General features: G+C 35.3%; 4 protein-coding genes across 5 annotated transcripts; 2 read left to right on the top strand and 2 right to left on the bottom strand.

Annotated features, from left to right (window-relative positions):
• Nucleotides 1-22109: 22109 nt before the first annotated feature.
• Nucleotides 22110-23752, top strand: LOC114738121 (uncharacterized). Its single transcript, XM_028926142.1, has one exon. The coding sequence runs from the start codon at nt 22309-22311 to the stop codon at nt 23512-23514; it is 1206 nt and encodes a 401-aa protein (XP_028781975.1). The 5' UTR covers nt 22110-22308; the 3' UTR covers nt 23515-23752.
• Nucleotides 23753-34493: 10741 nt separating this feature from the next.
• Nucleotides 34494-40448, bottom strand: LOC114738074 (RNA-binding protein Musashi homolog 2). Of its 2 annotated transcripts, XM_028926095.1 has the most exons (14): nt 40350-40448; nt 40013-40189; nt 39780-39869; nt 38828-38893; nt 38677-38742; nt 38437-38522; nt 38256-38301; nt 38003-38057; nt 36695-36771; nt 36322-36457; nt 36089-36216; nt 35908-36012; nt 35053-35193; nt 34494-34776 (listed from the first exon to the last, which is right to left on the bottom strand). In XM_028926095.1, the coding sequence occupies exons 2-14, from the start codon at nt 40031-40033 to the stop codon at nt 34714-34716; spliced, it is 1080 nt and encodes a 359-aa protein (XP_028781928.1). In that variant the 5' UTR covers nt 40034-40189; nt 40350-40448; the 3' UTR covers nt 34494-34713. The 2 variants fall into 2 exon arrangements, with proteins under 2 accessions (XP_028781928.1, XP_028781936.1); XM_028926103.1 differs by having other exon boundaries at nt 40013-40414.
• A 6548-nt stretch (nt 40449-46996) lies between these two features.
• On the bottom strand, nt 46997-47701 carry LOC114738092 (transcription factor HEC1-like). The gene has a single exon (XM_028926114.1). The coding sequence runs from the start codon at nt 47699-47701 to the stop codon at nt 46997-46999; it is 705 nt and encodes a 234-aa protein (XP_028781947.1).
• A 6188-nt stretch (nt 47702-53889) lies between these two features.
• On the top strand, nt 53890-54396 carry LOC114738110 (protein RALF-like 34; the record flags this gene model as incomplete). The annotated part of the gene is made up of 1 exon (XM_028926134.1): nt 53890-54396. A coding segment is annotated over one exon (417 nt), but the record flags the coding sequence as incomplete, so codon positions are not given.
• Between the last annotated feature and the right edge of the window lie 352 nt (nt 54397-54748).

Below are 54748 nucleotides of genomic sequence, written 5' to 3'. Positions count from 1 at the left end.
TGATGTGATTATAAGCATGTGTGGTATTAAAATGTTATCATTATATATTATGGTGATTTACGTATAAAAAGTGAAAAATATATATAAATTTATGTTTTATAAATTTATTAGTTAAGTGGGCATGAATTATTATATCTTGTGACTATCTTGTTGATGTTGAATAAAAGTTGATTATTGAATTTGAGAATACTTTATGAATATTAGATTATGTGGAATTGGATAGGTGAAATGCTTATAAAGCTGTATTGGATTGTGCTGAAATATAATTGTGGGAGGTTTGATTATTTTATACCAAGTGGTATAGTTGTCACTTGGTGCCTAGTGGCTGGCTTTAATATTCTTAGGGCCCTCGGTATCACCCTTTCTTTGGTTGGTTAAGGGTCAGTCCAAGGACATGACACCTTTCCGTATTCTAAGGAAAGAGAACTCATGGTCCAATATGAGCTCTGTAACTTTTGGCTAAGTTATACCTCATTATTGGAGAGCTTGGTGCAGTCTTGTTAAAGAGACGAATCCTGTTATGTGTGAATAGCCCATGGGTTTGTCAAATGTTACAAGGAGGTTATAAGGACAGTTGATGAAATTTTGTGCATGCAAGTTACTTTTGAATTATTATATATTGTTTTTGAAAGATGTTTACTCTATCTATTATTTGAGATTGTACTTTACCTGCTTAATTATCTTGGAATCACTCTATGTATACTTGTTGAATTGGAATTGTGGTTACTAGGTCAATTTGTCTCACCACGTGGTTATTTAATATTTTTCAGGCAAGGGTTCAAGTGTTGGTCCCAAGGGGAAGTTGTCCGAGTCTTGATTTTTTCTTTCCTCTCTGTATTGCTTCTGTTTTGTCATACATGCTTTGATTGATGTATATTGCCAAACTTTAGGGCCCTTTTGTTATACTTAACATATTTTGAGTTTTTGCTGTATTCTAGGGTTATACTGTTGGGCGAAGTCCTTTTGGATATATGTGACTTTTATTCTAGTTGCGATTGATATGGGCAATAGTGGTACTTATTTTGACAGACTTCAAATGCCCTAGCCTATTTATGACTTGTTTCAGTTGTATTTTGAGATCCCAGAGTATTGTTAATGGATTTGGCATATCCATGAAAATCAAGTGTTGGTTATTTCTTGTTATATTAATCATTTTGGCTATTATGAAATAGTGACTACTGCTTTATAATAGATGCGAATTGTTGATAACTATGATAGACTTCTACTTGATTAGTTTTGTTCTTTTTACTATGGTTGACCTTTCAAGTAATTAATGGAGTCTTTTATGACTATGGTAGTTTTTTTAATTATATGATTTATTCTTCCTCCATAGTTACTACCTAAATATTTTTGGTTAACCCTTTCGATTATATTGGTTATAAAAGAATTAATTATTGTTTTGGAATTAAGTAATTGTGTATTTGTTACGGGGGCTATTATAAGATGAAGAACTTGGATTTGTTTCGATTGATCTTGGGAGGGTTAGATATAGAAATGAGCCATTTATTTTAGCAAGTCAAGCGAAATAAGTATTTTATGTCATTAATTTAGCAAAGAAAAATTGTCCATCATGCTCTAAGGTAAGAGGCAAGGAGTTAGTGGAAATGATAGTAACTCAAAGTCCAATCTTGACAAAACCCTACCTTTCACAGCCACTCAACCTAAAACAGCTAAATTAGATTTGGTAGATGATGACTATATTATTAGGAATGATCATTGTGAAGGAATTTGGGATGATAATCATTGTAAGGCCTAAATAAATTATTTGATGTTTCTTATTAAATTTATTTGATATTTATCATTTATTATCTTTTCATTATTTATTCATAATATGATGTTTTTTATTAAATTTACTTGATGTTTCTTATTCTTACATTTGTTGGTTGTTATGTGAACAGGAAATGGACAGATCCGATCAACAAGATTCTGGCGACTAATGATGCCTCTGTCGTCAAAGCACTCAATTAAACTAGGTCCTAATTAATTTAGTTTAGGATCGACCTAGGTCATTACTTTCAAGGAGCAAGTTATGGTTTTCTCTAGGTAAAAATTTAGGTGATAAAAAAATGCAATAAATTGGACCTAAACTAAATGTAAAATTCTAATTCTAAATGAAAGATGCAAATGTCCTAAAATCTATATGAAAATAAATTAAACTTAAATGAATGCAATGCAACTTTTGGGGGGATTGATTTTTTGGAAAATTAAAAATGATAAATGAAGAAAATTGACCTAAAAAGCAAAGAAAATTCACAAGTGAAAATTGAGAAGTTCTCTTCAGTAAGGCAGAGGGGACAACTTAGGATTCGCATGGATTTAACTTCATAACCTTAATCAGTTAATTACTAAAGGGAGGTGATAAGAGAGAGGATTAATAACGTAATTGCCTACTTGAAATAAAGGAAAACTCTCAATTTCAAACCCTTAACCATTAGAGAACTCATAACAGTGTAAGGATGCTAATTAAGCTTATTAAAACCAATGAAATTAATTCAAATTAATTCTGGAAATTATGTTTGAAATTATCCAATTAAACAATCAGACAATTAACCACTTAATTAAACAATTAAGAGGCAAAGAAACCCAAATTTTGCAATTCAAACCACATTGATAATTAACTCATAATGAAAACCAGTTAATTCAATTAACCATGCAATGGTTCATAAATATAAATTCCAACAAGTATCTCAGCACAAATAATCCAAATATCAATCCAATCTAAGAATAAAAGTGACAATCTAGAACTAAATTGTCTCAACAAAAATACAACTTAAAATTATTTAAAACTAATAATTTCAAGTCCTTGAATTAAAAGGATAAATGGAATATCACTCCCCGTGGTCCTTCAAGTGCTACCGAATACTCAAGTTTCATCTATGCTCCTCCCAAGTTGCCTCCCTAGCAAGCTTAAGCCTCCATGAAAATTATCTTCCCTCCAAAGTCATTAGATGCCGCAACCATGAGGAGTAAAACGAGAAGATGATTATTATGTGGATTGTACGTGGATTAAGAAGAAGAGATGTGAATTAATGATGGTGAGAGAGGACGGTGATTTTTTGTTGAACATGGAAACGAAGGAAATATGGTGCAAGGCGTCCAGACTAGAGGGATCGGTTAGGGAAGAGAGATCTTGGCATTGAATTTGTTCGTGCGTGTCCTGAATGGAGAAGGAGAGAGTGATGCTAGGCGTAGGCTGGAGGGATTATTTTAATGGAAGAAAAGGAAATTCTCTTGGATCCAAACTCAAGCCCATTAGTAATTAATTGACCCATTTGATATTAGCCATTGGATTGTGTTTAAATCCCAAGAAACAATCTTGCACCATTAGATTTCCTATGTACCCTTTCTTGACCTACAAGAATTTAAGTGCATCCATTAATGTAGATTATATCCAAATATAATCAAAAATTAAATATAAGATATGCACAAAAATTAGGCAAGAAATTGCAAAACTTTCTAGAATAATCTTTCTAAAAAATGAGACTTATTTCCATAGAATAGAAAAATTAATTATAAGTCAAAAATAGGAAATCACAAAATATTCATATTTTCAATCCAAAATCTCAGTTTTTATGCAAATCCAAAAATCAACCAATTTATCCAAAATGGCATAAAAATCCAATTAAGCTCAAAATTATCATTTAAATCCTAAATTAATGTGAGACAAAATATATAAAAATTGGGCTTTATCAGTGACGACAACTCTTTTGGTAGTAAGAAAAGGGTAGAAGGCCGACAATGTATGAAGAAGTTGGCTTTGCATGATGAGACTACACAGCCCACAAGGATAACAACAGAGTTTGATAATATTTAAAGGCTGTAGGTCCTGAAAGACTCAGTTTAATAGTTTATGTGGTTTATCTAACACGTAGTAAGATTGGAATTGACATTCCTAATTAGAGGATGATAGAGGAAAATATGAAGAACAAGCTTTGGGAGGATATTTTGGTACATTAAGAATTTTTTTCTCTATTTATTTCAATTATAATTGATTATTTACTTCTAACTCTATTGTATTTTATTATAGCTTACATTTGATATTCTCGCAACAAAGGAGATGAAACATCGTGTGTTAAAGTAACTTGATAAACGGTGGAGAGATTTTAAATATATGCTTATAAGAGAGTATCTCCGTAGAAAAAAAAAAGGGCAAGTATCCTAAGGATCGATACTCTTTTATTAGTGATGAGGCATGGGAGAGGTTGCAAAGCAACGGGAAGTCCCTACATTTCAGGTTTGGTTTCTTCAAACTTAGTTATAAATGAATTTATATTTTATTTAACTAAACTAACTATGTTAAATTTGTTTCATTGTCATAGGTACTGAGTAGGAAGAATAAACAAATATCTGAGTTGAATGTGTACCCACATACCATGTATTGTGGAGGGTATAATGGGTTAGAAAGAAGTATGATGGAGGAGCAGTTGCAAGCTGCACATATGGCTACTACTTCACCCTATTAGAGTTATTTCACCCATCCAGCGTCCTTCTCACCAAGAAAATAAAAGACGACGAGGGTTAAAAAAGGTCAATATATCACTCCAAAGACTGCTGCTGTTGCTAAGAGAATTGTAAGTAATATCAAATATTATGCTTCATTAACTGCTTTTTTCCATTATCTTAAATTAAATTTGCTGCTTTAATGTTACGGGATACATTTGAGGAGTAAGTATCCCAAGGTACGTTTGTTCCTCATGGATGGATGAATATCTTAGCCACTGTGATTGTAAAGGTCGACTGTCCCAATTAAGTTAGAGGGGGCCCTAAAGGGATTAGCATTAAACAGTTCTTTGGCCCTGCTTCATGAAGAAGTACTAGTTCATTCTCCGCAGACATGGTATCTAAAAAGGAGCTTGACTAGCAATTACAAGAAGAAATGGAGAGAGTTCGAGCTCAACTTAGTCAAGAACACAAGGCAGAGATACAAACGATGCGTGAGGAGTTTGATGCCAAGTTTCAACAGGTGATGATGATAATGAGAACAACTGGATTCCAGATGCCTTGAGTGTCTGAACCGTCATAGGTAACAATCACATATCTTTTCAAATCTTCTCAAAGTTCATTTCATCCATTTAAACTTATTTACTGTGCCTTAAGTAATTTCTTTCTATGTTTCAAGGTTTACCTATGATTAAAAGTGGGAAGGGCAATAATAATCAAACACAATAACTAACAATGTTTGATCCTAACCTAGCCCTGACCCTATCAAAGACAATGGATTGTCGTGTGCTCTCTATGTGGACTTTGAAGGTTCATCTCGTCATGTTGCTAATGGTCGAGCATTCTTGGGCATAACGATCCACAACAGAAAGTTTCGAATGATCAAGTGAGGGTGACAGTGGATAAGGTTCATAATGGTCAAGGTGGTACACCAGTGCCAACCCTACTGATAAGGTTCGATTACTGGCTTAGGTTAAAAGAAATTTCATTTGTGGCTAAAAAGGCTTGTTTCGAAAATCAGTAGCAGCGGCAAAAAAAGCGACAGCAAAAAAGATGACAAAGAGCGCAAATCTTGCCTTCCAGCCTCTTCTTGCTCACATTAGGGTTATGTATGGAAGTTTGGGGCTTCTTCATTCTATGGTGAAAAATATTAGAGAACGCCCTTACTTTCAACATGCTGGTGGGGATTGTGGGTTCAGATTTAATATATGACTTCACCATTGACAAGAAGGACTTTGTTCAATTCCTGAATTTTGAGGACCAAGATATAGTCTTCATACAACTGGTTATTTAGTAAGTTACAATATCATTTCTTATTTCATGTTATACTTGTGCATATCCTAATATTTCTTATTTGAATAACAGACATTTTACTTGCGTCTGTCGGGATAGAGGACTTGAGGGCACATATGGCTTTATGTGTCCTGAAAAGATGTAGAAAATAATAAGTACTATAGAAACGAGGTCGATCTACATGATGACCACAATAACTCAAACAAGAAAGAAATTATATTTTACACCTTACGTGGAAGGGTAAGTATATTATTGTATTTGAGATACATAAGTATATATATAAGATTATAATTAACATGGTTTGTATTCTATATTTATTATTAGGCTCTCATTGTTTTTACGCCTTTGATAACAAAGTCTACTGGCTCGATCCTCTTCGTGGAGGTCCACAAGAGAAACCAAAGATGTTATTGACATGTGAGTTTATGTTTATATATTTATTACGCGTCAAGTTTACAAAAATGTGCTCTAATATCATTTTCTTCTGATTGCTGATAGGGCTTTTTATAGTTTCAATGTTGTGGCCAAGGAGAAAAATAAGCCACCACCAACATGGATTCTCCCACAAGTATGTTGTTTTGAGCCAAGTATATGCTTATAAAATCATCGTAGAAAGCTATTTTAACCGCCCTTAAAGGCCTTTTTTCTAGTAGTGCATGGTCTTCAAGTGAGCTGAGAAAAATACTACCTCCAATACTTGATACTCCTCGAGTGTTTAATCTAAGACCTAACTAACTAATTTAAGTAGATTAAGAATGTTAGTTAAATTAGTTAATAAGGTTTTTTTTCTCAAACATTCTAATCATTTTCCTTAATTCCTTCTCTACCAATTAGGTCATATATTAAGGATTGGAGGGGCATATAAAAGCTATATAACTAATGTATACATATTAAGAAAATTATTTACGTTACTTATTTTTAATAAATGACCGTTGTTTTTTCTAAATTACCTTTATCAATTATGTGCATTTAGATTATCTTTTTATGAAATTTCTTAACATGTACAATCTCCATAAGAATTATTTATGAGCAAAATGGATAAATATTGAAAGATAAATAGATTTTAATCTTTTATTTAGAACCATATTGAATTTTTGACTAGTTTTTAAATTAATGATAAGAGATAGTATTGGCTTGTGATTGTTGTGACGTTTCCTAGAAAAGAAGCAAAAATGTTAGCCATAGGCTCTAAGTTTGAAAGGGCAATACCTCTTTTTTTTTGGTACAATTTCAAACGGTAGTACTAGTAATCAAGAAATTGACATGCATGACCTATTAATTTTGGACCTGTTATAGTTGTTCTAAGCGAGTGGAATGGCTCTCGTTCCTGCTGAGAGAAGCTTGACACTTATTCCTCCGTTTACCAAGGAAAATGATCTACTCAAGAGGAGCTCTAAAAAGATTAAACATGTTAACATGGAGAAAGGTGATTGCTCAAATTTGAATCAATGGCCAAAGCCTGAGGCGACCCCTGTCTCGGCTAAGACGTTTGGTTTGACATTAGCGGAGACTTTGAAAGGTGTCAATCATCAGGATGATCAATCTGATGATGAATGAAAAAGATGATGCTATATTCGATGATATTATATCTGAAGATTCGCACTCAGAATCCGAAACTAACAAGAAAGAACCCTTGGTGCGAATAAGGGAAGATCCAAAGAGAAATTTTCCTACATTTCATTTCTCGGGTAGGATGAAAAAGAGGCTATACCAAGCATGGAAAAAGGCAGTGATTGCGAAGCTGTTAGATCACAGTATTGGCTATAAAGCATTAGAAACTAGACTCTAGACGTTATGGGCGAAACGTGGAATCATCAGTTGATCAACATTGGCTATGGCTATTTTGTAGTCAAACTATCAAATAGGGAGGATTATTTCAATGCTTTAACAGGAGGTCCATGGATGATCTATGATCACTATTTGACAATGAGACCATGGGAACCTAAGTTCAATCCCGCCAAAGCAAAAATAAATAAAGTGGCGGTTTGGGTACACCTGCCAAGGGTGTCTTTAGAGTCTTATGATGAGGAGGCTCTCACTTGCATTGGGAACAGGATTGGAGAGACTATTAAAGTTGATGTTAACACGTCCTCACAACTTAGAGGACACTATGCTCGAATATGCGTTATGATTGATTTGGGTAAACAGTTGATGTCTGGTTTTTCTTTAGATGGTGAGGATTACTATCTGGAATATGAAGGCCTCCATTCTCTTTGTCTAAACTGTGGGTTTTATGGGCACCGTAATGAGACTTGTCCTTTAAGAAAACAAGCCACAGATCAGCATGGAGGGAACCAGAGTGGCAATGACTTGGGTGTACAGAACACAGGGACGGATGTTGAAGATAAAAGAGGCAATGATCAAGAAGTATGGAGAGTTGTTCAAAAACCCCGGTGACAGAGGAGGGGAAAGGAGAAAGCAAGGGAGAGTCTCTGGCAACCGAGCTCAAGGACGAGGTTCGAGGTTTTGGCTAACGTGGAAAATAATAATTTTGATTTAACTAAAGAAATAGAAGATAATGCCATACTTGCAGTATCGGATATGGAGAACGTACCATTTGCAAATGCTACCACTACTAATGTACGTTATGCGTGGGGGAAAAAGGCTGCGCAGAGCAAGAGGCCCACCAAGCAAAACGGTTTGCCTACAGAGGTGGTCCCAGCAAGAATTTCTGAACGAGCCGTTAAATGAGTTGAGCAGGGGAAGAGAGAAAAGAGATCTCACAAGATGTTTGTGAACCACAAAGGAACAAACAAGATTTTAATGCTGATAATGGATGACACGAAGGAAGAGAACTCAGTTAAGAGGAAGTTGGGTGCCGATGGGGATAATAATATCGCGCATGAAAATTTTAGGGAAGAGCAGATGGACTATATTAGTAGTTTTGCTCCTTTTCCTCATGATCCTGGTGATAATTGAGGAAGGGATGGAGGAACTAGGCCTGAGCATAATAGGCCGAATATATCTAATCTATTGAGCGATGAGGTCGAGAGAGCCCAAAGTGAAGTGTCCGTGGTGCCCGAAACACAATTTTAATTAGTGTGTGGGTCGTGCTTATCTGGACTTTTCCAAACCCATTTTATGTTTATGGATCAAATATTATATTGGAACACTAGAGGGAATGTGGTAAAGGCCTCACTAGGAATTTAAGGGTTATTTTTGGCAACTCAACGCCGGCAGTCCTGATACTATCAGAAACAATGTGTGAAAGTGAATCAAAGTTACACCGCCTTTACTCCTTGGGTTTTGCTAGCCTTTTCTCTGTTCCGAGCACTGGATGTTCAGGTGGATTGGTTGTGGCCTGGAAGAGTGATGCTGTCAACATTTCAATTCTCAGCAGCAACAAACAAGTGTTGCACCTAAGATGCGAGGTTACAAGGAAACCGTCTTTTCTTCTAACTGCTATTCATGCAATTCCACATTTGCGCCTTTGTCAGACTCTTTGGGAGGAACTTAAAGTTTTGTCCCAAAGTATCGCCGAGTCTTGGGCTATGAGTAGGGATTTTGATGACATTGCTGAAAATTCAAAACGTGTGGGTGGAGGACATGCGAATGGAAACAGAATCCATTGGTTGAGTGACCAAATAAAGGATTGCAGTTTGATAGGTTTGGGATTTAATGGTCCTAAATTTACTTAGAAAGGGCCAAAGTTGATGAGATGCTTTATAATGTATAAGAGATTAGACCAAGTCCTGGGTAACGCTCTGTTCATGTCTACTTTCCAGAATTACTTAGTAAAGGTATGCTCTTGTACAAATTTTCTGATCACAACCCCCTGGTTTTGTATTTGGATGCTGCGAGTTTACAATTTAGAGGCACTAAACCTTTTCATTTTAAAGCTATGTGGATTGAGCATGAGAGCTTCCAAAGCTTTATGGAAAAATCCTGGACGTTTGATGATGATATTAACAAAAGTTTGCTTCATTTTAAAAATTTGATTCTTGTTTGGAATAGGGAAGTCTTTGGTTTTATAGGGAAAAAAAAGAAGAAAAATATCCTTGCCAGATTGGAAGGAATTTAGAAGTCCCAGGCTTACCCTGGCTTTTCGTTCTTGTGTGATTTGGAAATCAATTTGCAGTTGGAATTAGAGGAGGTCAAATGGTTTCAAAAATCTAGATCTGAGTGGATAACAAAAGGGGATAGAAATACCCGATATTATCATCTTAAAACTTATAGGAGACGGAAATGGAATAAAATTCTTTCCCTGAAGAATGAACAGGGTTTGTGGCTCGATGATGAAACTGCATGGAAAGGGATGGTTGTCAATTATTTCAAAAGGCTGCTCTCTTCAAATGAGACTAGTTGCAATGTTCTGGAAACTACAGCTAATTTTCCTAGAGTGGATGAAACTTTGCTAGCTTCTATGAGCTCTTTGCCTACGAATGAGGGGACTAAATCTGCAGTTTTTGCTATGGGTCCCTATAAAGCCCCGGGATTTGATGGTTTCTCCCCTATCTTTTTTCAACACAATTGGAAGGTAGTGGGTCCTTCTATTTGTAGGTTTGTCAAGGGTATTTTTCAGGGATCTCTGGAAGTGGAAGATTGTAACATCCTAAGTCTTATCGGGTTTTAATAGCCTCTTTTGGTTGATTTTGAGGATAGATTAGCAATTTAATCTTGATCTTGGTGTTTGGATTGGATTTAAGGTATGTTGGAGGAATAGGTGAACGTACCCTTCTCAGGGTATATTCGCCGCGGCGAAGTTCACCGGGAGTTTCAGAGGGGAGTGTCTTCTCGGGCAGGTTTGGCCGCGGCGAAGTCTTGGGGACGCCGCGGCGAAGTTGTTCAGGTGAGCGAGGCTTCCCTTTCGGGAAGGTTTCGCCGCGGCGAAGGTAAGGGCATGCCGCGGCGAAGTTTTCTGGGCGAGCGAGAGTTTCCTCTCGTGAAGCTTTCGCCGCGGCGAAAGGTCGCGAATCTATATAGTCGCGGGAGGGGTTCAGTGTGCGAAAATTAGAAAATCTGAAGGAGGAGAGGGGAGCTCTGCCAGGGTTTCAAATTTCTGGCTTGGAGGGGACATTTCTAAGGATCCATTACCTCAAGTAAGTGATTTTAACCTCTAATCTACTTTCTTTCTTGGAATTTCTGAGGATTTTTGGTGGAACCCTAGGATTTTCTAGGTTGTGATGGAACTGAGGTTTTTGACCGATTGTTTTGAGTTTAATTGATTGCTTTGGGTTAGTTTAAGTATTTAATCGGTGTAGTTTTCTTGGATTTAAAGAATCTTGAATTTTTGGAGTTAGGGTTTATGGAAATAGGTGATTTGGGATTGAGGATGACAATGTAGAGATTGATTTTGAGTTTTGTAAATTGGGTTATGTTAAGGAGGGTTAAATTGGATGTTTAATCGGTTTAGATTTGTTGTTGGAACCTTAATTGCTCAAATGGGATGTTTGGGTGTAGAATTCCTATAGTAGGTCCTTGAGGTTATGAATTTTAATTGATATTTGGAAAGGAAATAAGGTTTTAATGGATTGGTATGATCATGGAGTGTTGCCTTGATAGTTATACCCTTTGAGTTGGGTAGAGTTTGGTGGGAGATAGGAATTTTGTGTCCCCAAGTGTTGTTTTGGCCACATTATTAGTTTGAAAGCTAATATATGATGGTTGTGTGTTTGTGTGCTTGTATAGACCGGTTGTGAGTCTTGGTGGTGCACGGGGCCACATTGTCGGTTTGTTATTCCTTGCTTAGGTGAGAGGTAACCACTTTCCAATCCTTAGTACTTGCTTCTGTGGTATTGTGAGTAGATTTATGTTTTGTGTTCTAAGTAGTAATTATGTTCAAACTATATGTTGTATATAAAAAGGAAAAACCGTCTTGTGGGGTTTTGATTGACGATGAATGAAATCTTGAAATTATGAAGGATATGCCACTGAATGAAGTTACTTATGAGATGTTCAATTACTATTTGATTATGATTTGAGCATGATGCATGATTTGGGAATTGGTAAGAGTTTTTGATAGTTACTACCACGTGGTAAGGCCTCCATTAATGCATGATGGTTGGCTTAGTACGTCCCCCATAGTGAGGGATAGGCCTTTTGGCTCCCTACGTCCCCCAGAGTGAGGGATAGGCCTTTTATGGCTCCTTACGTCCCCCATAATGAGGGATAGGCCGAGTTCGGCTCTTGAAAATCCCCCAAAGTGAGGGATATGGTTGATGGGAATTGCATCATTTCACTCGCATGAATTGTTGTGGCTATCTTGTTATCATATTATTTGTGAACTGCCCCACTTGACACCTCACGAGCACCTATTTAGTAGTACCTAGTATTGGAAGGGTTGGTTACTGAGACTTTGTCTCACCCCGTGGTTTACAATGTTTTCAGGTGAAGGTTCCGGGCGTGGGCCATCAGGAAGAGACGCAAAGGCTTGAGCTTAGTTAGCTTTAGGCCTCTAGGATTTGTATATGTATGGCTAGTATATATTGCCACATTTAGGACTGCTTTTGAAATATTTGATTACCCGGCCTTATTGTAAACTGGAGAGAATGTATCTCCTTATTTTGGTTGGTCGGAGGCCATTGTTAATGTCTTATGAAACTCTGGATTAATTTGTTGGGAATCTTTTAGATGGACTGATGTGATGTGTTTTGTTACCCGGGCCGGAGGCTCGGAGGCCCAGTAGATGTAAATGAATGATTTCAGTTGCATGCAACGGATTACGGGTTGACCCGAGTTTGAAAGTCAATTTCTAAAAATATGAAATTTTCCTTCTACTATGGTAGTTCATTTTAACGGATTTCCTTTTCTACCATAGTAGTGATTTTATGGCCAGGTTATAATGTTTTGAGGTTAAAGAGTTTTACAAAGATTCTAATAAGACTCTAATTTCTCTTATACCGAAAAGAGAAAATCCACAACTAGTTGAGCACTTTCAACCCATTTCCCTTTGTTCTATTCATTATAAGTGTTTTAAATAAAGTCATTACCCAGAGACTCAAAGCTATAATGAATGACTTGATCTCTCCTTTCCAATCTAGTTTCATTAAAGGAAGGCATATACAAGATAATATTGTGATTGGTCAAGAGATCATGCATATGATGAGTAAGGCTAAAGGAAAAAGAGGGCATGTAGCAATGAAAATTGATCTTGAAAAGGCTTATGATAGGCTCAGCTGGAATTTCATTCGCACTGTTCTTTATAATGCTGGTTTTGAGGATAGGTTCGTGAGTCTTGTAATGGCCTGTGTAACTTCTGTAACATATAATGTTTTGTGGAATGGATCAACAACTGAGTTTTTCACTCCCAAGAGAGGTCTTAGACAAGGAGATCCCATTTCTCCCCTTCTTTTTGTCTTGTGCATGGATAGATTATCCCATCTCATTTGTGATGCTGTTGCTACTGGTCACTGGAAAGCTATTTCCATCTCCAAGAATGGCCTTGCTATATCTCACTTAATGTTTGCTGATGATTTGTTGCTTTTTGGAGTTTTTTCTGAGAAACAAATAACTTGTATGATGGAAGTTCTGGATCAATTCTCTCAAGCTTTAGGAGAGAGAGTTAATAGAAGTAAATCCTCCTTATATTTCTCACCTAAGGCTGATGCAAGTGTTAGGAGGAAAATTAAAGAGATGACACAAATGAAAGTTTCATCAGAAATAGGGAAGTATATTGGCTTTCCACTGTCAAATAATAGAAGAAATACTGAAAAGTTTCAATATATAGTTGTTCAGGTCAGAACCAAATTAGCTAATTGGAAAATGGATTGCTTGTCCACTGCAAGTCGTATTACTTTGGCTAAGTCTGTTCTGAGCTCAATCCCCCTTGTATCCAATGCAAGTGTCCCAAATTCCGAAGAAGATCTGTGATAAAGTGGAATGTCAGCAAAGAGATTTCATATGGGGCCATAACCAGGGTAAGCATACTTATCATCCTATAGGATGGCAAAATGTCACTTTACCTAAATCCTATAGAGGTCTCGGTTTCAAAAAATTAGCTTCGGTCAATTCAGCCTATGGTGCAAAGTTAGCCTGGAGATTAATGATAGGGGAGAAGGGTCTTTGGGCCGAGGTGCTGAATCAAAAATATATGATGCACAATGAAGAAAATTTGTTTGATGCTGGTCCTGGAGACTTAAGTCTGTGAAAGTTTATTTGTAAGCAGAAAGATGTGATTGATAGAGGCTCGAAGTAGTAGCTGAGAAACAAAAAGTCAATTAATTTCTTCAATGATTATTGGCTATTTCATGAAAAGAAAATTAAAGACTTTTGTCTAAGACCTTTATTTGTTGAAGAGGAAAACAGTATGGTGGCAGATTGGGTAGAACATGGCACTTGGAACTTCAATAAGCTGGAAAATCTAGTTCAACCAGAGGTTTTATCTAGACTTATTGGAGTGATGCCTCCTTTTGATGCTGCTGGAGAGGATTGTTTAGTGTGGAAAGCCTCAAACTCTGGTATGTTTGCTATTAAGAGCGCCTATTATATGACTGAGGAGAACCCAAAATCTCTCTATAGTCCAACTTATAAACTTATTTGGAAATGGAGAGGTGCTGAAAGAATTCGCATCTTTCTTTGGAAGATTTTTCTTGGCAGACTTCCCACTAATTTATGGAGAAGTAGATGGTCTCAATGTTCCCCTATGTGTTCTTACTGTCTTAATGAAGTTGAAAGTATTTTACATGTTCTTGGAGATTGTGATTATGCAAAATCTGTGTGGAATACTTTTGTGGATGGGAAGTATGTGAACAAGTTTTATTCTGTTTCCTTAAGAGATTGGATTTCTATCAATCTCAAAGACAATATGAGTGCTGATGGGAATGAGGACTGGGATTTGATCTGGGGATTTATAGTTTGGAAGCTGTGGATTTGGAGAAATGAAGTAACTTTTGATGTTAATGCTGAAAGGCCTGTTAATCCCATCGCAGTGATTAAATATAGTTGGAAGAATTTTATTGCCACTAATTCAAATGTGAACTGTGGTGTCAGGATACAAACTTCAGAGAGTTCAAACATTTGGGAAAAACCTCCAGAAGGCTGGGTAAAGGTTAATGTAGATGGTGCTGTGTTAAGAAACTCACAAAAAGCTGGATGTGGGGAAAGTATTAGAGATCATCTGGGGAACTGGATAGTGGGTTTCTCTCATCAACTAGGTTCATGCAGTGTTGTGGAAGCCGAGACTTGGGCTATTTACAAGGGTGTGAAATTGGCTTGGGATTTTGGATTCAAACATATTGTTCTGGAATCTGATGCAAGAAGTCTGATTGATGAGCTTACTCAGGAAAATTCCAATCAATATAGTAGTCTTATAATGTTGCAGATTATTGAGATACTGAAGTTTGACTGGGAAGTTAAGCTCTGCCATATCTCTAGGAGTACTAATGGAGTTGCTGATAAACTAGCAAAACAAGGAATCTCCGTCTCTTCTTATTTCGATACTTGTCCGGGTAGCCTGAGAAGGCTTTTGGACAACGCTCGTTTGGGATCTACTTCCAATCCAGGCTAGTTAGCTTTTGGGCTAAGCCTCGTACTGTACCCAAAAGAAATTTTGGACCGTTTGGATCCAATGATGTATAATAAAAATTGCTATCCATCTCTTTCTTTGGGCTTACAGTCTGGGTCAAGTACTAAGGGACGTATCCATTACTCAATGCAGGTCTCGTTGATTCGTGACAACTCACACAGAACTGAAAAATATTCGTAGCATAGAGATTCTTTAGGCCAGGACACATGCAGATTCGGATGTGACCAAATTACCAATCATACTGAAAATACTGACTATAACGTTGGAGTCGGATTTGACAGCGTCTAAAGCAAAGAACACCTTTTTTTTTGGGGGGGGGGGGATATCTTTACTCAAACAATATATACATAATCCTTTTGATTTGTATAGAGAGACAAAAATGCAAGCAAAACGTACGACTACGCAACTTTGTTTGCTTTCAGATTCCACAGCCAGTGGCATAAGGTCACTCGATTTAATTTCTATCTTTAATCACTTTATCGATCACTCTCACGCTTTTGTATGTTAATTAGGAATTCTGATCTGCTCCGATTGTAACCTTAATTAATGCTAAGTAAGTTCAAATGTTTATGATTGAAAGCACACATAAATATCTTTGACAATTTTAAATGATCCCGTCCTCTCATGTCACTCACACATCATCTTCTCTTTATCTGGGTGGACCAGTTTCAGAGCGCCTACAATAACAAAAGCACGGATTTTTTCTAGTGACTATAAAGTGATTGCTTGTTGGTGTTAAAATTTTATACGACCTTCAATCTATTTGAGCTGATTATATATAACGTGCAAACGGTCCTAAGGGCTGTTGATTTTGTTCCACCTCTTTCATGAGCAGCCACGCATATCTGTGTGTCGAAAAGGACACCGTGATTAAAAAAGAAAAAGGAAAAGGAAAAAGAAAAAGAAAATAGATATTATAAATTAAATGAACCTATCTATATATCACCGAAAGCTATTGGTGGACAATCTCAAGTTGCCGTATTAGACAACTTGAGGTTCTTTCTGTGAGCCATCTTTTTGGTAGGGAGCAATAACATCCTTGAGCCGCACTGAGTTGAAGCGTGGATCGAGTAGTTTCTGATCCTTAAAGCAAACCTAAGCTATCAAGAAATTCTAAAGTCTAAAACTTCACTTTATTCTCTCATTAGCGTCGTCTTCAGTGGAATGATTGATTCTCATTGATCTCTTCGTCTATATAGCCTTTAGCCTTCTATTTATTTATATATTCTCGGCTTTACTTGATGCCCTGATCCATCTCCACTTTATTTTGACGAGTAAAGCCCTGAGAATAATAAAATATATGCCCCCTGATCGATCGATCTCCACTTTATTATTAGCCTAAGAATATTAAAATATCCGAGTCTCGCACGAGTGCCCTGTAATCTACTTTAAATTCATAACGTCAAGCAAGATAAGGTTCGAGCTAACATAGGCAGCTAGCCAGCTATTTGTGGGTAGCATCAAGAAATGTCTTATTGGCAGGCAACATGTAGCCTACCTTTCTCTCGCTAGGTCTTAAAAATTCATGTAACATATATGTGTGTGTGTGTGTATTAATGATACATAGAAAAATTAAACATTGTGATTCGTATAAAATTTAAATTTATTAATTATGTGTGTCTCTTTTAAGCATAAATTTCAAATATTTTTATAATAATCAAGAGGCCATGCGAGGCGAAAAAATTCAATATATATATAATAGAATCCCAATTATTATACAAACACTGCTGCCCTTGAAATTTTGAAATTTGTACATTATTTAAATCTCAAACCCTGGATAAATATTGTGGAGTTTTTTTCCTTTAAACAATACATTTGAATCTGCATGGGGAAAATGCTAGTTAATGATAATTTTTAAAAATTCTCAATGATAACTTTAATCTTTCATGAGAATTTTGATCTTTAAGGTTATTGATCTGCCATGTAAACTTTTCAATATTATTGGACGATATTGCTTTTCCATGAACTTGGAAAATAATTAGCTTTAATTGTTATCATATTTTATGTGAAGGTTGTAAACAAATTACTTAAGAGTATAACTTTTTTTTTAAACTTGCAAAACTTTTCATAAATTTTGATGATAATTTTGATTAAAAAATAATTAAAAATTTTAAGCTATTCAACTTTAAGATATGAGTCTTTTAGATGAATTTCCCCAAATATAATTTTCCAATTAGAAATGATTAAGCCTTTTTTCTGGGCTGTATATAAAAGTACAACGAGGAAATGAATGAACCACAGCTCTATAATTATCTATCAGAAGAAAGATCGTTTAAATAATAATTCTTTCTCCTCATCGTCAATTGGGTCGACCCATATGTACTTAAAATAATAATCTGGGTTTAAAGTTAAATAAGTGAAGCACATGGGGTGGCGCATCTTTTCTTGGACAGATTAATGTATTCATTATATTCTAAATTAAATTACAAAATCTCAAGTGGTGTTTTATTTAACAAAAATACTTAGAAATGGTGGGCAGTGACGCTTACCCCACATGTTATTCTAGACCTGAATTCACATCTGAGACATATGTCACATGCTATATATTGTTTAACTATGATAAATATTTATCTAACCTTCAATTCAAATTTTTATTTGTTTCCATTATTAATTGTCAAGAAAGCTAGAGGAGGTTGCTGCCGCAAATGCCTACATTTGAGGATGCAGATCTCAAGTTGTTAATATTCGCTGGATCAATAAATAATTAGAGTGAAACTTCTAAGGAAAGCGTTTTAGGATTGGGATCTTCTACACTTCAGATGATCTCAACCGTTTATTTTGTAAATAATTTAAATCTAAATATAACATAATATTTGGCTTAATAATATATTAAAACTAAATAAACCCAATATGTTATGCAACGTTGTTTGAATTTCTTGGCAGACAGTACCAACTGCATACAGATATATCGATTCACTTGATTGAAGTGACGAAGTCCGCAATGAACATGGATGGACAAGAACCAACATAATGGAAAGTGAGAGGAGACGTTGTCTGTGTATTATTTATATATGTGGGCATGTAAATGACAAATTAGAGGATTCGTTTGTTGACAATGTGGTTGATTGATGAGAAGGAAAATCAACGAGTAGGTTTGAGAAAGACAAGAAAGCGATGTAGCCCATGAGCCTGCATTTGGAAACAAGATCAATTTAGACGATTCGCTTGTTTGAGATGGACCCTCACACAGTGCTGAAAAAAACAATGAAACTTCTCTTCATTCACATAAACCATATAGTGTTGTTGACACTTCGTCCGACATTTCCTCATTTCGTAGCCTCCGATGTGGTTACTGACCATACTTGCCGGTCCATAAGCTTTCCCTAAAAGTCCTACAGATCTTATCCTCTATGTGCTAAAGTGATCGATCGATCACTTACGTCAATCACAAGACCATAAATACAACTTGTTCGACAGTTAACAGTTTTCCCTTCACATCGATCCTCATACCAGCCAACAATAATATCGGAACCTTAATTCTGCACTAAGTAAATCTACTGTTGTACATTTCTGGTATCGAAGTCCCCACAGAGACGTAGGGCCAGATTAGTTTTAATCAAACGTTTGAAAATTGTGCGTCGATGCCGAAGAAGAAAGATCAGGGAATTAATTATATATAAAGATGATGAAAAAGTCTAACTTGGAAAAAGACAGAGAGATATAACAAAACAAGAACAGAAACGGGTGTTATGGAAAGGAGGGGCTTTGTTGAAAAAGCAGTGTGAAAATATGGGCCATGCAAACTCTATAAAAGTTGAACAAAGTCAGATTCTTCACACAAAGAGGGTATGAGTGGTCTTCAATTAAGTTGCTTCCAGGCTAAGATGCTTTCAAGTGGAAACTTTACCTCATGAGGTAAACTGATTCTGTGCAGATTATACGGTTTAATTCATTAATTTATTTAAATACCGACATGTTCATATTCAAACTGTTAAAGGCTTATTAATTACATTATTAATAATCTATCTCATAAATTATGCCACGGAAGGCCGTTGACCCATTCCATCTTTACCCAGCAAATCATCATCACCACTCGTATTATTAATAGATATATATATATATATATATGGTTGGCCTCATTTTATTTCATGGGAGCCAAAAAGAATCGAACTTTTAGCCCATCGTCACATGACATCCGAGTCCATAAGTCAAGCTTTCCTCTTGATACATCCTCACCGATTTTCCGTGAAAATCTGCGAGTAACTTGTCCGTATATATAATGCCGTTTGGGGAAATATCGGTGCTTCGAGGTCACGTGCTTGGACTCAGAAAGTGACCGTTGCCATGCGATTTGACATCTTAAATAAATAAATAAAATATTGAACAACCATTGGAAGTAATATTACTTTATAGGATCGATGATCGATCTTCTCAGGGGCTGATATGCCTGAGGTTAATTTGAAGGTGAACCAGCATGTGCGTATGAGGTATATTAATTAATTTACCATAACCTACGCACCCTTTCGTTGTTTAATTTCCAGCTAATTACACATAAACTGATAAATGTTTGACCAGCCGATTGATCTGTTAGTTATGATGACTTGATCGTCGTCAAATATGATCGACGTACGGGTGATGGGAACAACCTTAAACGGGACAAAGAAGTAACGTTTTGGGACATAAATCAAAAGTAGCAGCCACTATCAAACGTTAAAATAACGTATACACAGTTGCTGGATGCGACCATGTGCATGCATCCAAATGCCTAGGAAGAGACGTTAAGAAAGATAGATAGATATATATAACAATAAAGATGGAAAATTAACTGTTACAAAAGCTTGGGTTTGTGCCGGCTTTCTAACTTAACTGTAATACATAGCATCATTGGTTGCCTTTTTCAAATCGGCGCCAAATCAGCCTCATTCACTAGTCAGAGTACTTTCTAGGATTCCCCTAATCTCAATTAGTACTTGCTTATTCAGGCATAATTTCACTTTGCATGCTTTTTCAAGACTAGGCTTTGACGATGTAGTCCAAAAGAAGCTTGGAGCTAATTAAGATCGGTGTGAGAAACTTTAATGGTGTCATTTCTTGTCTTCTGTCCTTTTTAAACTTTGTTTACTAGCTTGTGGGATCTTTAATTTTATTCCTTGTGATTTGAAGCTTTGGATCTGCCAGATTTTTGCGGTGAAATGTTCTTATGATTTTAAACTGATTAAATATTGGAAAGGAAAGTGACTCTACTACTGTGAAAATGAGGAAGAAAAATGCTGAAATTAGGGGGAAATGAGAGAAGATTAAGGAAGGCTTGAGGAGAAAGCGGTGGGCGGTGGGTATGATGACAAGTTGTAAGATGTCACAGGTGCTATTAAGTGGGGATGGTGGGAATTGGGTGGAGAAGCAGCTTCTGAAAGAAACCTTTCCTGTGAAGATATTGAAACAGAAACCTTTCATTCATTAAAAAGCCCTTTTCATTACTGTTTCTGGTGTTAGTCATTTTCATATATGGTGTGTGTGTGTTACGCATATGTATATGACTATACATAAATGTATCCACAAACACCCTTCCTCTGGTACTTTTCAGAAGGTCCTTGAAAGGAAAAATTTTTGTCATTTTTACAAGGGCAAGCCACCATATGAAAATGTTTATTATAGCTTTTTCTTATTGTCGCTATTTAATATTCACTCATTTTTCTAACTTTAAAATCTTCATATTGTTGATAGTGCCTTCTAAAAAAAGAGTATGGGACATATTTCTTCAGTTGTGCTTCTAACCTATCTTTTTTCGAAACACGTCTTATATATACAATAAAATGATATAATAATACTCTTCTGATCTTCTTTATAGGGTAGACCTAATATCTTTTGTCTTTATATAATTATCTCGTTAAACTCATTATATGAATGTATTTAACTCCTAATTTATCGTTCCATAGAATGTTATTTTCTTGAAAATTATATATATTAAATTTTAAAACAGAGTTAACAATAAAGTTTAAATTTTTTTTTGAATTTTGATAAAATACATTGAAATTATTTTATAAATAAAATAAGGTGATTGTAAAGTTAATAATGGCACTTGGGAATTGGGAAGGGAGGAGGGGTATTTAATTATGCCTTGTGTTGGAGAGACAACGGAGAATAAGTAAATTGGTAATGACCAATGATTAGGTGATTAGCTTTTGGGTGATGTTCCTTCGCAAAGATGCGCAAAGAAAGAAAGCAGACATGTTAACGTTAAGAGTACAACACCAATGTGATATTATCATTGTGTTGTTACTTTGTTATTTCATTCACTTCCTCACTCTCCAAACAAACCCAATCATTTCTTTGCTTTATTACTCTAAAACCCCCTCCTCAACACACCAAATCATGTCATGCTAGACACACCCCAATCGCCCCCCCCTTTTTTTCCCCTCTTTGTTTTCCTGTTTTCCTGTTTTAGTTATGTGATTATCACCTAATTAATTAAGGCATTGGATTAGTTTCGTTTAAGTTAAAATTAGCAGCGCGTGAATTGGGAAATCCCGCTGATAAAGGGACAGCCTCCCAACAAAATAACAACTCCCAATGCTCACACTTGTCCGTTGCTCCACAGCTCATGCCTTCCTTATTCACAACTCTTTCCCTCGGGGATATGCATGTTTAAATCTTTTTTAAATAAGAAAAATTCCTGAAATGCTATTAATTTGAAAACAATAATTGTACTATCATAAATAATAGTGCATATTTAAATATATTTTCTTGACGACAATTTCACCTTGCTGCTAGCCACACAAAAAAAAAAAAAGCAATATCAGTTTTTTCACCATATAGATATCAGGGAGTCATAGTCAAAAAATGACAAGGCTATTTAGGGAAATAAGAATATCGTTATCATTATTGTTTTGGGGAAAAATTATATTACCGAAATTCTATTGTGGGCCCTAAGGCCTGCTATAAATGAGGATGCTTTCTCCACATGCTAAAGTCTCCTGCGAAAAAGCACTTCACTGCCTCCGACTCCCAAGCTTTTCTCTCTCACTTCGCTCCCACCATCTCTCTCATTTTGATTCTCTGGCTCAAAGCAGAAAACTGCCAAAAACTGTAACTTCGGTGGACACGGAAGATACGACCACTGACCCAGATCAATTTCGAACTCAAAAGCCGATCGCCTATCGCTTTAGATAACAATGGTCGACGTCGACCGGAGGATGACCGGTCTTAACCCGGCTCATGTTGCCGGCCTACGGCGACTCTCTGCCCGTGCTGCGTCCGTTCCGGCCACTTCCTCTTCCTCATCCTCCCTGCCTGCACGTAACGGCCTCCTGTCGTTCTCTTCTCTGGCAGATAAAGTCATGACTCACCTCCGCAGCTCAGGCATACAGGTTCAACCTGGTCTCTCCGATGCGGAGTTTGCTAGAGCAGAGGCTGAGTTCGGTTTCGCATTCCCACCGGACCTTCGAGCCGTTCTCGCCGCTGGCCTTCCCGTCGGCCCGGGATTCCCAGACTGGCGCTCCCCTGGTGCTCGACTCCACCTTCGTGCTTCGCTGGATTTGCCAATCGCTGCGATTTGTTTTCAAATTGCCAGGAATACTTTCTGGTCCAAGTCCTGGGGTCCGAGGCCGTGCGAACCGGAAAAGGCATTACGAGTCGCCAGGAATGCGCTCAAGCGAGCTCCTCTTTTGATTCCTATCTTCAACCATTGTTACATTCCTTGTAATCCCTCCCTGGCCGGGAATCCTATATTCTTCGTGGACGAGAATAGGATCTTCTGTTGCGGTTTGGATCTATCGGACTTCTTCGATCGCGAGTCTCTTTTCCAGAGCTCCGAATCCGATCTTATACTGAAGAAGCAGAGATCCGTTAGCGAGAAATCCGCGGGTTCGTCGACCAACTTCTCGAGGAGGAGCTTAGACACAGGAATCGTCGCAGGAGGAAGAACACCGAGGTGGGTCGAGTTTTGGAGCGATGCCGCCGTTGATCGGCGGCGTAGGAACTCATCGTCTTCGTCGACATCTTCGCCGGGGAGATTCTTCGAGATCCCCCGGTCAGTAGTCCCGAAATGGGTTGAGGAATACATAGGCCAAATCGGGTCGGTTTTGAGAGAAGGCGGTTGGAGCGAGTCGGATGTATCCGATATCGTGGAGGTATCTGCGGCAGGGTTCTTCGAAGGAGAGATGGTGATGTTGGATAATCAGGCGGTGCTGGATGCTCTGTTGCTGAAAGCGGATCGACTCTCGGACTCGCTCCGTAAAGCCGGGTGGAGCTCCGAGGAGGTGTCGGACGCTCTAGGATTCGACTTTCGACGGGAGAAGGAAAGGAAACCGGTTAAGAAGCTATCGCCTGAATTGGTGGAGAGGATCGGGAAACTTGCAGAGTCAGTTTCCGGTTCATAGCGTTTCTCATTTCCTTCTCTTTGTTCACTTAAAAGGGAAAAAAGAAATTGAATTTTAATTTTGGTAAAGACATTGGGGCGTGTTTTGTAAACAATGAATGAGGAATTGGGAAAGGTAAGCGTAAAAAGCTGTATTGTACTGTTACGGAACAACATGGAATATAGATCAAAGGGTTCATAATTAAATGTTTACATATATAAATAAAATAGTTTACATACTGTTTGTTTTGTACAGCGCCGACTGATGAGCAATTACCTCTTGTTTTCTGTCTCTTTTTTTACCGGTAAGAGCAATATTTATCTGCATCATTTATAAATTCAACAGTGCACGTGTGCACATGTGATATCGTTTTTAGTTTTATCTTTATATTTTTTATCTGCTGAAAGCATCTTTTCTTTTTCTTTTTTTGAAAAAAAAAGTTCAAGTGAATTGAATCTTGGGAGCTTGTGAGGATGAGGATATGTCGTCTTCAGATTCAGAAAATGCTTACAAAAATCTTATAAATCACTTACTAATAATATCTTCGTAAAAACAGTAAGATTCGAATTCACAAATTTAGAATTTGATGTTGAAGGCATCTTTTCATTCTTGAGGAGTGAGTATGAGTGCCCACCATTAAAGTCTACTCTGCTGTCGTTTTGCTAGCAAAGATATTATCTGTAATAGAGAGTATCTGGGTAAAAATAAAATTATAATTTTAAAAATATTTTTACAGTATAAATATATAAAGAAATTTGTCTCGATTTATAAAAAAATATTTTTTAAAAGTGATTATTGAGTCATTTAAAGTTTAAACACCTCTTGAGATCAATGTTTTAAAACCCGAACCGGAAGTCAAATCGGAAAGATCAACGGGTTATGGTTCAATCAGTCAGATCGGTCGGACTGGTGACGTAATAATTAATTTAAAAAAATATTATATACATATAATTAGTATATATGAAAAATATCAAATTATTAAATAATTTAGAAATGCATTTAAATAATCTAAAATTATAATGAAATCATTAAAAATGGACTAAAACCTTATATATTTAAATTTATGTATGTTTAAAATATTTAATGATATTACAAATTATCAATTCATTCAAATCAAAATATTTTTTTAAAAGATGGACCAAATATCGAAACAAAAAGACTAGCGACTCACGATTTTAACACCACAATATATGAACTTTTCAATGAAATAATACTCTATGGTTATAAATAGTCTAAAAATATATTAGGATATTTAAGGGGATCAATTTTTTTTATTTTTCTTCTATTTTTTTAAAAAATTTTAGTATTTTTTCAGTCAGGCTAAAAAACCGTCCGGTTTTCTGAAAATCGTTCTGGTTCCCGGTCCAACTCCGGTTTCCGGCTTAATAACGGCTCAACTCTTGTCCAATCCGGCTCAACTATGTGAACGGTTTTTTGGTCTAAACCGAGCCGTCAACAAGTCTGGGTGACGATTCAACCGGTCCGATCGTCCGGTCCGGTCCGGTTCTTTAATCATTGCTTGAGATGATGTCGATTAAAGAAGCTAGGGGAAACTAAAAAGCCTATTTTGTTGCAAAAAATGGAAAATAATTATTTTCCACCTTTGGCCAGAAAAGAATGAGTTGATTAAGATGGTGATAAGAGACGAAATGGACTTGCAAGAGGAGACGTATAGGAGAAAAAGGGCACTAGACGAGGGGCAGTGATCTCAAACAAACGCGCGCGCGCACTCCATCTTTTCTGAAATTGGGAAAAAATAATTCTAAATCATTCCTTTACCAAGATAAGCAAAGACAAGTAGGTTTTAGAGAATGGAAATTCTTTATTATCATGATAATAAAAATTTCCTGTTTGTTTATCTTGCCATTAAAAATTTTCTGTTTTTATTAAGTGTTAAATGAGACATTTTCAACGAAAGTATTGTTTTCTTCTAAACAAATAATTTTACAGCCCTTGTAGTTCTAATTTGGTGCAATTTGATTTTTATAATTTTAATTTAATTCAATTGTAATCCGGTCTTTTAAGTTTAATTGAATATAACTTAGTCCCTCTACTCATAGTTTAACCATTTAAATAATTGATTCCCAAATTTTTAAAAATAAAATTATATATTTTGTAATATTTAAGAACTAAAATTTTAAATGATTAAAATTATAGAGAATAAGTTGTATTAAATTAAATTATAGGGACTAAGTTACAATCAAATCATAACCACCATTACCAAAAGATTTATTTTCCTTTTCCTTTCATTTGATTTTCACACGTCAAAACAAATGATTTGGGATCAACTGAATTATTTATTTTATTTTAAAAAATAAAATGAAAGTATTGAACCACACGTAATTTACTTTGAGGCCATGATCGTTAGTCGTGAATAATCAATCATGTATAATCGGATTAATTATTTGCATAAAAAAACTAAACGTAGGTAATTTATTTCAGGAAAAATTAGAAAGGAGATAATATACAAGTGTAAATTAATTTCAATTTTATAACAATTTGTTTAATTTTTCCATATTTTATATCGAGGATGATTGGTGCTTTAATAAAGGGCGACAGATAGGGATATTTAATAATTCCCAAAAAAAAAAAAAACAGTTTGGAAGGGAGCGAAGCGAGGGGAAGGAACATGTCATGTGATTTGATGAGGGGGCCTCAAAAGGTTCCGTACAAGGAAGCTTCTCAGTCTTCCATTTCACATTTCCTAAAGCTCAATCATAAGTTTCGTTAGTCTCGTTTCAGTTTAGTTTCTAATACTACCTCCTGTTTTAATTATAAGAGTTGATTAACTAATTTGAGAAGATTAAAAAAATAAATTAAGTTAGTTATTTATAATAAATAAGTATTTTTTTTAAATATCATTACTAATCAAGTGTATTGGTTAGAACAACAATTATTAGAAGGACTACCTTGTAAAAAAATGTATAAATATGAGAAACAAAATAGATTGGGGTCTTATATTTAAAACCAGAATAAAAATCAAATAAAGTCTTATATTAAGTGCCGGCGGAGGTAGTATTTATTTTTATTTTGGTTTGGTTTAAAATTTTTGGTTCCTGAGATAAAAACTGAAACCAAAATAAAATTAAATTTCAGTGATTAAAATCACTTAATTTAAATTTTAGAAACCAAAACTAAAATGAAATCAAACTTTAGAAATCAAAACTATTGACTTTAAATTTCATAATCAAAATTAAAATGAGATCAAATTCTAGAGACTAAAAATGATACTCCTCCGGTCCTAATTATAAGACCCAATTGACTTATTTAAAGAGATTAAGGAAGTAAGTTAAGTTGGTTATTTATAATAAATAAGTGTTGTCATTCCTAAAATATCCTTGCTAATTAAGTATATTGGCTAAAACTATCATTATTAGAAAGATTATCTTGGAAAAAAAATGCATAAATATAAGAGACAAAATGGATTGGGTCTTATAATTAGGACCAAATAAAAAGTCAAATTGAGTCTTATAATAAGGACCGGAGGAGTATTAATCTTTTGTGGAGGCACTTACATTTTCTTTTTTACTTGCAAAGAAAATGAATGTGCTAATTGATTCACTAACTCAACTTAAGATCTTAATATTAGTTTTGATTTGTCACTACTCCTTCTCAACTGATTATAGAATTAGCCTCTCTCACACGCATGCAAGCGTGTGTATACACACACACATACGTGTTTATATATATATATATATATATATATATATAAACACACATACATAGAGAGGGGGGTTGTTTTGGAGGAGGAGGGATCAGGGAGGGAGCATGGGAGAGAAAGATGTGCATGGAATTGGGAGCATGTGAAGGACTGTAGCATTGGCACGCCCAAGAGGAGGCATGACCCATTCATTTTGAGTTGTTTCTTCCGCCCACTGCTTGTATTTGTCTCTTCTATTTCCCACTCTTCTCTCTCTTCTTTTATTCCGTTCCTTTTTTTTTTTTTATTATGAGCAAACAAATAACATGAAACCCCAATTAACTTTAACAATACTTCCTTTTAAAAATATATTTTACAAATTTTTCACTTTTGTTTTGAAAAAAAGAATTGCATAATAAAAAGGGTTAATATAACTTTTTAGTTCTTGAAATTTGGGTCTATTTTAATTTTAATCTCTCAAATTTTAAATTTATTGTTTTAGTGCCTGGAATTTAGTCTACTTTAAAACATTAATCCTAAAAAATGTGATGGTGTTAAAATTTATTGAAGTGTCAAACAGTAACGATAAAATGATGATATAGACTTAGTAGATGGAACTTAGCTAGATCTTATATAGATAACAGAAGAGTAAAAAAAAAATAGGTCCTCAAATCCCAACTATTTAGCCCCCCTTTTTTTTCTTCACTATTCGTTTCAAGAACTATTCACTGTGTTATATTCTATTATAGAAAAATGGCATTAAGGACTCACCTAAGAAATTAAATACAAATTTTTTTAAAAGCATTAAATTAATCTGAAGTTCTAATTGACCTTATTGTCAAAAATTCACTGGTTTAATTACTAAATTGCCCTCATATTTTTTTGTTTTAAGTATGCATTGACAACTGAAAGGACAATTATTAACACCTTAAGATACAATGCATTAAATCTTCGTGATGCGCTGAGAAAATGTGTTATTAATACCTATCATGTTAGTTGTTAATCATTGTACTTTAAGGTGTTAATGGTTGCCCTTTCGGCTATCAATTTATACTTAAAAAAATGAAGGCAATTTAGTAATTAAATAAGTAGAATATTTTGCAATGAGATCTTTTAGAACTTCAAATTAATTTGATGATTTCAAGAGACTTTTTATATTTAATTTTCTTGGTAATGACCTTTATGTAATTTTTGCTTTTATTATTCACACAGGATCCAACTAAATGTCATTTGACAAGTTAACATCATCACTTCTAACGTCATTGATGATACTTTAGCAGATTTTAATAATTATTATACCTTTAGGGATTAATATTTTAAGAGAGACTAAATTTTATGAACTAAAACCATTTATTTAAAATTGGAAGGATAAAAAACTAAAATAAATTTAAATTTTGGAGACAAAAAATTATATTAATTCTAATAAAAATTTGAATGTTCTCTCTCTGATTTGGTCCTATACAGTAAGAAAATTTATGTGTGTGTACGCTACCTTTCTCTCGCAAACGGAAAAAACCAAAAAGCAAAGAAAAAAAGAAGTTGCTTGAATTAAAAGCAGGTGCATTTAATGAGAGAACAGGTGGCATGAATCCAGATGGGAGAAACCTGACTTAGATCATTGGTGAGGTCAATGTCTTGATCCTATACGCTGAAAATAAAACCAACGTTAACTTGGGCATGGAGATGGAATAAATACAAAATACATATTAATATACAAATTAGTTAATAATTAAATTTAGTTTTAAATATAGAAAGATGGTTCAGAGAAGTTAGGACGTATTTATTATGAATAATTTAATTAAATAATTATTTTAATATTTTTAAATTAATTATTAAGTTTTTATAGTACTGTTATATCCCAGAAGGGGACAAGGAATTAAGCAAAAATGAGAGAGAGGAGAGAAGAAAATGAGAGGGGAAAAGACGGGGGCGGGAGGGCCATGGGCAACGGTCACTGGCAGCACCGTTGACGATGTTGGGATCAAAAGTCATAGATAGGCTGAGGCCGTAGCGTTCCCTCCGGCACCGCCTATTGCTGCCTGTCTCGTTCCTTCTCAGATGGGCCCCACCCCCTCCTTCATTTATTGGTTCAAATTATGGGCTTTCCCTCTGTGGGCTCCACCCCCTCCCCATCTCACCTCTATTTCTACTTTCAGCGTTTTAAATGCTCCTACTTATTTCAACACCCCCCCCCCCCAAAAGAAAAGAAAATCTGCTGCCATAAATAAAATGATTATCTCTTCTTTCTTTTTTTGGACTCAAGAAATGATTATCTCTTTAAATCCTCAAGAAAGTATTTTTTTCACAATTTTACTCTTTAATAAATGACAGGTGTTTATTACAAGTGTTTGTGTATTTTTTGTGTTTAGATGCACTAGGTATGAATAATTTTAGAAGCATGTAAAAGGACATCACTCTATCACTACACCAGTTACTCACAGGAAAAAAATGTTTGTTACTCGATGTAAGTCATTTATAGCGTAATTAATGATAATTTTTTAATTTTACCTCTATTGAATACAATAAAAAATATGAGAAAATGTACAATACATTCTTTTATTAATACCTTTCTTTAACAAGGACAAGTGTCATTTTTTTTTATTATCAATTTCACTATATTTCTTAATATGTGAGAATAGAGTACAAGTGACTTATACCACTCTGATTTTAAATGAAAGACACTTGTTAGTTTTCAATGTAAGTTACTTATAATATATTTAATGCTTATTTTTCAATTTTATCTTTATATTTAATTTTTATTGGAAAGAGAGAAAGGAAGAAGATATATGAGAATGGTTTGTAAATGTAAAAAGAAAGAGAGAAACTTTAATAAAAATAAAGTAAAAACTTATGTCAATTTAATAAATTTATTGATGTGCGATAACGTATTACAAGTAACATGTGTCATGAATAGGAGCGGTGACCGGTGAGTGGGAATAGGGTGGTGTGACTTTCAAGGGGTTGTCAATGTCAGGAATTTTTTTCAAGATACAAATCATAAAATAAAATTGGGAATAAATCCAAAAGTCAAGAACCCGAAAAAGTTTTACGTTAATATAGAAGACAAGTACATGTTTGTAAAATGAAATGTTTCTTGCTTAGATGAGAAATATGCCAAGGAGCTAAATATAAAGAAAAAATGTGGAGGAAATGGAATTCCAAGCTAAACACATCCATCCTGGAGCTATTTAATTTGGTGCCAAATGTCTTGACTTGACTTGGAGGGGAATGGAACCCTATTCGTTAAGGAACTTACTGTGTTCAATTCAAAGTACACTACTCTCATGCGTCTGTCCAGCAAAGGGAGGCAAACGCCGTTTGGTTTTGGGTAGGAGTAGAACTTCCTCACTCTGAACGTCCGTTTCTTGGTTTGCATTATTGCAGGGCGAGCTTCGGCTCATTAATCTTCCTCCTATTTTGGTCCCTGCCTTGTCATCAATCATCATCCCCTAAAAGAACACACAAATTATTCATCCACATTATTGGTTCATCAACACGCGACTGAGCTGTAACTATCCTGGGGCCTTTTCAATTGGCGAGTCAAAAACCCCCTTGATTGCAACGGCTTTCATATCCACTTCCTCGCACTAATCTAATCTTCTTCTACCACCGTAAAACTGGCTGAAATTACAGTGTAAAGAACCTGGCAACCAGACTCATTTCTCCGGCTTCTATTTATATGCTTTTGGGGAATTGTTTCAAGAATGGCTAACAATTATGAAATGACGTCCATGACCGTATGGTAGGCTCTAGGTTTCTGGCTTGGGCAATTCACAAGATCAGGGAAGAGGAATTCCCTTGTAAGGAAGGGGTACAGAATGGCTCGAGACCCAGGCAAAATTTAGTTCACCAGAACAGCAATCTGAGTTTCATTCAGAGAATGTCTTTGTTGCGATGCACAACATTATTAGGTGAGTTTCAGCAGTGTAGAAAACTTACAGCCTGATATCGATATGGTAGCTTCAATAATTTCACGTACGCCACGATGAGGGGTCCTCATTCCATTGTCTGTTCCTGCATCGTCAGAATATGGAGCCCAGTCTGCTCTAAATATTACCCCTCGTACAATAATTGTGGGAAATCTACGCCCCCATCTTAACTCTTACCCCTTCTCTTTTTCTTTACTTTTTTTTTCATAAAACTTTCTTAAATTTTGAATTAGTTGCACATCACTTCCCTGACCTTTGACAGTTTAAGTTAAGAATCCTGATATTTCATGTTTTGATTATAAACTTCCCTGCCATTAAAATTACTGTTAACATTAACGGAACTTGTCATGTCACAATCTTTATATATTTTATTACATATCATATCAATTAAAAAATAATATTTGACATTTGACATGGTATTTGAAATTTTTTCTAAAAATTTAAAATGAAATGATTAAAAGTATAAAATACTTTAAAAAATATTTAAAATATTTATCTAATCATGTCTTTTTAAATGAAAAAAAATATAAAATACTTAAAATTATATGTCAAATGATAATTATTATTTTTTTAGTTGATATGATATATAATAAAAAAATTTAAAAATTTTAACATGACAAAAACTGTTAATGTTAACAGTAATTTTAACCACAGGAGAATTTATAGTCAAAACATGAAACATTAGGATTCTTAATTTAAACTTTTAAAGATTAGAGAGATGGCGTGTAACTAATTCAAAGTTTAAGCAAGTTTTGTGTATTTTAGTCTTTTACACACACATTTTCTCAGGGCAAGTCTCGAAAACTTGAAACACTTCGAGGCTGTCATACCGCATCTAGGAACTAAACCAAGTAATTTGTGCGGTTAATAACCTTTCGTAATTCAAAATTAACTGTCTTAACACACTTAGCTACCATTCGCACTTTGTCTTTTGTTACAAAACTACTTCCACCGGTTCATAATATACTACCTGCAGTTCTAATTATAAAACCCAGTTGACTAATTTGGAGAGATTAATGAACTTAGTTAAATTAGTTATTTGTAATGAATGGGTGTTGTTTTTCCTAAAATATCCTTACTAGTCAAGTTTCTTATCTAGAACTACTATTATTAGAAGGATTATCATGGAAAAAAGTAGATAAATATGATAGATAAAGTAGACTGGGATCTTATATTTAAAACCAAAATAAAAGTTAAACAAAGTCTTATAATAAGGACCGGAAGTAGTACTCCCTCCGTTTCTTATTATAAGAGACGAATAACCGAATTACGTTGATCAAAAAACAGTTTAAATTAGTTAAGAACAATTAATATGTAAAAAATTTATTTTTTTTTCCAAAAATGCCCTCATTAATAAGGAGAGAGAGCATGAGAGAGAACAATAGTAAATTCTTAAAAGAAAGAGAAGTGGGAAGGAGAGAGAGTGTGAGTTGGAGACAATAAATATGAGTAAAATAGGAAATCAACACAAAAAAGTAGAAATAACTTTTAAGTGTCTCTTATATTTAGGAACATGCTATAAGCATCAAATGTCTCTTATAATAAGGAACGGAGGGAGTATAATATAAGATGTTAGTTGTGTTTTTTCACAAATTAACGAATATTTTTCAAATTGACAAGAGTTACATATTTTATTTTTATTAAAGAATGAGATTAGAAAATTCCTTCTTCTCTCTCCTGTATTTAAAATTCTCTCTCCTTTTTGTAATAAAGGATAAAAGTGAAAGTATATCATTAGTTACACTGTCACCCTATATTTTAAAACCAAAATTTTCTTCTAGAAGTTTCTTATATCATGGACATGTGGGAGGATAATGCATTTCCCCTTCATGAGTCACTTGTAGGACAAAAAAATTATTTTTAAATGTAAATTACTTGTATGATAATAAGTTTTTTTTCTAATTTTACCTTTATTGACTTAAATATGTGAAAGAAAATATAAAACATTTTTCAAATACTCTTCATTTAATAAGGGCAAAACGTGAAAAAAAAAAACATCAATTTAATACATTTCATACAACAACAACAAGCCTTATCCCACTAGGTGGGGTCGGCTACATGAATCACACGACGCCATCGTGCTCTGTCAATAATTAAGTCCTTAGATATGTTGTTGATTAAGAGGTCTCGTTCAATAACCTCATTAAACGTTCTTCTTGGTCTTCCTCTATTCCTTTTTATGGGACTCCATTTTGTCTGATCCACTCTCCTCACCGGGGCCTCCAATGGCCTTCTCTGCACATGTCCAAACCATCTTAAGCGATTTTCAACCATTTTCTCTTGGATAGATGCCACACCGACTCTTGCTCTGATATTTTCATTTCGAATTCTCTTTTCTTGTATGACCACACATCTATCTCAACATCCTCATTTCTGCTACCCCAACTTTGTGCTCTTGTTTTCCCTTTATTGCCCAACATTCACTACCATACAACATAGCCGGTCTTATAGTAGTCCAATAAAATTTTCCTTTAAGTTTCTTAGGTACCTTCTTATCGCAAATAACTCCGGTAGCTTTCCTCCACTTTAACCAGCCAGTTTGTATTCTATGAGAAACGTCTCCATCAATTTCCCCATCCTCCTGTATAATGCATCCTAAGTATTTAAACTTTGATACTTGAGGAATGATTTGCTCCCCCATCTTCACCTCCAAATCCCCATTACCTTACCTCCCCCCAAAATCACAATACATATATTCTGTTTTGTTCCTGCTCAAGCGGAAACCTTTCGACTCCAACGTCTTTCTCCATAACTCCAATCTAGTGTTAATCTCTTCTTTTGATTTCGCCATAAGAACTATATCATCCGCGAAAAGCATAGACTTAAGAATTCTTTCTTGAATAGATTCAGTTAGAACATCCAGAACAATGTTGAATAAGTACAGACTCAAAGAGGATCCCTAATGTAGGCCAATCTGCTGAAATTGGGATACAAAGGATTTGTAAATAAAAATATACTATAACGTTTCAAAGTTTAAGATAATCCACTCAGATAATAATATTATGAATAATACGGGTTTTTGTAATTTTATATATTACCGGGACAGGCCAGACTTTATATAGTAATATGCTTATACGCATCCATACCATACAAAACTCATGTACGGTTTACATTGAATAATCCTGCCCATCGTCTTGAATAACAGAGTTGCACGAGGGCAGAGGCACAGAACTGCGACAATCAGATTTTGAGCCTAGCGGTTAGTCAAACGTCGAAGGTTCCTTCCTGTTTGCAATTAACTTGCCCTATGAAAGCAGGCATGATTCATGTTAATTTTGAAGAGCAACGCTTCTTTTCTGTGCATCCCATTCCCCATAGGCGAGCAATGCAACCAATCTCAATCATTTTGCAGGTGAAAATAACCATGAAATCATCGAATTCATAAAATTTAAAAGTTAATCACATCGATATAATTTCCCTTTGAGCTAGGGGCTATAATAAGAGAACATATAACAGTAGACATGCCTGCAAAGTACATGTTACAGACGCCAATCCACTTTTTCACCACGCGTTCCATTACTGTTAACTGAATAAGTTAATAAAGTAACAACAAAGTGTTTATCTGGATGTTTACAAAAGAGAGGTCAATCCAAACCAACGGAGCTGATGGTAGAAAGACCACTAATTGTTGAAACTCATGCTTCACGCTCCTCAGTATGGCCTATACCTCCAATCTGCCCTCGATGGTCTTGCACTTCCAATTCCATAACCCCACTGCAAAACCAAATACAGTGCCTAAGTCCAAAACATGCACTTTAAATTCAATAGTCTTGTGCTTTAGCAGATCGTTCTGATGCAAGGTACACTTGCACCAGCAGACAATTAATTGAATTTTACATAATTTACACAAAAGTATACAAATAAAACTGAAGTCTCCATCAAAAAAAAGCTTTGTACTTAGTTCAATGATTCGATCATAAAATCATTGACGTACAGACATCATCGAAGTCTAGTTCAATAATTCGATCATAAAATCAGTGATGTACTTACATCATCGAAGTCCAGGCTACCATACATCCTCCCATAGGTGCGCATAGGACCACCATATCCCCCAAAAGTATCCACACTGCTCATCATAAAATTCGAACTGGGCCCAGCATCATCAAGAGGTGTGGCTGAATCTATAGCAACCTGCATATGCAAGTTTGTAACTCAAACCATGCATTGACTACACAGGGAATTTAGAGCAACACATGATTCAGAAGAATAAATCTGTGAAACCTCCATATGTGCACGTGCATGCATCATAAAAAATTCACCACTGGAGCTGACATTGTGATGTCAAAAAAATCCACATATTCGAGACTGCTGTAGGTCCATTTGTACTGGTGAAATCTATACATATATCATGGGCGTCTTTGCTCGCACGCAACCATTTTTTCATATTTCGTACCATCTATGCTATTCTATATAATCTATCAAAAAAAGTAAGATGACTGGCACAGTTCATTACTATAGGTTACACTTTCTAAGGTCAAATCAAGCAACATATTATCATTTTCTAATTGCAGTGTTATTTTAAATTTTCATTTCCGGCAGAGGAAAGTTATTCTACTAATTAAATAATTAAATAATGTCATACTGTGCATTGTGTATTGTGATATAATATCACCTAGACCTCTAGGTAATAATCGGCACTGAGCTCCACCCTTTTTTTGGGCCAGGGGGGGTGTTATTTCCAGACACGGATCCCTTAAAACATCATCTTAAACACTACGTTCAAAATTCACCTCCAAAAGGGGGGTTGGCGCAGAGAGAGAGAGAGAGAGAGAGGCAAAACAGCAAACAGAGGACTCCTGTAGATTTAAATAATGGCATACACAGAACTAAATCCAATTAAAGTACCTGATGTCCACAAATCTCATGAGACCTCCGAGAGACACGATCTGCTACACCATCTTCAGCAAAAGTTACAAAACCAAAACCTCTATGGCCTGCTCTCTTGGGATCCTAGAACCAACGAGACAAGCAATAAGTCATCTTTCAAAATTCACAAATGCTTTTGTTTCTTAATAAAATTTCTCACCTTTGGAACATATACGTCTAAAATACGGCCAAACCTTCCAAAATACTGGCGAAGATCATCAGCTGTTGCTTCAGGGGGAAGGCGGCCAACAAAAATTTTTTTGCCCATTCCACGAATGGGTTCTCCCCCTAAAAATTAAAACAACAAGGCAATCAGCTAAAAATTAAAACAACAAGGCAATCAGCAAGTTATAACAACTGGTCAACAACATGGGACACTGCTTCCATGCTTACTTCCATAAACTGGGCCAGGATGATCATACAAAGTAGGAGCACCAAGGGCTGCATATCTAGTTGCTGCAGATATATATGCATTGTATGCACCATACCCTCCCTGTGACATTCTGCCAATAGGCCTGAAATCATCTTCCTGACAGGATAGAATTAAAGTTAATCAACTATAAAAAAATCACATAGAACATTACTGATGATCAGACATCTTTCTGTGAGTAAATAATGGACTTGTGCACAAATATAGATGATCCCTTTGGTTCAAGGCACATTAAAGCAGTTTCACAAACTTAAGGCAGCAAAGTTTTTTCTATCCGGCCATGAAAATACAGTTAATCAGAATTTCGCAGCTCCTTTTAACTATACAAAATCTTGCCTTTGGTGTTGCCCGATCAACAACCACAGCAGAACCTCCCAGTTCATGAGTATCTGCCATTAAATTCTCCACAGATTCTGCAACGCAAAAAGATTCTTTCAGTACTTGGTCCATCTTCTCAACCATATTTCTAAGGAAAGACTAAGTTTCTCCACGATGTCATGAAGGCCATGAAAGTTTTATTGATGGCACTGACTTCCAAAGGGTGCCTCGAGAGACATCAACACAAGACAAATCTACACTTGAAAGAACCAAAATACAACTTCTTATGCAAACCGTGGGTTTAATCCATCAAGACTAAAACTGATAACCATTATAAAATTGTAAACTATTAAGCACATTTAAGTCACAGTTATTTTATTTTTAATTTTTAAATTATAAAATATTTATTAAATTTTTTAAATTATGTTTATACTTCCCATCTTTATTTTTTTAATTTTATTGTTGTTTGTTCAGTTGAAATATTTTTGTATATTTGTATTACAATTTATTTCATAATTAAATTTAAAATAGAATATAAATAAAATTATATTATGTTAATTAATTATAACTAGTTCACCCACAGGCTCTAAACTCTAAACCGGTGAGTCACCAATTCAATGACTCGCAGGCTTTTAATACCTTGCACTGGACAGAAATGACATACTAATGTTTTTCACGGACTTTTGAATCCACACACCTAATTACAAATTTGACATCGAGAAAACATAATGAAGGGCCATAAGGAGTAGAACCAAGACTTCTAATAAATGCCCATCACTAGACTACAAAATACATCATTATCAACCTAGTACCGATGGGTAGAAATTACGGAATATTATTCTCTATCAACTCCATCCTGCCAGGTAAAACTTCTATGAAGCTTTGCATGCATATATTTGAAGACGAGTTGTGTCACCCCGGTCTCCACCCTTAAAAAGACTCTGGGACACTTCAAGAAATTTAGGAGGATTTCAAACCCATCCCCAAAAAAAAAAAAAAAATCCCAGTAACTTTCTCCACTTCACTTCTGCAGCAACAACTCGTGTTCCTATCAAGCTGACATTTAAGCAAAACACAAATTACCTTGTCCTTGGTTTTGTATTTTACCAAAAACAGATGTTCCCGCCTTATTAACTATTAAATTACTCTCAAATTTCTCTTTTTGCCAATGTTTATCAAAATCCAAGAAAATTGCCAAGATGATGTTTAATTATTAAAAAAAAAAAAATGGCGCCATTATAAATTTATAAAATGCAAACAGCTAAAAGCACAGCTGAGAGAGAATCTTCTTTTCCTTTTGGGCAAGCATGAGAGAGAATTAGGTACCTGCATTAGCAAAAGTTATGAAACCAATTCCCCGATGTGATTTTGAGCCCTGGTCCTGTATGAACAACAAGAAGCCTTATTCCACTAGCAGAATTGAAATAAATCATGATGCATCCTCTCAAAAAAGGAAAAAAGAAAGAAAAGAAAAGGACAAGATCTGTAGGGCAATTGAATACACACAAATGTTCAAACAATAAAGTGCATACATAAACGTATGTATTAATGTGTCTATTGATCACAGGGACAGAAGTACCTTTGGCATGTATAAATCTGTTATCTCACCATATTTCTCAAAATGACTGCAAGAAGGAAAATCGGAATGAGAGTAATGCTATAATATTATCACCTCCTGATACTAATTGATACATTTAAAGAGGATACAACAAGGCAAGGAGAGTCTTATCACCCATTTAATGAAGAAAGAACATCCATACCTTCTAAAAGTTGCTTCTGTTACAGATGGTGGAATCCTGGCCACAAAAATTCTGGTAACTTTCTTCACTGGTGCCCTCATCTCCTCCTTCAACACGAAGGCACAATATCAAGAATAAGTAAATCTTTATGTCCATGGAATTATACATACATAAAACAACACAAAAATTGAAAAGAACCAAAGCAGGCTAGAAAAAGTAGAAACATAAGATTAGAAACATAAATATCAGTTAGAAGGAAACCTTTGGTGTGGCCACTTTGACTTCCAGCATCCTATTGCCAAGAACATGTTCGCTTGATAATGCTGTCTGCAGCCATAATGTCGTCACACTGAAGACTCAGCACATATGCATCGCGAGCGATAAATATATGTAAACGTATGAAAATCATTACCTTAGCATCATCAACTGATGCAAATGTAACATATCCAAAACCACGAGACCGGCCAGTTGACCGCTCCTAAAATTCACAAATACTATTAGTAAAACATGCGTCCAGAAAATTTCAATACAATAAAAACAATATTTTAGGATTAACATTACTTGATCTATAACTCTATACTCCAACTAACCCTCTATAAGACAACTATGCTTGATCACCTACGAGTAAAGCCATAAAGTATAAGACTAGCTTATTTTCTGACTTCTTTTACGACACCAAGGTTATGCATTTAAGTTCCATTCTCCAATGTTCACCAAGGAAGTACAAGTATCCACTTGTCAGTTGACACTAAACTATTAGAATAGAATTTTTGGCCTGCCTTTACAAGAAAATAGAGCATGGATTACATCAAAGCAGATAAATCAGCTTACACTTCCAATGGAACTCAGGTGCATTGAGGTAGGAAAAATAAAATTTATATTCAAAATTTTACAGCAAGGAAATCTATGTTAAAAGTAAGGAGGATGATAAATTGTTTATCAGATTGCTTAAGATTTCTTTGGACTGAGAGAGGCCTAAATTTTATTAACCAAGAATTGTAATGCAGTGAAAGGTTAAGGGGACTTGCTTTTATTGCACAATTTATTGGTGAGATCAATTCCCATCCAGATTCCAGGATAAATAAATACTATGGATCATCTCATTTGGGGGAAAAAAACAATGAAAGAAAGAAAAGAAAAGATCCATAATCAATCAACCTTAGTTCATACAGGTACAAAGTGTATGAAAAGAAAATTTAATCAATATAACCAGCTAATATTAACAAATAACAAATAAAATAAAACCATCACGTTTAACTGGGTCAATTCAAGGTTAATGGTCATCAAACACATATGCCATAATAATACACAGGAGTGCTTAAACCCCGGGAACGAGAGAGAGAGAGAGACCACAAGGGACTGACCTTCATGACAATACAATCTTCCAATTCACCAAATTTGCTCATATAATCTTTCAACCCCTCAGTATCGACTTCCCAAGGAATACCCAAAACCTGAGATGCAGTTATGTGATTACAGCAAAGGATTAACTAATCAAGGAAACATAGAATTAAAAAGGGGGGAAATATGAGAAGCTTTAGCATTGTAATTTACGGGTAACATGTAAACGCAAACAAACTGAATGACAAGGACTAACCACAAGTTTTCGCTGCTCCATGAGGAAATTCGACAAGATGCAAGGACAGAGAACCGACGGCAGCAGGGGGAGAAATTCCTAAAACATTTAAAAACAGAAAAATTCTCTCCACCTTCTCTCTCAGCTCAGCACTCAGCGTTCTCACCCCTCTCTCTCTAAATCTCTCACACTCGCCCCCTGCACATAATAAGCACACTTCTTTCTCACACACAAATTTCGTCATCATATACCAAATGAAAATCACCTTTGGAGCCTGGAGTTCAACAGCGATTGAATTACAGCTCGAAGAAAAAAAGACAAAAATACAAGAAAATCTTTGGATTGCGCACTCACTAACCTTGGGAAACCTGGATATACCAAAACCCTAGAGCGCAGATCTCCCTCTCTATATCCCTCTACCTCTCAAGCTCGCGGGGCACGGCGCCTTCTCGTGTCTCAGAATAGGATGCCCTCTGCACGTTCCCTCTAGGGCGAATTCGAACGGGATTATGGGATTGGGATGTGGATTTGGGTCTTCCGGCTTAATATTGCGTCGCATATTTTCGCGGATCCCCCGTGACCGAATGATTAACCGGATCTCCTTCATCGCTCGTCATGTGCTTCTATTGTTTTATTCTTTCATTTTAAAACCATAAAAACAAAAAGAATTAAATAATTAATTATATAAATTTCAAAAACCTAGTTAAATTAATTGCCTGTAAAAATATGTTTTGTTTTTTAGAGAATTACAATGAAGTCCTAAAAAAACATAATTATCAAACAAGCCCCAGAAATTATCATTTTCTACTTTAAAAGTTATCATACTGCTTATGTTGTTATTGAGACTTTTTAATAATTATGTTTTTTTAAAATTTTATTGTAATTCTCCTTTTTTTAAAGATACTATCCCTGCTTCTAATTTTTTACTGGGAAAATAAAAAAAAAGTTAGAAATTACTAAATTCTAAATAAGAAATGTCAACCAAAATTTATTATCATTTGCAATTCAGTGTTGTTACTACCAAATAAAATATTATTACCAAATCTGATTTGTGATTTAGTAATTTTTAACTTTTTTTATTATTTTCTCTTAGTTATTTATAAAGAATATATTTTAAAATATTCCTCCTTTTGATCATTTATCTTAAAAACTATTTGCATTAATAAATATGTGTAGTCAACAAGTATAATTTTAAAAATAAAAAATATAACAATAAAAAAATTAAGATTTTATATTCATCATTAAAGCAAATTTTTCTGGCGATATGCGCAATAAATTTTCAATTAAATCGTATATTTAAAATTAAAATTAGTAAAAATATTTTAACATAGATATTTTGTGAAGACCGATCCTACTTCTATTCCCCTCCTTGCTTCAGTCTCTCACATGAATGGTTTGTTTTCTTAAGAAAGTATCAATAAAACACAAGACAATTACACTGAGTGCATGTCCCTATCATCAGCTCCATATCATTTTTTGTCAATACATCGTTTTATAAGCTCCCTTGGCCTTCCAATGCCATTCAAATGTAATAGTCGAACTCTCTGTGATGATTTTTCTCATGGATAGCCTTCAGCATACAATAATTTTTGTTATGCGAGGTTATTTTGGACCAAAAGTATACTTATTGCAAAGGTAACAAATATTTTGATGAGATTTATTTTTATTTATTGGTGTAAAATTTAGAATCATTATAGTTTTTTGGTACTAAAAAAATTGTATTTTTTTTTTGAATTAGGTTATAGCTACCCCTATCCAACCCCAAAAGGACAGACTAATTCGGAGTTTGCCCAGAAAGGCGGGGTGAGATGTCGAAACCGAGACCTGGAGACGAGTGTACACCTTGGGCACCCTTTCTAACCACCAGCCACCAGGCCAAGCGACAGAGCTCAAAACAATTATATTTTATGTACAAATTTTTTTTGATAAATAGCGCGTGGGGACTTGGTAATTTATGTACTAAAATAATTATTTTAAATTCCTCACCGACCCCATCGTTCGTTGTACCGTTGGCCAGTAGTCTCAAATTACACAATAGGGATACAAAGAGTGTGTGTACTTTTTGTGCCTTGTGATGTTCCATGCAAGTATGTGCTTAATTTATGTTTACGAATTTTATAAATTTCTTGTCACACCCGACGAGGTAAAGGATTTTGACAAGATTCTGGGAGAAAAAAAGAATAAAGAAAATCACTGCCAAAATAAATGAACCATAGCACATATATTCTGTTTGCTTCTTCCCCCCCCCCTCCTCTGGCCATAATAAACTAAGGTTAGGTTGTGTTATGAGAGACTGATCTTTCCTACTAAACCTATAACCCTTTGGTTAGGTTATGTTTTTCTTGAAAGTGAGGAAAATGCCCCTTTTTGTTTTTTAACTTTTTCGGGTATACGTGGGAGCGGGCTCGGCCCATAAGAAAGTCATGTCATTTGAAAAGGAAAATTAAAAGGTCGAAAATGTCTCCGTGTTGTTGGGCCACAATATATGCAAGTGAAAGGTTTGAGCCTTCTTTGTTGAGGTTTTTTTTTTTGGGATGAAAACTGAGGATGAAGCTCAAGCCCACTCATTTCTCAAATTCTGACGACGCCGTGAGAGGAAGAATTTGGAGTGGCGGTAAAACTATTTTTTATTTCATGTGACTTTTGCAAATGTGTCAGTAGTATAATATGATTTTTATTTGGATTGATTTTTATAAAAATTAATTTGATAAATTAAAATTTATTTAGATAAGTAATGAAAAAGTAAGTTTAAATGTAAAATAATTAAAAGAGTATTATTGTTCCAAACTAATTTGTCTGACTTATAAATTAATTTTTAATCTAGTGATATATATAAATATTTTAGAAAGATCATGTAATATAAAATATAATTAATTTATTTATTTAGCTTTTGTAATCTCTTCAAATTAGTTCATTGGGTCTCATATTAAGGGTTTGAGATAGTATATCATATGTATATATTTTGATAAATCTAAAAATAATAATAAATACAAAATAATTAAATTATTATTGATAAAAATAAATTATTGGATCAATATAGGACTCACTTAAATACTTTATCGCTTGACATTGGCAACTCCAAAAGCTCAAAATTTGGCGTTCTGCAGCCGCGACCAATTTTTAATTTTTAAAACAAAAGTTGGTAGTGCACCTAAACATTGCAAAAACTTCAACTCACCCACAAATCTCCTTTTAATAAATTCCAATACAAGCTTTCTCCCTCCAACGGCAATCCAAACAGCTGCAATATAGCCAATTATTTTTGCCATTCAATGTGATATAAAAATCAATTGAAAATGCATTTCATATCGGTTCAAGGACGCAAGGTGCTCCTGCTTTTTCAGGGTAAGAAGGGGTAGAGAAAATGCCTTAAGCCATGATTTTTTTTAGAAATAAGACGTGGTCATGATTTTTTTTGACAGCAAAACTAATTCTATAAATATTATGTTACTCTTTTGATATTAAATATAAAACATATTTTGTAGTGCAAGACTCATATTTAAAACTGGAGAAGTATTATATTGAGAATACGAGTAAAGAAAAGTGGTCTTAAATGTAGCAGGCGAAGAGATAGGCTGGCAACACGGTATAGCTAGGACGGACTTGGCCAAATACTTACATGGGAAAAAATTAAATTCGCTGAATTTTTGCTCTTATTTGGCTAGTTTGGACGGTTGGCCGGCTGTGCAACATTCAACGTGATGAGTTGTTGGCCTTGTTCAATACAGTATCAGTTAATTATTTGAATTGAATAATAAATAAATAAACTCAACCTTACATATTCAAATGCAAATAATAATAAAAATAATAACATGTCTGAGTTATTACTTGTTTTATCGTTATTGCTCTAGTTTGGTGGGCAATATTGCGACCATTGTATTATAGTGGACACCATATATATATATATATATATATATATATATATATATGGATGTATGACTTCGTGATCAATCAACGTTTCATGTCAATACACAAATGATTCCTAATGCCATTAAAAAAAAAACAAAATTAGATTAAATCCAAACCGTCGAATTTTGATTTGGAAAGTTCGAATTTGGTGCTTATCATTTGGGTGATGAGCATCCAAACTGAATCAAATATTAGTACGCATGGCAACAACACGTGCAAGGTCTGTGTTGGCGAAAGAAAGGTCGGTCAAATTAGGAATGATCATGCATGTTGTTTCTATCTTCGTTTCTTTTTTTTCCTTCTTCATTTTAGGTGGGATCAATCAGTGTAAGGTGAATGCACCTTAGCTTGCAGGATGAGATTATTGGGTGCGCCGCAAGGGATGAGAGTAGTGTCGGTGTACGTTCCAATTCAAAGAAACATGCATGGAGGCTTATCCCCATAGCTTGACATGCTACTATCTTCGGTTTTTAATATATGATCTTATTTGATTTTTATTTTAATCCTAAATATAATACTGCAATCTATTTTATCTTTTATATTTATCTTTTTTTTAAAGATATCTTTCTAATAATAGTAGTTCTAGTTAATAAACTTGATTGGTAAGGATATTTTAGGAAAGACAATATATATTTATTACAAATAACTAACTTAACTTATTTTCTTAATTTACTCAAATTAGTCAACTAATTTTTATATTTTTATATTTAGACCAGAGGTAGTAATATATAATAATAAGAGGGTATTGGGTGGGTTGATAATTTAGGCCAAGAAAATGACTAAATGAAACGGAGGGATAGGAAAAAAGGAGGAATGTGTCAGAGAGAGAAATGCAAATACAATGCACTGAATAAAAAGGGTAGGCATATACGTATAATCCAAACGCTCCCTCTCTCTCTGTTCTTTAGTCTTTATTCTTTCTATCATGCATTATTATTAATTAAAAGTCTCATCTTCCTGCCCCTTGTTGGGACCCTATTTTGGAATATCTCACATGCTCCGAACCTGCTAGATTTGGCTTGTCCATATCTAGCTATACTTCTCTCTCACCTTATTTTATTACTGTCATTTATAAAGATATGATAAAATAATACTGGAATACGTATATAGTGTATTTGCCGGGCATGATCCACCAAACATGAACACTCAAATAATTCGACCCTGCTCTAGGAGGCAACCCCTTCTCTTCTCTTGTGAAAGACTATTAGAGCATGATCCATCATTGGCTGGGTTCAAAACAGACAAGAGAGTAGATACAATATATTCTCTCTCCTTACTTGCTTTAATTTGTCCAATAACTAATGGATTTATGTATAGTTAGTATGTAGTTAATAATAATTAAAAGCAATTGATGATGATCCATGCTTCCTTTTAGTTTGTCGAGATCATTATCCCATGCCCATGCCCAAATAATGTCAAATATCTATTTGACTTGCTAGCTATTATTATTACAGGTAAACACATGTGGAATTAAACAAATGGATAAATGATATTTGTATGTCATATATGTTCTTGTGGTGCTCAGAAGAAATGAGACAGTGCAACATAGGTCGAGGAAAACCATTCTTGTATGTGATGGTTAGTTGAAACTAATGTAGTTAAAGACGTCTCACGCTCGGCTTGTCGATCGTGGGGTCTGATCTATCTACCACTAGGGGATACATTCTTTCTTATTTTCCGACCAATCACTATTGCTATTTCTATCTGCTCTATTTTAATTTAGTTTTATATATAGTGTATGAGTTTACGTATTTATTTATTTACATCTTTTGTGACGTAACCCAGCGCTAAGTTGAGGAGCCAATGAATCTTAATTCTTTTCCGGCCAATTATTTTTATTATTGACCTATATAAGAACTCCGTTACAGTCTTTTTAAACAGGTTTGGCAGTACGAAAATAACAACAAGCAGGATGTGTAACCCGAAGGGACTGGGAGAAACAAATTATGCTGACTTAATTACTCTCCCGTTGTGAAAATTACTACCTTTATACCTTAATATAAAATCTAGATAATTAATTTACGGATATTGAGGAAGTTGGTTATTTATCATAAATGGATATTGTTTTATTTAAGATATCCTTGTTAATTTTGTATATTGAAATTCAATTACCCTTGATAAATATACTTTAATATGTGTAATCATTAATGTTAAGCTTAGAAAGACTTTTTAAAATTTGTTTGTTATAATAAGACTTCTACAATTTTTTTTAAGAGAACCCCGAGAGGGGTGTAAAGGGGAAAATGTGCTTACACACACTTTTACTTTTACTCCTCACACGCTTTAAAATTCATATAACAATTGTATAACTAATTAAGTGCTTTAAAAGATATTTAGATGCATTAATTTCTTCTTATAATATAATATTACATGTAGCTAAAATAATACTATTTTATTTTTTTCAAACGAAACATATGTTGCACAGAAAGTTATCGAAGTAATTTGACAGTATTTCATCGAGATATTGCGTGTGTTTGTGTGTGAGGCAGAGGGAGATTAGAGTAAAAATGTAACCTAGGGTAACTTATTTTTTATTAAAAAAAGAAAAGAAAAGGAGGGATGGAAGGAAAGGAAATTTGCCTTAATTAGTTAATTTCCTCATTTTGCAATACGCATGCATGATCTGACATGTAATCTTTAATCCAGGAAATGAAAAGAAGACCACTTTCCAATTAGAATTAGATGTCAACATAACATAGTTTACGTCGAATTCTTGCTGAATTAACTATAATTAATGCAATAAGTTATTGTACCATTTATTCTAGAATGCACGACCGAACAAAACCCAGAAACCAAAAAGTTGTTTTGCCATGTTTCTCTGTTTATATTATCTCTTGAGATTATACTACAAACTTAGGTTGGACATACGCAATACAAATTATTTTTAGATGTTCTTCTTTATCTCCAAGGAATGCTTCTGAGAAAAATCCGAACTCGTTTCCAAATTCTTTTTGGTCCTTTTCGACTGAAAAAGAAAAACATAACCCTACAAGACAAGGACAATAACATTCAGAAACACTTCCCTTTCCAACACGACCAATATCATCAACATCAAGGACCACAACACCATAGATTTTTTTCTTTTAAAAAAACCTTTCAGCTTAGCATTTGCATAGAACTACCCACCACCATCTGAGAAGGTTGGTGGTAATCCTTCATGAAAGTAGAATAATTATTCATATTGAAGGTAGGTACCCCAAAACCCACAGCTCTACTCGCTCCTGCCTGTTCCAGCGTCTGAACTTGCTTCTTCAAGAACTTAACGTAATGTATAGCTTCGTCCAACATTGAGGCCGTGTCCATTTTGGTCCCTCCAGGAACTAATCTCTGCAGAATCCTAATCCTTTCGCTTATTCTCTCCCTCCTGTGCCTCGCCGCCACGCTTTGCGGATCCTTCGATATCTTCACGTTCCTTCTCTTCGGAGGCTTAATGGATTCCGGGTCTATGTAAATGGGCTGCATCACTGCTATACGAAATATCATTTCTCTCATCGCCGCCATGGAATTCTTCTTCTCAGAAGATGAAGAAGAAGCATTGGGACTGTCAGTAATATTCCTGAACTCAACGTCTTTATTGGGTGGAATCAGGTGTGGGCTTGGATTAATAGTGTTGCCCACAAAGGGATTACTAGGTAGAGGAGGATTGATCATGTTATTGGAGAGTATGGGCATACTGGTGTTGGCGGCGGCGGTGGTGGTGGAGAATGGAGGTTCTGGGTAAAAAGGTTCAGAGAACTCAGGAAACTTTTCCATCTGCATCATCATTGCCATCATGTCCATGCTTCTGTCATCCACGTCCATGAAGATTTTCAGAGACAGGAAGGAATGGAAGGAAAAGAGAGGAGTAACAGATCAGCAGAAGAAGAAGCGATTTGAGAACAAAGAGTATGGGAGGGCTGAGAAATCGGGTAAAGATAGGTAGGGTTTCTATCAGAAAGAAGGCACAGAGATAAGGAGATAGAGAGAGACACACAGAGACAAGGAATATAAATATAGCAGAGAGGATAGATGACTGTCACTGGAACCGACCAACACTGTAAGTGGAGTTGGGCTTTTTATAGCAACTTGATGAGGCAATATTATATGCATATAAACAAATATATATAATCTCCGAGAAGCTTATTAATGATTATCAAGTTAAATCTGCAGTAATTATATATTGCGGATAGAGAAAGCCCATCACGTGTGGGGTTAGCTCTAAATGAGAGAAGGGTGAATTGGGACCATTGATGATGTAGATTTGGCAGAGGTCAAAGGTGATGGACGGTTGAGATGGAGGAAGGAGGGACCACAGAGCAGTAGAGGTGGTGGGGTAGATGGATATTGAATGAATGAGGATCGATGCTGGTGCATGAACCAGATTGCTTCAAAGTATATATGCGACCCTTTTGACTGAAAGTAGTTTGCTTTGCCTTCAAAATTTTACTTTTCAAGATAGAGCCCCACAATCACATGACATTTGTCAGAACCCAACAAGATTTTAAAAAAAAAAACACAACCCTGGCTATAATGTTCCATTAGGATATGATGAGCTCCGTCACCGGCAAAAGGTGGCGTGAGGATGAGATAGACAAAGAATGAAGTGGACCCAGGTGCAGGATGAAGAATTAGCTAGATTGGAAAATTTGAAATTGATTACCATATATGAGAAGATTTTTAGTGAGTTAAATACTATGTATAAGCTCTTTTAAGCCATGATATCTATTCTGATTCTGATGAACTTCACAAATATTCATTTCACCTGAGCTCTTATACATAAAAGGAAAAAAAGGGGTGAGGAAAATTGAGGTTGAAATTAATGCAGAAAAGGGTAATAAATCGGAAGGAATTGCAAAAGAATTCAAGTTGGGTTAGATCCTAACGAATCACATCTCAGTGGGCACGCTGTTCCAGGAGGATTGGGAACTTGCGGTGGAGAATTCATTAATTTACTGGGGACCCTCCTACTGAACTTATTACTGCTGCGTGCATGGCAGTCTTCATCTTTTACTGCCAATCAACCATTCTTTTGTTCTATTTGCTTCGTAATGGTACTAGGCTTTATGTTACTTAGTTGCTTTTCAGTATTCATACATAGGTGCAAGTTAGTTAATGCTGTGATTATGACTTTTATATATAAAGTCAATATCAACACGCACTATACGATCTGTACGCACCGTCCATATCTCTACTTCTTCTTCATCAATCCGTTCTGTACCTAAAATATGTATGTGCGTGCGCATGCTCACTTCAATTGAATTCCCTTCATTTTCTTTACACGATATATGTTTGATCCATACATGCTTCCGACCATTATGAACAATTAGAATTGCATATATAAAATAATTCCCTTTACGTTTCCTTGAAATCACTAATGATATATCTAAGCTTCTCTGTTGCAGGGACCCATATAGGGGAAAGGGTAGGCAAACAAAATGGTTTGTTTTGAAAAAGTTCGGAAGGGAGGAGGGAGAGAGAGACAGAGGGAAAACTGAGAATGGAGTATAGATAAGGAAGGAGAAGATGAGATAAGAAGATAAGCTGCTAATTACTTTATTGCACAGAGAAGTGGTCCCTTACCTGTTACATCTATCCATGTTCTGATCTATCATAATTAACTGGGATTAAATTCACATTCACCGGAATGGCGTAAAACAAGAACTAAAGTGATCGAGTAACCTTTGAGGTTGTCTGGTGGGCTTTTGTTTACTGTTTTATATATACAAGGCTCTGTGAAAAAGAAAGAAAATTATATATGGAAGGAAGCGCATTGGGCAGGATCCAGAACTTTCTAGATTTGACAGTAAGCGGTTAAAGGGAAACTATAAAAACGGACGATGAATAAGTCTGCTCTGCACTTTACAGTGCAGCAGCTTCATGAAATTAAAAGGATTTACGAAACTGCAGAGTCAACTATAAATTATCTTCCACTGGCACCTCATCTAACCAGGTATACATCATTCATTACTTCACCGTTTAGATTTCTCGTATCTAGTTAATTATAGTCTTCCAATTATCCCATACATATAACCTCGATCCAAATAGCTTTAACTGCAGAAGCTTCAAATTTGGAATATCTAACCAACGGTCAGAACTTTGATCTGAATTAGTTATGGTGGCTTGTAGCTCCATGAATATTGGATGCAGACTTAAGAGCAAGAGATAACATGGTCTGGTCCTTGATATAAAACCTTGTTTGACTTTTATTTTGATCCTAAACATAAGATCTCAATCTATTTTATCTCTCATATTTATGTATTTTTTTTAAAATAGTCTTCCTAACAATAGTAGTTATAGCCAATATACTTAATTGGCAAAGATATTTTAGGAAAGACAACATATATTTATTACAAATAACTAACTTAACTTCTTTCCTTAATCTCCTCAAATTAGTCAGCTAACTCTTATAATTAGGACTGGAGGTAGTATTTCTTGAGTGTGCCTTGAAACATGTCCACTCACTTTTGTCGAATAACTTGGATCTTCTGAAATTATTATAACTTTAAAAAAATTAAAATAAGATAGAAATAAATTGGCAAAAGAGGGAGTGAAAAGAAAGAGCATTAATTAGTGTTATGCTCGTTCTTGAGGTTTATAATACTTCCTTTTTAATTGTGGCACTTTTGTTTTGGCATCACACCAATTGGTATTTGTTAAATCTTTTTTTTTTTTTTGAACTGGAATTTTTACACCAAGTTAAGCCGCACTCACGCATGACATTATAAAAATCTTTTCCTATTAGAGCAGGAAAGATAAGAAAGAACAGAGGGAAGAGAGAAGAACAGTGAGCTAAGAGGAAACAGGTTAGGAGGAGAAAAGGGCAAGATTAGAGAGAAAGAGATCGACTGAATAGTACTCTGCATTACAATCAATCAATTTACTTTACAGATGAATTGGGATGCCTATGTATAAGCCTTGCTTAACACATATCCTAATGGTTACAAACTAACTTTTATATTTATTTACAATTATATAACAATACCCCCTAAAAACACCATTGTCCTCAAGGGCCTGCAACTTCAAAACCTGGAAATTGCTTTTGTAAGTTGAAAAGAGAAACCCATGTAGCTTCTTCATTCTGTAGGCCTCTCCATTGGACAAAAACTTCTGTTGTAATTCGTCTTTTCTTCCCTCCAACCCTCTTATTGACAATTTTCTCTGGATATAAAGTTGTAGGATTTCCGGATAATCAATAGGGGGATGCTGTTGCTTGACACTAGGATCTAGACATGGTTTCAGCGTAGAAACATGGAAAGTTGGGTGTATTCTGGATTATGGAGGTAGCTCTAAGCAACAGAACCAATCTTTTCAATGTAGTATCAAAGCAGGGTTAGATAAAAATGAATAAAGACAAAAGAATAGTGAGATAAGAGGAAACATGTTAGGAGGAGAAAAGGGGAAGATTAGAGAGAGAGAGACGAGAAGATCAACTGAATAATACTCTGTATTGCAATCAATCAGTTTGCTTTACAAATGCATTAGGATGCCTATTTATAGGCCTTGCGTAATGACTGGTTGCTAAACACGTCCTAACGGCTACTAACTAACTTTTATATTTATTTACAATTATATAAAAGAGTGAGTCCATTATTGATTACACAAATGAGCTCTGTTATCTTTACGGAACTTTAAAAAAATTTTGACTCCTGATAAAAGGCAGAAGGATTTACAGGTCATCTCTTTAAGTCGTAACAAGACCAGAATAAAAATAAAAATAAAGATAATATTACCTCCGATCCTTAATATAAGAGCTAATTTAATATTTAATTTGGTCTTAAATATAAGTCTCAATCTATTTTGTCTTTCATATTTGTCTTTTTTTTTCTAAGGTAACCCCTGTAGTAATTATACATGTTAAAGATTTCATTAAATAATAGTTATAGCTCAAATACTTGATTAGTAAGGGTATTTTAGAGAAAGCAACATTTATTTATTATAAATAAATAACTTAACTAATTTTCTTAATATACTCAAATTAGTTAACGAACTCTTATATTAAGAATATGAAGTAGTATAAATATTTGCGGAAGAAACAATTCCTGGATGACTCAATTAACTTGCTTTTTTCTAATGCGAAAAGGGCAAAATAAAAAAAAAACGGTTAGGCAGGTTCGTGAGGAAAGGGAAAGAATTATATTTGGGGAAAATGTTGTTAGTTGGCAAAGAAAAACAAAAGGAAATGTTGAAAAAGAAATTAGCACAATTATATTGTCCGTATGTTCTTTATGGATGGAAAATTAAATTTCACTTATTATGGTTGATATAACACACATATGTCTAAATACCGAATGAAAAATAGAAATAGTGTGATTTATTTTTTTCACCGAAGATAAGAAAATACCAAAAAGACGTACAGGGACGAATGATGAGAATAAAAATGGTGTGGGTAAGAGTATGTGGAATGGGAATCACGGTTGAGTATAGTGGGCCTCACGAAACAAGTTGGGTTTAATATTGAACCAAGCTACTTGTGGGCTTTAGGCTCAACCAAACGCAGATGCAAGATTCTAATTCTGTGTATCTATGGGCCTGAAAATTGATGCCCTCGGTACATGGATTGTAAAAAAACCCAACATGTTCCAAGATTTTCTGAGAAAAACTTTCTGGGCCGAAAGGAAAAAAAGAGGGAGAGATAATACAAGTATTAATGAAGCAGCAAATAAACCAACAGGAGTTGGGTCTAACATAAGAAGTTAGTCTCTCACAACATAACAAATCAAGATTTGAATCCCTGTTGAGAGAGGTACTTATATTTAGTACCTGACAGTACCTCAGATAGGAGGATACTTATGCTTTAGTGGGAAAAAAAATGAAGCAGCAGATACAATGGAACATAGATTGAAATTTTCTCAGAGAAATATTTATATCCTGAAAAAGAGCATCTCAGAAGCACTTTTCCGGAATCGAGATAAACTCCATCCACCTATTTACCTCGTAGACCGTAAAATCATTCTAAAATCATGGTTTGGTTTCCATCCAAACACCTCATTAGTGTCATATAATGCTTCAATAAGATGTTTTGAACAGAAAAACACCCTGTACTTATTAAAATATTAAAAAAAAATAGATTGGATAAAATGAATTCATGTACCACCTGAGTGAATTACAAACTCCTAATCATCACAGAATAGAGTCACAACCAGCAAGTGATTCAGATTCACGGCGCTCAAAATGGCTTATTTGGATTTGCGATTCATAAGTATTTATAAATACTTTCATATAAATTCAATCAAAACTCCTCTAAAATACATATCTCGTAGCAAATGAGAAGTTAGGTCAAAATGTCATATAAAGTGGCTAGCACTTCGCAGCACTCAAACACATGAAGCCAGCTCCAGCGGGAGATGCAGAAGCCGAAGGGGTCCACTAACATTATGGGGCTACCGAATTAGAGCAACTACCTTCTCTTCTCCATCATCCACCCCTCTCTGCATGGTGAAAATAATTATATGTCCTTTTACCGTCAACATAAAATCAGTATAAAGTAAAAATCAAGCGACACCATTATTTTATTTGCCCCAAATGAACACCAACTTCAATCAATCTACAGTTTCTTTTTTGGTGGAAGAAGTTGAATGTGATTTGAAAGCACCGTCGTCCTATCCGCGGCATCTTTATTCTGGACCGTTGTGTGGGGTAACCAAGAGAGGCTTTCCCATACGTGACACCTCATCTATCTCGGTTACTCCCTTCGATCTATCGCGTCCATGACACAGATCTCACCGCCTCCTCACCCATCAAAACGACAATGCCGTATCCATGGTTATCATAGCTGCACCCAACACACCAGATAACAACAGAACCAGGAAACAGAGGCGCGCTAATAGAGGCACGCCTTCATTCAGACATTGATGTCACAGCTGTACACCAATCCTGCTTCCTCCTCCATGTGACCCTCCCTCTCTCTCTCCTTCCCTCCCTCACTCTCCCATTAAACCTAAATCTCAATCTCCCTTCCCTCCCTCACTCTCCCCATTAAACCTAAATCTCCATACTCCATACATACATTCCTTGCTTTGCCCCTCTCTCTCTTCTTCCATGGCTTCTCTAGCCCTGTTCTCCAGGCTTATTCTACTGGTTTGTCTCGTGCTGTGTCTGGGTTTGAGCCGCCATGTAAGTGGCGCAGAGAGAGGACAAAAACGAGCATGAAGCTGATGTCTGATGCTCTGGAATGGCCGACCACAATGTCGCTCTACGATGAGCTGGAGGATGCCGAAGAAGATGCCATGGACGGTGGTTTTAGCCGGAGATCTCTGTACTGGCACAGAATGAGGTACTATATCTCCTACGGTGCGCTCTCAGCCAACAGAATTCCCTGTCCTCCACGCTCCGGCAGATCTTACTATACCCACAACTGTTTCAAGGCGAGAGGCCCGGTTCACCCTTACTCTAGGGGTTGCTCTGCCATCACGCGTTGCAGAAGATGAACCTTTTCCTTCGATATCTTAGCTATAAAGTTGCTTGCTTTGTGATAACGTGATATCGTAGTGATTATTAGTGTGTGCGTGTCGTGATTACCTGGGTTTTGAGGTTAGATTGTGAGATGGATTCGTGGCTGTTGTGGCAATAACATGGACTCGTTGCTGCTGAAACGCGAGTGCCTTTTCTGTTGTCATAGATTTATTCCTTTGTATAAATTATTGGAAACTTCCAAGTCTATAATGTGATTGTTCTTGATCAATGTTGAGCATCGACTTGTTTGATCTTGTGCATTTCACGCTCGGAGTGATTTTCTTGAACTTATATTTTGATCTGCCTTCTGTTCTAGGCTTCTAGCATTATCTCTGGGTGTAATGGTGTCTGATGAGTTTGAAATCCAGCTTATGAAAATATTTATAAATTAGAGACAGATTTATAGTTCATAGATTA

Source organism: Neltuma alba, unplaced genomic scaffold (assembly GCF_004799145.2).
Source record: "Neltuma alba isolate B1F8T4 unplaced genomic scaffold, ASM479914v2 tig00002807_pilon, whole genome shotgun sequence".
NCBI lineage: Eukaryota > Viridiplantae > Streptophyta > Magnoliopsida > Fabales > Fabaceae > Neltuma > Neltuma alba.
The sequence above is the reverse complement of the archived record's forward strand: the minus strand, read 5'-3'. Positions and strand labels throughout refer to the sequence as shown.

Bases quoted from the DNA above. Each gene is read 5' to 3' on its own strand.
- LOC114738092 (XM_028926114.1), bottom strand. From the start codon at position 47,701: ATGGACGTGGATGACAGAAGCATGGACATGATGGCAATGATGATGCAG.
- LOC114738121 (XM_028926142.1), top strand. From the start codon at position 22,309: ATGGTCGACGTCGACCGGAGGATGACCGGTCTTAACCCGGCTCATGTT.
- LOC114738074 (XM_028926095.1), bottom strand. From the start codon at position 40,033: ATGGAGCAGCGAAAACTTGTG. The intron at 38,523-38,676 runs GTTTCCTTCTAA...TTCGTGTTGAAG, and splicing joins TCAAAGTGGCCACACCAAAG to GAGGAGATGAGGGCACCAGT. The intron at 36,013-36,088 runs GTGAGAAATTTT...CGTTGGTTCTAG, and splicing joins TAGACGTATATGTTCCAAAG to GATCCCAAGAGAGCAGGCCA.